The sequence below is a fragment of the Mustela erminea genome, chromosome 8, assembly GCF_009829155.1.
Source record: "Mustela erminea isolate mMusErm1 chromosome 8, mMusErm1.Pri, whole genome shotgun sequence".
NCBI lineage: Eukaryota > Metazoa > Chordata > Mammalia > Carnivora > Mustelidae > Mustela > Mustela erminea.
Window position 1 is genome coordinate 102,434,436 of NC_045621.1, and position 60,948 is coordinate 102,495,383.

General features: G+C 51.6%; 1 protein-coding gene across 3 annotated transcripts; it reads left to right on the top strand.

Moving 5' to 3' along the window:
- The first annotated feature begins 7,795 nt into the window (after nt 1–7,795).
- On the top strand, nt 7,796–56,266 carry STEAP3 (STEAP3 metalloreductase). 3 transcript variants are annotated; one of them, XM_032353855.1, is made up of 5 exons: nt 7,796–8,021; nt 36,755–37,254; nt 39,089–39,616; nt 45,996–46,160; nt 53,411–56,266. In XM_032353855.1, exons 1-5 carry the CDS (start codon nt 7,928–7,930, stop codon nt 53,690–53,692), a joined length of 1,569 nt encoding a protein of 522 aa, XP_032209746.1. In that variant the 5' UTR covers nt 7,796–7,927; the 3' UTR covers nt 53,693–56,266. The 3 variants fall into 3 exon arrangements, with proteins under 3 accessions (XP_032209746.1, XP_032209748.1, XP_032209747.1); XM_032353857.1 differs by lacking the exon at nt 7,796–8,021 and adding an exon at nt 12,524–12,818; XM_032353856.1 differs by lacking the exon at nt 7,796–8,021 and adding an exon at nt 18,637–19,038.
- Nucleotides 56,267–60,948: the final 4,682 nt, after the last annotated feature.

Here is a 60,948-nt window from a genome sequence, read left to right on the forward strand (position 1 = left end):
TGTTCTGTACACTGTGGCATCTCCAGCCTCTACCTGCTAGATGCTAGCTTCACCCTCCCTGTTATGACAACCAACATGTCTCCAGACATTGCCAAATATTCCCCGGTCCCGGGAGGGGAGCGGGGAGCAGCAATATTGACCCAAATGAGAAGCACTGGGTTAATCAGAGATGATTCAAGAAACACACCAGCTTGAGGGCTATTCACTAGGGAGAGTGGGTAAGCCTATGGACTCTGGAGTGCCTCGGTTTCTTCAACGGTAAAATGGGGGTGTTGGTAACGGACCTAGCTCATGGGTTGGGCAGAAGGCCCTGATGAGATCATTAATGGATGTCAGTGCACGTGATAGAGCCTGGTGCACGTCAGGGCCATGGAAGTGTGACCTCTCGTTATCTGTCTGTCAAGGAGAAAGAACCCTAAGGCAAAACAGGAGTAGGAGCTTCCTTTAAGGGGATCTTGGTTTCTCCTTACTGATTGCTCTGCCTAAAGAAAATATGTAGGAAAGAGCACCTGGGTGTCTCAGTCCGTTAGGCATCCAACTCTTGTTTTCAGCTCAGGTTGTGATCAGGATGTTTGGGTTGGCCCCACGTTGGACTCCACCCTCAGCAGGAAGTCTGCTTAGGATTCTCTCTCCTTTTCCCTCTTCCCCTCATGCTGTGTATGCACTCTCTCTCTCTCTCTCTCTCTCTCTCTCTCCCAAATAAATAAATGAATCTTCTTAAAAAAGAAAATATGTAGGCAGAGTTAGCAAACACGCAGCAAAGAACAATAGCAGGCTAGTCTGAGGGAGGCAGCAAGAGGCACATGGCCACTTCTGAAAGTCTGACTGGAGAGACGGCCACAAAGCCAGAGGGTAGGCCGCCTGAATGTTCTAGAACCAGATCTTCTTGGATGTTCAGGGGCTCATGTTTTCCTGGACAGTCCATACAGCAGTCTGCCCCCAGCTATCACTGGGGCTTATTCAGCTCAGTCTGTGTGTCCTTAGGCCCCTGGAATAAACACAGCTTTCTCTCTTTTCTGAGCCTCCAAAAAACATGCCCCTCAGAAGTAGTTACAAAGCAGGTGTCCCAGACAAGTATACTCACTGAGGTCTGGGAACACGGTGCATAACTGACATGTGGGCTGGAACAACTTCTAGCAGGATGTCCCACAGTGCAGTTTCTAGACAGATGCTCCTAGATTCCAAACCGCCCTCCCCCCACCCCCCACCGCCAGTTTCAGGGACCCTTTTCTTTCCAGGTCTTCCTCCTAGCCTGCCTAGAAGTCTGACTTCTCTCCCTTCCCTTCCAGGGTGCCTGAAATTCAAAATCCTTGGTATTTAAATGCAGGACAATTTATCTCCCATGAGTCTGGTCCCTCTGCCCCTGGGGGTGAGGTGAGCAATTAGGAGTTTGCCTTTTGTGGCCAGCTGGGTCCTTAAAGGCAGCATCCCAAAGGAGCAGATCTCCCTCTCCCTCTCTCTCTCTGTCTCTCAGAGAAGTTTTGCCTTCCTCCTAGTCTAGGTGGCTCAAATTATAGCCTGCTTTCAAAAATAATGTATTTCTTATCCTCATTAAAAAAAAAAAAAATCCTCATGTTCCAGCAGGAAAGAGATGGAACTTCTAAGTGAAGAGCTTTCAGAAGAGCAGGGCGAGCTGATCAGAGGCTCACGGCTTACGGGTGTTTAACTGTGGTTTCGGCATTGCTGCATCCTGAAGGCCTGCATGCTGTGTGTGCATGGCAAAAGAGGTTAGAGAAGGCCTGGCAAAAAGAAGGTGTCATGGACACCCAAAAAAGCACGTATCATGGAAACCTATCCGAGAAAGGAGCAGGTTTTATACCTGCAAAGCCTCCCGGAGTGCTCAGAGCAACAAGAGGAAGCCTCCCGCCCTCTCCTCTCCCACCACCCTCCTTCTCTGTCCTTCTCCTCCGCCCAGCTCCCGCGGCACTGCTGTGCCCCCCACTCGACCTCCAGTGCCTCAGCCTTCCATGGCTCTGCCTCGAAGAAGCAGGGTTTTATAGACCAGGAAGCCAAGTTTAAGTCGTAGCCGTCCCAGAATGCCCAAGCTGCAAAGGCCCGTGAACGTTTCCAGCTCTAACCTCAGTGCTTGGAGCAGGAAATGGGAGCAGGGAGATGGGGATGAAGAAGTCCAAGGCACACAGCCTGTTAGTGAAGCCGGGGTCCCTGCTTCCCTGGCAGAGTATCTCTCTGACCCCAGCCATGCCCTTGAGTACCTGCTTGAGAAGATGTGTGGCTGGGCCTGTCCTCCATCTGTTTCTCACTTACAGGGGCTCCAGTTTGTGGATCCTGAGAAACCACAAGCCACCAACATAGCTGCCACCCTGCTCTGGTGGCCTCACGTCCTGACCCCCCACCTGTGGCCGCCAGCCAGCATTAGCAAATTTCAGTGTATGGTGTTATTAGAGCAGTGGATCAACGAGCTTTTTCTTTAATGCAGTGGAATAGAATTAAATTTAAAATATCAGATATTATCCCATGTTGTAAAGGCAAGTCCTATCTCTGAACACTTTCATTTCAGTGATGGATCTATAATCTATACTTAAGTGGGTCTGTACTGGGTCAGGTTGTACAACCCTGTGAAAAAGCCGGGAAGCCATTGCCTTATACCCATGTGACAAATCAGCCACCCAATAAAAGCTTTCAAAAATGAATATTTGCCCACCGAAATAGACACCTTGAGCCAGGAAGAACTCCACACAAGTGACCTCCCCATAACGAGAAGGGGTAGAGGCCAGATTCCCACTCATGCTGCATAGAGCTTTGCCTGCCCTAGAGCACCATCCACCCCATGACTGGGTTCGATTCCCACCACTAGAGGATCAGTGATCTCAGCGGAGAAATGGGCAGATGGAGGACCTTCCCAGAAGACTGTCGATGACAAGGTCAGAGGCAATGAAAGTGGGAGAGCCCCATGCCAGTGAGTGAGGGTTCAAGGACAGCAGGATGGCCCCTGGGCCGGAAAACATGGCCACCAGTGGTGGACAGAAGGAACTTCAGGGTCTTCTGGGCCCTTGCCCAAGCATGCTCTCTTGCCCAGGCTCAAGTAGGAGCTCTGTGCAGGAGTGTTTAAGACCAGGCTTCTGCCCCAAGAAAACGCCTCTGAGGGCTGACCGGGAAATGTGGTCCTGCCTTAGGAGCATGTCCCATGGTGGGATGCCCTCAAGGAGAGAGGGCAGAGCCTTGGAGCTTGGTCAAAGGTGGGGACACTCAAAACGCCCTTCAGGGTCACAGCATCAAACACACTCAAGAAGGGAGGTGTGGGGCAAACTCCTTTGCCTTTTTCTTCTCTTCTTTTCCAAAAGGCCTTGCCTGCCTCCAGCCTACCCCTCAGGTCAACAGCTTGCACTTGAGCACCTGAGGAGATATTCTCTCCAAAGTACATTACCGAGGCCTATGGTTAATTTTTCAGGAGCTGCTTGCCTTGCTAATGGGTTGGGAAGCCAGCTGGGCCTCCACCCCTGCCTAAGTGCCCAGGCCTCCTCCACCCCCTGCCCTGCGTGGGCAGAAAGCCCGGTGCTGCCCTGCTGCCAGGCCCGCCACACCGCCACCAGCTCCTCTGTGTGCTTTGCCAAGAACTCGGGCCTCTGCCGTGGGCCTGGCATCGTATCTTACCCATAATTGTACCTGGTCCTTGCGTGATAAGCCCAGCGAAGCAAAAGTTGTGTCTTACTTCACCTGGAGAACCAGTCACATTCTGAAGTAAGTGCTGCTTGGAAAGACCTCCCAGGGCGCCAAGGCTGATGGGAAAAGGAAACTGGCCTTCTGGGCCTGGAGACTCTGCACCATCACCACAGCCATCAGGAGGCCGGACCCTGGCCAGCTCTGGCTCTTCCTTCTGTCACCACCAACAGTGGCCTCAATGGGTCTTCACCACACTGTGCCTCGCCAGGCCCCAGGCCAGAGAGCAGGCTGGAGTGTGTGAGTCTCCAAGCCCATTGGCCTGTGACACACACCCCACCCCAACCACCACCACCCCCCTTGCCAAAAAAAAGAAAGCACCCTGGGTTTTTAGGCTGAAATCATTATAGTCTAAGCTCCTACCACCATCCACCCAAAGTAGACCTGCCCAACCAGCACCACTGTTTTTTGTTGTTGTTGTTGTTGTCGTTTAGTGTTTCCCAGAAGACCGCCTGCAAGGGCTCCGGCGTCAGGCCCTTTCCCCAGCGTCTGGTCTTGCCTCCACATGGCCCATGACCACATGAGGTGGCCATGCTCCCACCTGTGTAGGCATGGCTCTTGCCCCAGAAACCACTGCTGCCTCCGCTTGACAGGGGACAGAATCCCCAGTGGCCCGCAGTGCAATCAGGCCCAGTGTATCCAGGCAAAATGTCCCACAAAGTTTGGCGGTCCCCCAAGTCCAGAGCTCCGGGCTCACACAACTGGCGGGCTGACCTTGTCACTCCAATCACCCTGCCTATACCAGTGTGACTCCCTGGAATGGAAGGGCAGGCCAGGGGGCAGGGGGAAGAGGTGCATCTCAATCAGCAGGAACTCTGAGCTTTCAGGCCTAGAGGGGACCTCCTTGCCCAATGCTGAGGCCCTCTCATTTTCCACCCTGGGGGAATGACTAGCTAATGGAATGGCCATTCTCTGCAGCCAAAAAGCCACCCAGGGTGCAGTCTGGCCTGGACCCTGGCTGACTCAAGAAAAGAGCAACAAGTACCCACCTTAAAGGCAGGCTTTCAGCCCTTCGTGAGAACCATTGCAGAAAACCTGCCAAGCACCAGGCGCTGGGTCCGCGGATGGAGGAGTGGCCTGGGGCTTACACATTAAGCAGGTCTAGGCCCCATTACTGCAGAGGTCTGGAGGCTCCATGCAGCCCCATGCCCACACAAACACACACACACAGGGGGGCACAGCACTGGAGCTGGCAGCTGTGGGGAAAGGGCGTGGAGTCAGCCTCGGGCAGCCTTGGGCCAAATTCTGTTTCTCCTACCACCAGCTGTGCATTCTCCAAACCTCCCTGTCCTTTCCTAAGGAATGAGGATATTGACCCAAACCAGACCATCCGGGCCTGGAATCTTCTCTCCCGTGTCCCCTCAGTACCCCCGGCGTCTTCTTGCACGGTGCAGCATAGACATGGGGGCAGGTGCCACCGATTCAGTCTCAGGTCTCCTGTCTAAGCCCTCTGAGAAGGGACTGTGTGGAGCAGAGGGGAAGTGGTGGGCCTCTCCCTGTGACATCCTCAGAGGCCTTAGGCAAAGTCAGAAATGACAGGGGCACCCCATCCCCCACCAGCTGCCATCCCAGGGCACCCAGCCTAAGGCTAGCTGCATTTGCATGTTGTTTGCATAAATTTGCATAAGCACTGTATACGTGTATCTTGTAGCCAATTAATTCATTCAGGCATTACTGCATTCCAGGAAAGGGCACCAGGAGAGATGCAGCCCTGTGGGCTTCAGTGTCAAAAGGGCACCCACAGCCCCTGCCCCATCCCACCCCCTTCCCAGCACAGAAAACATCTACCCTAGGCCTGCACCTCCCCTCTCCCAGCACCTGCTGACCCTGAACCCTGACTGCCTTGGCAACGAACATCAGAAATTAGTTTCCTGGGGAGACCAGATTCTTGACACCCCCGATCCTCCCCTACTCTTCAGAGGCCCTAATTTAACCAAAGGAGAATCCTAGCTGTGGAGGGGACTTTTGGGATTTCTACCCCATGGATGGTCAACCTGATCCTACCTATAGATAGATAAGAGGGCCCCTGCTCTAGATAAGGAAGGGGTGGGACACACACGCAGCCTTGACCTAGGTCCTCACCCCACAAAGGCATCTGCCAAGAACTCAGGCTCCTCTGGGCATTTGCAACCCACTGCATTTTACCTCTGGGGGAATGGAGGTCTGAGGAGGAGGAGGGTCTTGGCTAAGGTCATGGTGGCTGGAGCAAAACTGGAACCAGAATCCAGGGGAGCTGACATCCTCATACACCCAGCAAAAGTGGAGAGTATGCCCGGGAGGCTGTAGGCGTTACAGAACAGTTTCCAGAATCAGAGCAACCAGATGGGCCTGGAGCAGAAGTGGGGAGACAGGGGTCCCTCCCATCCTTCCTTCCACCCTGGAGGAATGAAGGTTTCTGGAACTTCAGGAAAGACTGTGACCCTGAATGTGAGAGTGGAGGGAAGACTGGGCCTTGCTGCCACCAAATCAGGCCCTCCACCCTCAGGCCAGCTGAAGGGACAGAGTGCACCCAGGGTCCTAGGACTCTCTTTCCACCCCATCTTCCACCCTGCTTTTAGATCAGGGCCAAGGTAGGACCTGCAGTCTGCAGTCCCACCCTTGGCCTAGGCCTAGGGGATTGACTGTGGCAGAGGACAAGGAGCCAAGGGAATCTAGGTGAGGGGAGATAGGACTTAACATGAGTACCCTCTGTACTTAGCTTACTGCTCCCGCTTCATCATCCCCACTTCACAGATACGTTGAGCTGGCAGCAGTGGGAGGCTCAGCAAGGGGAGATTTGATGGTGAGCTCCATGGCAGAGCATGGCCAAGTCTCCTGATTCCCAGACTAGGGTGTCACGGCACCCACCGACCTCTGGGGCGAGGGACGAAGGAGGGGTAGGCATTCATCACCTACTGGTTCCCTACCATGAGGTCAGAGGAGACAGGGTTCCCTGAGCACTTCTCAGAGGAGGAGAGGATCTAGATCAGAATGCAGGACAAGGAAGAAGACTTTTCCAAAAGGGAAGATGGGGCCTGCCAAGAAGTATATTTCTTATGGAACTGGGCTTTTCAGTGGCCTGTCTTCCTTTCCCTGAGCACACTTTTTTTTCCTCTCAGATTGGCCGGCAGCGTTTTAATGGACACCCACTAAGAGCCAGGCACTCATCTGGAAATTTCTCACTTCATTCTCACATCACCTGAGGCAGCATATTCTCTTGGATTACTGCTGAGGAGATCAAGGTTCTGTGGGGAGACCCCATCTGAACCCAGGTCAGTGTGTTTCTTTATCCTCCAGATGCCTCCAGAGACCAAGCCCGGCCCTCTCCTCAGCCCAGGAGACCCCGTGGCCGGCTCACTGTGGCTCCTGGCCTTTGGCATAGAACTGCGATCCCAGCAAACATTTGAAGGTGGCTCTGAGGATGATGACACACTTGTGTGCGTGTCAGTGAAACCGGCACTAGGCCAGAGAGAAGTAGGCTCTTGGCAGCCTTGCTGGCGTTCCACAGACCTGCTCCAGGCTCTGCAAACCTCAGGGGGACACAGCCCCGTGTAGCTGCCACCCCTGTGGAGGCTGGGGACAGCTGATGGAACCTCACTGAGGCAATGGCAGGCACCGTGAGGAGTGTTGGGGACAGAATCCCCTGCTGTGGCTCATGTCCCCTCTGTCACACCACATGGACTGCCCCTGTTCCGCTCCCAGCACCACGCTGGCCCCAGTCCTGGGCACTAATGGGAGTCACCAAAGGGGTGCTGGCCACTGCCCACAGGAGCCTTCCACCTAGCGAGGCAAAGGTAGTAGAAAGATCCAGGAGTTGGGCTGCTGTTATTTCCTCAGTGTATGAGGCCAAGCAGGTCCCCTCCCCCATCTAAAGAATGGAGCAGATCCCAGTCACCTGGCAGGAGCCAGTGAAGCTTATGGGGGGTGATTTAAACGTGGCCCAGCGCCGGCCCCAAGGTGGGACCTCAACCAATGCCCTTTGCCTTCCCTCACCTTTCCTGGAGAACCAAGACTCAGGAAACAGAAGGGAGCAGGTTGAAACACAGTGGGAGGGGAGGGGTGGGGAGGGCTTATCTCTGCCGCTAACCTCTAACTGCAGTGTGTTTGTAGATGAGCCTGAGGTCAGTGACCCCCCACCTCTGCCTTGCAGAGCTGTGACTCTCCCAGTCTGAGTCTGTGAGTCGCCTCCGCGGAGTCGGTCCTCCGCCTACCCCCTGCACCAAGTGAGCTGAGTGTGTTTCACCCGGCAGAAGGAGCAGCACGTGAAGAGATGGCGGACGAGGCCTCGGGGGCACTGGATTTCTCCACCCCAGGCTGTGGAGAGTCCCCTGGCATGAAGGACAGGACCTTGCACCCGCCATCAGGTGAGACAGACATGGGGATGGACCAAGCAGAAACGGGGGGGGTGGGGAGGCATGGTGTGAGCACCTTATCATGATTTCCCCCCTCCATGTGACCCCTGCCTGGTGGGATTTGCTTTCCTTGGTGATGCCTGGATACACAGAAGGGCACATCCTTCTCCCCAGCCCTCCGTCCCCTTCTCAAAATTAAAGCAGAGGACGTGCTGTGACCTTGCTCTTGCCGGGAAAGGGTGATGGCTGCCGAGGGGGAGAAAGGTCTAGCCATGGCAGCACCCAGGTGTTTCCTATTTAGTTTACTTACACAACTGACTTTTTCCAAAAGCAGCTGAAGATAGCTTATTGTAAACTTGACACCAAAAAAGTCACGGACTATGGGAGAATAAAGCAGAACTTAAGTATATTCAATGAGGATCCTACAGTCCATGACTGTGGGTCTGAATATCCTAGCCACCACAGTAAAACAAGAACTAAGATCAGTTATTGGAAAGGAGTAAGCGTATTCATCTAACATTTTTCTTCTTGAAGCTTTATATAATAGGCATTGAGTGTTGTGAAGGGCAGAATCATTTAATCCCTATTTACAAAAATTCAGAAGCAGATTAAGTCAGGCCGTTGGGCTCATAAGAACCCTGGGAAAACAAAGCGCAGTATTAAAGTGCCATCCGCCAAGGCGGAGTGTAGCCTGGACTAGGCTTCTGATCCTCAGCTTTGGCCCAGGAGTTCAAGGACTTGCTGCTTTCCTGGGCACCGTAGACCAGGGCGTTCTCAAACTTGAGGGTGCCCACAATCTCTGGCGGGTCTGGTTAAAATGCACATCTGATTCGGGATGTTGGGGGCAGGGCTGGGATTCTGTTAATTTTAAACCCTCTCTGAGGCCGTCACATGCACCACCTTTGGAGCAAGGGGCTAAAACCCAGATTTCTCCAGCTGTGTACCTTTTGCAAACTCCCCCAACTTAAAGGCGAAGTATGCTCCTATAGACCCACAAGGAGGACCCGCTTCTGGGCTCATTGAATGTTCCTTGGAGTTACTGGGGCAGCTTCCTACATTCTCATTGGCCACTGGTGGTCTGGTCACAAGCCAAGACACTTGACGTTACACAGCGAGTTAAGTGCCTACTATGTGCTAGTGAGCTCCCTTAGAAGAATGGTTGCTCCTACCTACCCCATCCCCCGCCCATTATTCACACTACCCCTTTAGCGCTTGCCTTTAGAATCTTCTCCATGCTCCTGTCCTGGCCACAGTTAAATCTCCTGGGGATACACAGATCACTACACTGAGCTCAGAGCTCTTTTCCTCTCGGGAGGGCTCACGTTTCAACAGAGGACTGAAGAAGGGCAGCCTTAGGCCAGAGCACTAAGCTCCGAGGTACTGCACTGGGGCTCCCAGGGCTCTGGAAGGCACCTTTACCATGCCATACAATATGGGTTCCAAATAAGGTGCCAAGTAGAGACCGTTTGTGAACTTCAATCCCAGGCCCCAAGCACACTTTGCCAGCTTGCCTCCCCATTCCGGGCCTCTTCTCACAGACCATTCTTACCATTGACTGCTGCTTCAGCTCTGGGTGGCTCCCACATGGTTTTACGTATTGGTCACCACTGTGGCAGAGAAATTCTTTCATTTGCCCAGATCACCATCAGGATCGAGCACCAGAATTGCAGCCTCGTTTCCTCCCTCACGAGAGAGGGAGCAGCAACCTGTGCCCAGAGGCTTGGAGCACCCTCTAGATCCAGGAGGGCCTGGCCCCCAGCCATCAGAGTACTGAGCACATGGCTTCTCGTGGCCATCTCTTCACAGTCAATTAGGGTGTTTATTTTGTGAAATGGATGTGCTCTGTCCTAGCCTATAAATTTTGGATCAATCTAAGAAGCTGAGAGGGCACAACGGTCTTCTCTCTGGCCCAAGAAGGCAGTGAGCCTCTAGATTCTCTTTCTGGATGCTCTTGTCTTCTGAGCCAGAGGGCAAGCCTCGTCTTCAGAGAAAAGGGCCATCTCAGGAGGCTGACACTAGGGGCTTCATGAAGAGAATACTGGGCAACTCTAGGCCCAGACATGCTTCTGTGCATGTACTGGACACTTTCTCTGTTCCAGTAACACGCTGGCTCTGGGGTAGTCAAGAACTGTGGGGGAAGTTTCCCAGAGATGCAGAGGGAGGTGAAGAAAGGTAAGAATGGGAGGTACATTCACTGAGCTATGTGCCAGGCACCACACTGGGCGCTGAGAATACAGACGTCAATGAGGCAGAGCTAGCTCCTTGCCCCAGGGAGCTCACATTTCTGTGGGAGCAGACAGTTAAGACAAAACAAACGGGAAAAGTATGTTTCACGGCATGTTAGAAGAGAAAGCTTTCAAAAAGCAGTAAAGAAATAGGACACTGTACCTGGATGGGGGATGGGGGAGGATGGGGCGGGTTTCATGGAGATGACGCTATTTCTGCAAGGACCTGAAGGAGGCCCTTCACACCTGAAGGGGTGCCACCGGGACAGCCAGGGGCTGGGCAGAGGTAACAGCAAGGGCTGTGGCCTGAGGACCCTGCCTGATCTGTTTGAGGGGAGGAGAGGAGGCCACCAGGAGAGGGTGGGGTGTGGGTGGAGCAGAGAAGTAACAGGAGCTGCCAAATGTCTGGAAAGAACGGCTCTGACTGCTCTGCCCTTGGCCTGATCAGACGCGAGGCTGGCACAGAGGAGGTGCTCAGACAGTGTCAACGCACTGTCCTCCCCCCTAGGTCAGGACAGAGCTCCTCTGCTTCCAAGAGCTTGGCCCTCAAAGGATTCAGGAAACATTTCCTGAGCCCACACCCACATCAGACCCCCTGACAGACAAGCTGCTCCCAATCCTGGTGGGGGATACAGACCCGCAAAGCACCAAGATCAATGGAGTAGGTGGTGTTCTCTCCACCTACACCTTGGCCTACAGCAGGGCGTTCACCAACCCCCCTCCCTGTCTCCCTCAGGCCCCCGGTGTTCTCTTGTAGAAGTTCATGTTCCCCTTCGGATGTTACTCCCTCTATATTCCTGTGTCAGGCCAGCCTTCGTCTCTCTCTCTCTCTCTCCAACTCATGGGAAGCCTCACGAAGAGGCCCACCAGGTTTCTTTGGAAGGATGCTGGATGGATCCAAGAGTCCTTCCAAGAAGGCTAGAACACCTCTGAGTGCCTCAGTCTCCTTGTGCTGCTCGCTAGCACTGCAGGAAGGATGCTCAGAGATTGCCATCAGCCAGAGATACTTAAAAAGCACCAGTGTGTGTATGGGGGGGGGGTGCAACAAAGGGGGTTAGGAACAGGCTCCTAAAGTTTACAACCCACTACGGCAGCAACCCACCATCCAAGGGCAGGGGTGAGACATTGGGCTCCCAGGCCCCCGTGCATGGGACATGGTGTGGTATGGCAGGGTTCCCTGAGTGGGGAGCTCCGAGAGGGTGTTGCCCTGGGGGCCGGATGGAGCAAAAGGAGGCAGGAGGGAATCTGGACCTTGCAGAGAGCTGTGGGCGGGAAGTATTCTAGGCGGGAGGTGAGCAAGCATAGGTATTCATGGGGGATCTCAGGAAGGGCAGAGGTGGGAGCAGCATTCCCCACACTGTGGGGGAAGGTCAGAACTCTGCCTCTTCGCCCTCTGTTAGGCTCTGTGGGGGTCCATTTGTAGGGCCCAGTCCCCAGAGTCTGGCCTCCAGACTCAGATAACCCTCCCTAGGGCTTATCTCTCCTGCCCTGCTGGGCTCCTGGGAATAATCTAAAGGTGCTGGTGGAATATGCCCCCCAGGCATTTTCTAGATGGAGTCCCAAGGGTCTGCCCCAGTCAGTCTCCCAGAAGATGAGGGACCTTAATGCCAACGGGACCCCACCTAACCAGAGCCCCTATCTCATCCCCTGTGAAGGGAAGGGAGTAAGTCAGCAGCGCCCAGCCTTGAGGTGAGGTTGGAGGTGAGAAAAGGCTTCAGGAGGGCGCACACACCTCTAGAAAGACACCCCAAACACCTGTGCTGTGCTGTGATGCCACCCACAGGGAGCAAGGGAGGGCAGCAGGCACTGTCTGGGTCACCTTTTTTCAGGGGCAGGGGAGTGTGGGGGGCCTAGGAGATCTAGACAGGAAAGCAAACCCTGTGGTCCCCAGCAGTTCCTCCTAAGCGCCCTCCACCAGGTCCCAGGTCTTGAAACCCCGGGGACAGTGGTCGAGGATTAAAGGCCTACCCCATGTATGGACAAGGTACGGAAAAGTGCCAGGACCACAGTGCCTTGGATGCTGCCTTATCGAGAAGGGGTCTCTATTGCCTGCTGCTTCTGTGGCGGAAAAGAAGGAAGCAGTTTCCAGTCTGACACCTCGGTCTCTTGCCATCTGTGCAAACCTGACCAACCAGTTACCCTCGATTATAAAATGGCAGTGGATTTGAGGTGTCCCCCAGATTAAGGAAGTCACCCTGGCCTCCACGCCCTCATTGTCCCGGATAAGTGGCAGCCCGGAGTCCTGCATACTTTAGCCCCTTCAGGGAGGAGGGGACGCAGATCAGGAAGTGGGCGGGCTGGCTCTGAACGTCGGGCCGGGGGCGGAAGGTCGGCGGTGGCCGCCGCAGCCTGGGCTGCAGGGCCAGACTGCGATGGGGGGCCCTGCAGCTCCCCGATTGCGGCCTTGGTGGACGTGGCCGAGGCGGATAAGCAGCGGCGGGCTGGCGGGCGGCCACCCACCCCGCCGCAGGTCCTTCCCCGCGGGCGGGCGGGGCGCGGAGAGAGGAGGAGCCTCGGGGCCGGGCCACCGCCTCCAACGCGGACCTTCAGCCGCCGCCGCGGCTCCGAGCGGCGGGCCGGACTGGTGAGTGACCCCCTCCGCCGTGTCGTAGCCAGGCTGTGGACTGTGCCCCGCCCGGGACCCTCGCCCAGGCGGCTCCCCGCTGCGCCCCACGCCACCGCCGCTCGGGGGGCCCCGGCGCCGCCACGCGTCTGCAGGCGACCGGGGCCGCGGGGACCGAGCCACCACGTGCGCTCGGCGGCTGAGAACCCGGATCCCCGGCCCCCCAACTTTGCCCGCCTGCCTTCCCCCGGGGGACGCCGGCAGCCTGCTCGGGGTCGGGAGGCAGGGCCAGGGGCGCTCCGCGGGGGGCGGGACTAGGGAGAGCAGGCGTCCGGACCGAGGCTGAAGCGTTGCGGTCCCGCCGAGGGCACGGGTCCCGGGTCCCCGAGGCTCCGGCCGACCAGTATCCGGGGAGGGCGGGGAGCGGGGGCGGGACCTTACTGTCAGGCCTCCCATCCGCTTCACAGCCCCAAGCAGAGCCGGCGACAAGGGCGGGGGCGCCCGACCTTGAACTGGAAGAGGCCAGGCTGACCATTGCCCGCTCTTGCCCGGCAAACTTAACCCTCCTGTCCATTTTCCCGAAATTTGGGGGCAAGGGTGTGGTTAGAACTTTTGGGCACTCTGGGTAGATAAAGGGGAAGGTACTGAGCTAATGTCGTTTTGGGGGCCGGAGGCCAAAACCCCGGAGAAAATGCGGGCAGGTTGTCCTGGAGCCCTGGCGGAGGGCACAGAAAGGCCTCGCAGGTGTCCAGGGAGGCTTCGGAAACAGGCTCCAGAAGCGGGGTTCTGGAAATAGCCCCAGGGAAGTATTTCTGTCCATCAGGGTGCAGTGATGATATAATTAATAGCAGACATTTAGTGTGCATTTATCTGTTCCAGACAGCTTGCTTTGCCCGCACTGTCCCAGTTAATCCTCAAGGCAGGAAGGCAACGCCATCATGTTGTTCCAGATGGGGAAACTGAGCCTCAGAGAGCATGGGTATTTGGCAAAAACACACAGGTAGCAAGTTGCCGAAATAGGGATTTGCACCTGGGTTTATCTGACTGGCGAGCCCAGGGCAGCCTGCTGGTGGGACAAACAGGACATGTTCTCAAAGGTGGCATTGCAGAGAAGGTGGTGCTGGGGTCCAGGATAGCCACAAGCCCAAACGGTCTCACGTGGATGTGTCCCTTCAGTCACCTGCATGATTTGTTAAAAACACAGATGCCTAGATCCTCCCCACGTCTGACTGTATCTGAGTCTGCATGAAACCCCCTGCACCCAGCCAGGAGCACCTGGAGGACTGTCTTCCTCAGGGGAGCCTGTCGCTCTCCCTCCTGGCCTACGGAGACTTGCGGGGAGGGGTGATGGGAGTGCAGCTTGGAGCAGGTGTTTGATCATCAACTGATGGATAAATGACCTTAGTGGAGCAGGGAGCATCCCTGGGGTACAGAAGGGAAGGAGACCTTGAAAGATGGGCCAGTTGGCCTCAGCCAGGCAACCTAGGAGGATGGCCTGGAGTCAGTATGGGGTGACGCTGGCCTCTAAGTCTGCAGGAAGCTCAGTCCAGGCCACCTGTTTCCTAGAGGGTTGGACCGGCAGTCCCAAGCCTGCTGTCTTCCCTAGGATCTGTGGGCGCTCTAGGACAAACAGGTGAAATGTCCTCCCATTCATGTTTCCTCTCCTTGCCCTGTGGCCCTTCCCTCCTTGCACTTATCAGAGTACTGGGCAGGGCTCCAAAATAGTTAAAAAGTGAGAGTTAATGACTATAGTGCAAAGCCGCACACCTGAACCGAGGAACTGGCAGACCGTAGCTGAGAGCCTCTGGCTTCGCAGTCCCATGGAACAAGTCGGAACCCCAGCTCTTTCCCATGTGACTTTGACTAAGACCTCACAACTCCCTGCATTCCCTCCATCTGTAAAACCTTGCTAAGGACGCTGAGCCTGATACATCTGTAAGACAGTGACGATAATGTCTGCCTGGGGGATTAGCTATGTCAAGTGCTGAGTTTTAGGAGTGCAATAAATTAAATATCAGAGCCCACCCTCTTCCCCCAGGGATTTGAGCGTTTATCAGCTGGGGACCTTCTAGGCTCAATGCTCTTCTATTCCCAGCCCCCTCAGTTCCCTAGAGAAGGTGGTTAAGGCCCGGAGAGTGGCTGCTCCTTTGTTGCAAAGCTGGCCATGGGCCCATGCCTCAAGGCTCCCTGCTTGTCCTGGCCAGAGTCTTCCAGACTGGGAGAAAAGTCTGTGCTCCTGCTTCATTCCCTGGCCAGTCAGCAAAAAGAACATCTCGGTGGCCAGGGTGATTTTCAGGCACACTGGGAAGGGCCAGGGAAGCAGTTGATACAGTGATGTCCAGGCTCCCTGGGGCTGGATCTCCCCCGCTTCCTGCCCTCCCCACCCGTGTAGTGGCCAAGACTAGCTTGGCGGGTCGGTCCCGGCTGCGTCAGATGGGCACTCCATGAAATTGCTTCCTAGCCCCTGGACCCAGATTGGGCCTCTTGCTTTAAAACAAAGAAGCTCGCCTTTTTAAACAGCTATTAAAACCTAAGGTCAAGCAGCCTCTTTTCATCCCTCCTGGGGGTTAGTGGGACGTGTGCCTCTTTTTCCCACTCATATTCTATCTTTGCCAGCGCAGCCCCAATCCAGGAGGCTGTGGGGGTTACGGAACTTGGAGGTGGGAGAGAAGAGGTGGGGAAGGGCCACTCCAGGTGGTTTTTAAACATTCAGCTACAGAATTCTCGCTTCCTCCTGCTGCCCTCTGCAGCTGGGCCCACCAGCCATCCAGGCTCCCCAGACGCCTGCACATCCACCTTCACGTCCTTGGCATGCCACGGGCACGCCTTGGATCACACCTGAAATGACAGTCATCATGCCTGAACACTCAGTACCCCACCTGCCAGGCCCTGGGCGGAGCGCATTATAACTGTGAGCTCATTTGAACCTTCAGCTCTCTTGGGAATTGGGTAATATTTTTCTCCTTACGGTATAAACTTCCCGAGGAAACACTAGGCTTCCGTCCGTTCTTCCCCGCAAACTTCAGGCTCCTAACCACTACCTATACATGCTTGTCCAAATTCTGCCTCATTTATTCATCCAAGAAACATTTCCCAGAATCAACTGGGTGCCAGGTACTTGAGAGGGAATCGGCTAGGGGTGAGCGGGCTGCCGGGCAGGATCGGGGACTGCTCAGTCGCAGTATCACAAAGGCCCTCATGGTCACTTCATCCCAGGGCAGAAGGCTTCCCTCCCCCTCACACGTGGAACACGGTCACTGGACAGTTAGTTGCACAGCTGTTCCTGATCAGCCTGTCCTCCTCAGTCACCTGGCAGATCATGGGACCGGTGGGCGCCAACTGTCCTGCGATCAGGCAGTAACTACTTCCACCTTTCTCTCCCGCTTCCTGGGAGCCAGATGGGATGTAAGCAGTCATGTTCTTAAGCCTTCCAGAGCTATCCCATTAGATTAAACTGTAGAAGGTAGAGCCCCGAGATGTAGAAACTCAATCACAGGGAAATATAAAGGCATTTGGGGACTGGGGAATGGGGCGGTCTCCGTTCTGGGTGGGGAGTGGGGGGAACAGCAGGTCTCCCAAAGCCGGGGTGTGGGGGGGTCTCTGCTGGATGAGCCTTGACTGCCACGTGTGTTTGTGGTATGACCATCAGGGTGTCCAGAGGGTGGGCTCGGGACGTCCCAGCATGCCTGGCAGTCGGGGCGAGGGTCTCTCTGAAGGTCAGTCATTCCGGGCTCATAGTGGAAGGATGTTGGCTGTGACATGGGCCCTCTGGGTGAAGTCTGTGCCAAGACAGGGTGACATGCGGCATCACTTAGGGTGGCCTTTTGGAATGGGAGGGGCCCGTGCTGGGTCAGGGTTGGGGAGCCAGTCACCACTGTCCGATGAATCAGCCCCGACCAGAGGTGGGACTAGGGCTCTGGTGGTTGGTCCATGCAGATGGCTTCCGGCTGGCCAGAAGTACCGGAACTGGAACGGAAGGAAAAGAGCCTGTGCTGGGCAGGGCAGCCAAGGATTGTGCTGGGGTTGGGGACTTCTATCCAGGAAAGCTCTGCCCTCCGGGTGTTCCTGGACTGGAGAGCTGACAGTGACCTGTTGTGTGCTGCCTGTTGGGCCTGTCTGTCCTCCTGTAAACTTCGCTCCAGTTCTTCAGTGTTCTGATCTGCCAGGGCTGCGTGTGGCAGAGGTAGAGCGGGGACTCAGGGCACAGCTGCTGGCTCACTGACAGCCCCAGGACATGGGCGAATCAAAGCCAGCCTGGACCTCTCAGAACCATGGGCATGTCCCTGTCCACTCACACTTGGAGCATTTGCTTTCACAAGAAATGGTGAGGTCCTGGGATGCCTGGGTGGCTCAGTCAGTTAAGTGCCTGCCTCAGGCTCAGGTCATGATCCCAGAGTCCTGGGATTGAGCCCCGCATCAGGTTACTTACTTAGTGGGGAACCTGCTTCTCCCTCTCCCTCGGCTTGCAGCTCCCCCTGCTTGTGCTTGCTCTCTCTCTCTGATAAATGAATAAATAAAATCTTGAAAGGGAAGGAGGAAGGAAGGAAGGATGGATGGATGGATGAGGTCCTGACAGTACAGCTTCTCCAAGGGGATGGGAGACCACCCAAAAGTTTGAGGAGACAAGAGAACGCAGAGCTCACCCCAGCTACTGAATCGGGGGTGCTGGGGCTGCCCCAAACCTGCAGCTTAAGAAACCCCCTGGACCCCACAGGCACCTATGCACTTCCAGTGAGCAGAATACCATGAGCAGGGGTGGGGATACCTAGGGGTACAGGGCACCAGGTCCCTGCCCTTGGGGAGCCTACAGTCTCACTGGGAAGCTGAGTGACCATCCAGAGTATCAGCAGGCAGCAGAGGGAGATTCTGGGGTAGCAGTCAGTGAGTGGCCCACAGCAAAGCACAGGAAAGGTGTAAACCAAAATGTGGTTTGGGGGGCTTTCACGTTCACTGTTTAACTGAATGATCAGAACAGAGAGAGAAAGGCATCTGGGCAAGGTAACACTGCAATCTGTGTGCCCTGATTTATGCGGGACACAGGGGATTCAAGAATACCCCTGCCTATGGGAGGTCTCTCTCTGGCCAAAGAGACAGGACACAGACACAGCAGTTAGACGACTGTGCAGCCCCTGTTCTGCCACTTGTAATAACAGAGTGACCTGCCCAGAGCCGGGTGGTATATGTATTCTGGTTCTCAAAATGAGCAGGGTTACTCAAAACCTCCATTTTCCAAGATCACCAGTTTTCAAACAAGTAGAAAGCTGTAGAATATACTTGTCCTAAGTCTGGACATGGTATAATTAACTTTGATGATTAAAAAAAGACTCCAAACCTCTGCCTGCCCTCTGGTCTGCCAGCGTGGCCTCTGGGGTCGCCAGAAAAGCCATCATCAGGAGGCAGGCTCACGCCCATCCTGGCTTCACCCTTGTGGCAGCACGGTCTTCTGTCTGTGGGCCCTTCTGTCTGTCCTTCTCCCCACTGTGGGCACTGACTAGCAAGGACGACCATGGAGGCTTTGTCGGCACAGAAACTCTGAGAAAATGATCACGAAGCCAATGCCAGCCACGGTGATTGCGATAAATTACCCCCACGGCAATTGACAAATTGCTGCTTTCTGCAGCCATTATGTTTGGCTTTGTAACCCGAAGAGTAAAGGCACCTCCCTCCCTCCCTCTCTCTCTCACACAGATACACGGACGCACAGAAACACACACACACACACACACACACACACACACACACGGGAAGTAAGCACACCTCTCTCTCTCTCTCACACACACACACACACACACACACACACACACACACGGGGAGGCAGCCTCCACCTGGCCTAGATGGGGCATCCTGGGTTTTGCTGGCTGTCCTGCCTCAGTTCCTGTGGCCAAGACACTGGAGTCTGAGCCACTCATTATCCCCAGTGAGGTTTCCTCCCCAAACAGGAAGTATCAACCAGAAGGCTCTCTTGCTGTGCACTCGGTAACCGGGCATCAGTCACTGCTCCCAGTCCAGGAGCCGGTCCCCGTGGCCAGGAGCTGGAGTGTAAGCTGAGGAGGGCAGTAGCCCAGCGGGTCCCTTGCCTCGGAGGGTCAGCTTGAGCCCTGACTTCAAAGACAGAGTCAGGCTGCCCATACATCAGAGGGAGCCCTAAGCAAGAGGCAGAGGCCTGGATCACAGCGGGGTTGCCGGGGGACTCAGGCTTCAGACGCTGGCGTTGGCCACATGTCACAGCAGCCTGCTGTCGGTAAGTCTGGGCAGGGCACGGGTCCACCGTGGCATGGGATGGCATGTGGGCCTCTCCCCGCTGACGCCGCCAACCCCTGGCCTGCTTCCTTGTGCCTCAGCGTCTCAGGGAGTCGGAAGAATTAGGGCTTCGCGGCCTCGGTGCAGGCACCCCTGATTGGGAACTGGCCGCAAAGAGCGCAGCGTCATGGAGTTCTTGCCAAAGTAAAGCGGGAAATATGATCATCCATACATGAAGTCGGGAACCTTCTTGCAGAGTAAAGGGTTTGAGGATTTATCACACATGGTGCCTTTGGCTAGTAAAAGCGATGGCTTTGTGGGTTCTGGTGTATTAAAAAAAAAAATAAAAAAGATGTTTACAGTGCAGGTCTGTGAAAGGCTGGCCCATTGGGAACCATAAATTTTACTTACTGGTAACCATTTCTGGGTTGGTTTAGCACAGACCTGCTGCTGTAAGTAATCGAACCGGATTTTTCTAGAATGATTAAGAAATCTAGATGTTTGTAAAGAGCCCTATAAATTATTCATTCATGTCTATTTTGCAAAGCATTGTGGTGATAGACCTCTCTTTTTTTGTCACACTAAACTCGCTGGTATGTGTACTTGTGTGTGGATCGGGGTGTGTGTGTGTGTGTGTGTGTGTGTGTGTGTGTTTGCGTGTGTGCCCGAGCTTTTTCTGTTCTCTTTTGTAGGAGTTGTCAGCCTTTCTTTTAGAAATAATAATGATTTTTTTATGATGTCTAAATAATGATTCCAGGCAGTATTACAAGAAATATAACAGTAAAATGTTTGTAAGAGTCCATCAGAAAGGAAAAATGGCCACAGAGAACATAGAAATGGACCAATTAAGATGTGTGTGGCTGTAATCCAGCTTTTAAACCCTGATTTGAGACTGGCATCCTTTATCCTGTCCCCCCACCCCCCGACCCTCAGGTCAGCCCCGAAGGATCGATCGGAGGATGGGGTGCCTGGAGTCAGGTGGAGCCTTGCTCTTGCCTCCTGAACCCGCAGCTGGAGAGAGGGAGGGCCTGGGACCTGAGCTGCTGTGGTTTAGAAGCTAGGATAGAGGGCGGCCCCGGGTTTGCAGAAATAGCTGAGAATGAGAGGCTGGAAAGTCTGAGTTTGGGCAGCTCAGCAGGGCAGAGGAAAGCCACGAGGAAGGGAGCAGACCACCCCAGAGCCCCATGTGACCAAGTGACCAGCTATTAGTCATTCCCGCAGCAATGAGCTGCCTGGCCTCACTACCTTAGAGGCAGCCTGAGTCCTGAAACTGGCTGGGACTAGGGCTGGAGCCAACTCTGGGACCTTACGGAAGTCCTAACTGGACCTCAGTTTTCTCATCTGTAAAATGGAAGTAACGATAGCCTTCCATAGGCCACACCCCGAGAGTGCAAGTGCAGGGTCAGATCTCCACGGTGTGAGTCTGGCCACATCTCCCCATGACTGCTGTTCCATGATTGCAGGTGTGCTACGTGTCAAGCCCAGGCTAGATGCGGGGATGGGACAGCCCAGCACGGACCTTACTGCCCCGGGGAGGCCCAGAATTTCTACACGATATGGCTTTAAGGGCTGTCACATGGAGGGAAGGGGGAACTAGGGGACTTCCCTTAAGCTACTTCTCTTTGCATAGTAAGTAGCCTACTTTTTACTTGGATTGTTTATTTCAGATTCATACGACAGGAAAGGTCTTACAGAAACTGTTATTCTTTTTACCTGCATGGGAAATGTGAATTATTTCTCTCAAAGGGAATTAGTTTTAATGTCAGCATTAGCACCTGGGTGTGGGGTGATGGACACTGGGGTGGGGGGATCCAGGACCTCACCACCATCTACCCCTTGGACCTCTAAGGGAAAGTACCCACCATTGTATGCTGGTCCCATCTTGGTACCGCTGCCGAGTCAAGAGAACTGGGGTGGGGGGGGGGTTCATTCTGTCTCGAACAAGAGGTACCGTGAGGGCTTCATGGAAAAGGTAGCCTTTCTGCTGGACCTTGAATTTTGTCATTTGGAGGGAAGGGGACTTCCAGGCAAAAAGATTACATCTGTGTCCAGAAAAAAGCATGCGGTGTGAGTGGGGAGGCCACAATGGGGCCTTGTCAGCCCCTGGACACCCCTGCTTCATGGAGACTGGGCAGACCATCTCGAATGGTTATTCCCCCCACCTAACCCCCTCCACGCTCAAAAGCCCACAGGCCCTGGAGCCATTGACCCAGCATTCCTGAAACCCTCTTCCGTGGGAACCCACATACTAGGCTGTACCCTGATAGGGCTCATAGCTGCTGTTTGATTTTCTTCTTTGGCCAGAGCTGCATGAGGCTCTTCGTGTTTTTCTGTTTATTTTCAATGTTTAAACTCATCTGTACATAAGTCTTCTGTGTGATTAAGTGTATCGAATAGCGAAATGCCTGACCAAGTCTAAAAACAGGATCGGGGCCGTGGTAAGGGTTAGAAAGTAGTGATATTTAATCACCACTGAGTATAAGCGGGCCCATTAGGTTCCGAGGAGAACAACCAATGACTTCTGAATATGCTTTGCCCCTATGCTCTGAATATCCTTCTGCCCCAGAAACTAGAGGTTGAGTCATTTGAGCCACAAAAATTAATTGAGCACCTAGTTGGTGCCAGGTCCCAGGCTAGGTGCTAGGGACATAGAAATGAGTATGAAGTGGCCCATATTGATGGAAAAGCAAACCAGCATGTGCCGTCAATGGTCCCATGCCAATGCAAAGTAAGCCCAGAGTGTGAGATCCCCTCCATTTTAAGGGTCTGGGACGAAGTCAGGAGGTCTCCCAAGGCTGCCTGGACCAGCCTTTTGAGCCCTCAGGGATTCTTGCAAAGTTAGAGGTCTGCACAGAGCCAGCCCATTGTGGGTGGGTGGGAAGTCAGTGCAGGACCTTACCCATATTTGGAGACTGGAGGCTGACTTCAGTGTCCCTTGGAGCCCAGAGGAAGATGCTGCAGAAGGACTGGGAGGGCCTCTTCGAGGCTTCTTTGAAAAAGTGTCCCATTGGCTGGACAAAGCAGGAGAAGCATGCATCTATCCCTAACCAGGCCAGTGAGGCAGGCTGAGTTCCTTGGCCAAAGCCCCTGGAGCTGCCTTGGTTTGTCTTAGCTGCTTATGCCCCTTTCCCTGCCTCCACACCTCCTTCTGCCCAGGAACAGAGGGCTCTAATCTCTGATTCTGCACACCTACACCATGGCAAGGGGAGAGGGGTCTGGGGCTGCCAGAGCCCATGAGACCCATCTGGCCCCGGGCTCTGTGGCTCCAGGTATCCCTAGAAAGCAAGAAGGCACCTAAGCCCAGACGCTGAGACTGCAGATTCAGCTGCTGCCGCCTGATAGCCTCCAGCCTGGCTGGATAAACCAGCCCGTAGGGAGCTGGCTGCCCCCACGTGCCAGCGCCCTGACCTCACTGGGTAGAGATAAGCCACTCCCTGGCTCCCACAGCGCCTGGGCATGCCCTCGTGTGAGCACTCTTCTCCTCACCACAGGCTGTAGCTGGCCTTTCCTTAAAGAGCCCCAAGAGGATAGACTGTTTTCTGGCTCCCTGCCAGAATACCTACTGGGGACATAGTAGGTTTTCAGGGAATATCAAATGAGGACATTTTTCAGGATTGGTAGGACCAACTATTGTGTAAAACTGCACAGGTTGTGCACTGCAAAATTCCAGAAGGTACTATGCACGTGGATTACAGTGTGGATGGGGGCCCCTGAGGTTGGGCAGCATGAGGACCCTAAGGGCTTGAGTGTCTTCTCTGCATTAAGCCGCTAGCCTTGGTGCTGACCATGGGGACGTCCCCCTTCCACTCCTTCTAACCAGCACGGACCACCATCCTTTCTGTGTGAGGGCCGTGAGTGGTAATGAACTGGTCCACTGAACACTTCTTCCCAGCTTCGCTGTCAAACTGAGGTAGCGGAAAAGCCCCGGATGCTGAATCAGGCCATCTGAATTTTTGGCCAGCCAGGTAACTGGAAGATGTCCCCAGTCAAGGTGTTGGGGGCTCCTGGGTCCCCAGAATCTGTATGGGGACAGCCCAGTGCTGCCCCCTCTTTACCCTCCGGCTGCAGTGGGTCTGGTGACCCATGTCGGGGTGGGGGAGGGGCCATGGGAGCACTTCGTGGAGAGTTTGCCTCATGGGCTCAGGGAGTAATGTTTCCATGGCCCTGACCCTCTTCTCCCCAGAAGGACCTAGCTCTGGGCGGCCAAGGGGGCTGCAGGGGTGAGGCATGGGCACCTAACCCTCAGGGCTGGGAGGAGCACAGGGAGAGAGCACTGGTACGAGGGGTCCCAGGGGGGCAGGGAGGACTTACGGAGGAGACAGGTGAAGAGCTGGGCCTGACTATAAAAACCCAGGAAAAAAATCGAACCTGGAGTGGTTCACCATTCACACAGCACCTTTTGCAAAGGTATCCTGCAGTCATTTTCAAAGTGTGGTCCTGGAGCAGCAGCGTCAGAAATTCTGAGGATGGAGCCCAACAATGAGTTTAGCAAGCCCTCCAGATGACCCCGGTGAGGCTCAGGTTTGACCCGATAGGGGTTGGGTGCTGGGCTAACAAAAGTGAGTTTGATTTAGTTCCCACGCGTGAGGAGCTTAGAGTCCGGGGAGAGGGCAGACGGGAGAGAAAGCAATGCGGTCAGTGGGAAGGGGGCTGCTCTCAGGGCTGTGGAAACAGAGAAGCAGCTGGTGCAGGTTTGATCCAGGAGCTGGTGGTCCTGATGAGGAAGGGGGTCTGGGGACACTGGTGGCATGACGACTGTCCCTTGGGGGGAGCCGGTTGTTGGGACTAGCCATCCTTGGAGAGCTCAGGAAGCCCACAGCCTGGTCCCAGACCACTCTGGTGCCCCACCTCTGACCCCAGCCTCTCCCTCCTGTCCTCCCCATCCCTGTTCTGCCACCCCCTTTTCTCCCCACTCCCTGAACCCCAAAGAGCCACAGATCCCTCCCTACAATTGCCTTTGTGGGAAATGTGTGCATAGCTCCAGGCCATTATCTCAGAGCACATTTTTAGAAAATTTCAGAGTAAATTTTTCCATTCAACAGAGAACGCCATGTATTGATTTGTGCATGTCTATTCCTGCTTTACACAGACAGAAGGTTTTCAAAAATCCTGGACAGGAAGGAACAAAATGAAAAGGGAGTGAATTGAACAGGTTCGGATCGCGCACTTTGCTGATGCGTATAATCCTCAGAAGTCTCCTTTAAGTAGGTAATGCTATTCTGCAGTACAGATAAGGAAACCGAAGCTCGGAGAGGTAAAGGGATTTGCTGAGGCCACCCCGCAAGTAAGTGGTAGGGTTGCAATCTGACCCCAGCTCTCTCTGAGCCTGTGTTCTTGCTGGCCTGCCTTGCAGTTTATCAAGGCCACTGAACCTGCATAAGTCGGAAACATCGAGCTGTTTCCTCAGCCCCTATTCTGATGGATGTGCTCAGGGGAGCCAGCCTAGCCCACCCAGACAGGCTCCCAGTGACCCTGGTGGCACCCTGGGGATGCTCCTCTCCCTCGTTAAGGAGGGGATGCATTTGGTGGGGGAACAAGGAACGGATCCAACCTAGTGCTGGCAGATTTGTGGCTAGGTGCTAGTTTCCAGCTGTGTGTCCTTATAAAAACCCTCTGCCATTGGCGAGAATAGCAGAGGATGCTTCCATACCCCCTCTCATTGGCATGCATTGGCCTTGTTCATGGATGCATCCCGGGAGCTGAAAGGGCGGGCCTCAGACCTCGGCACCTTCCTCGTGTGCCGTGCACCATGGCCCTCGGTGGCTTGTCTGCTTGCATGGGTTAGAGCTCAGAGCGGGAGCTGTATGAGCAAAACCTGCAGGTTCCACCCAGAAGCGAGAGGACCAGCCTGTGGCACTGCTCCCCTACAACAGTTATTAATAATGTTGACTACACACTTACTTTTCTAGAGGACACAGGGCTGAGAAACTCAGATATATGGGATACAACCAGGGAATAACTTAGAACCACCAGCACTGATGTCACGGGATCCATGCTCTAAGCTCATGAGGAGGCCTTGGATTCCCATGCAAAGCAAGTTCACTGTTTGTTCACACACATCAGGCTGTACTATCTCAATTTCCTTTTTTTTTTTTTTTTTTTTTTTTTTTAGGCTTTATTTATTTGTTAGGGAGAGAGAGAGAGCACAAGGAGGAGGAAGCAGCAGGGAGAGGGAGAAGCAGGCTCCCCACTGAGCAAGGAGCCTGATGCAGGACTTGATCTCAGGACCCCAGGATCATGACCCAAACCCAAGGCAGACACTTAACCAACTGAGCCACCCAGGCATCCTTCAGTTTCTTCTTTTTTTAAATAGCAACTTCACTGACCTGTAATTCACCTACCATACAACTCCCCCATTTCAAGTATATAACCCCGTGGTTTTTAGTATATTCATGGAGTTGGGCAGCCATCACCACAGTCCATTTTAGAATCCTGTCATCACCTCTGAGAAGAAACCCTGTACCGTGAGCACTTTCCGTACCCCCACAACAGCCCCCTTTCAAGGCAACCACTAATCTACTTCTGTCTTTGTAGACTTGCCTCTTGTAGGCATTTCATGTAAATGGAGTCATACGGCGTGTGGCCTTTGTGACTGGCTTCTTTCTTTTAGCCTCGTGGCTCCAAGACTCAGGGTTCCCTAGCCCCATAGTTGTGCCATCTTGCTGTTTGTTGCTGAATGATACTCTGTTGTGATGTGATGGATGAAGCCATCCAAGGGGGTATGAAGTGGCCTGTCATGCTTTAATTCGTTGTCCCTGGGGGCTCACGAGGCTGAGCATCTTCGCCTGTTCCTCATGACAATTTGTGTATCTTCGTGGGAGAAACGTGGATCCAAGTCCTTTGCGCATGGTCATACAGGTTATTTGTCTTTTAGGGACCGAGTTGTAAGAGTTCTTTATATATTTGGGAGCAAGCCCCGTTATCATATCAATGATTTGCAATTTTTTTCTCCCATTCTGTGGGCTGTCTTTGTTCTTTCTCAGCAGTGTGTGGCCTGTACTTTGTCCACAGCAGGACCTGGGAGGGCTTTAAGAGCAAGTGGGCAGAGAGCGAGCCGTGATCAATGTCCTGACAACCAGGGAGGATTTAAACCTGTAAACTTATGAAAGGGTTTTACAAAAACGAGGACAAAACCCAAGGACATTCCATCCTTGCAGTTTGGGGTGATGCCAGGGTGCTCAGTGAGGATCTGACTGCTTCTCTTGAAATACGCACTGCATTTTGGAAGAATTTTTGGTCCCCAAGGATAAGCAGAGTAAGTTTTGAAGCTGTGAGATCCAGGATGTTTGCCTTTCTTCAGAAATATACACGAAACCTCCATGATGCCCCCAGCACAGGGCTGGATTGCAGAGTTAACAGCCGTGCAACCGAACGTGGCAGTCTTTCCCTTGCCAAAGCTGACAGGAGGGTAGAGCAGCTCACATGAGCCTAGGAGCCACCAGGCGAGGACTTGCAAGTCCCCAGCTGCTGAGCAAGGCCCCAGGTACATGCAGCCCCCAGCTGTCCCAGGAGGGAACCTGGGCAGTTATTGGTGCCTTTGGGCTCAGGTCTCCAGGATGGATATGGGGCTCCCCTGGATTGTAAAGGATCATTCCCTGGGGCCAGCAAGAATACTTAGAGTTTCTTTAATGTTTAGCCTTATCCTTTCACATGTATCTACATTGACATTTATGTTAACATAGGATTTATTCTGTGCATAACATTATACAGCACAAATTACATTTTCAACATATTTATCTTACAAGTAAACATAGCAGTAATAGGAGGAATGTGTCTTCCCCCAACCCTCAAATTTAATTTTACTGACTAGATAAAACCTAAACAAAGTTAGAAGAGAACGGTGGGCCTGTTGAGATTAAGAGCTGTACCCTAGTTCTTTCTGGGTCTCCAGGGACGGCTAGGGCCGGAGGTGTTGGCTTAAGTCAGCCTCTGCGTGGGAGAGGGTGGAAGGCACCCTAGCCCACCCACAAACCACCTCTCCTCCATCCAGCCGCAAGATGCCACAGCCAGCCATCCCACCCCCCCACCCCCATGTGACCCCTCCCTGACCCCTTCATGGACAGGGACTGCACTGGCCACGTGAGCCTAAGGGTTGGCCCTCGCAGAAGAGGCTGTCAGGCTGTCCGTGGCGTGACTGGCCACCATTAGTGGCCTGCCTGAGAGTAAGCAGGAGTGGGTGGGAGTGGGCAGGAGCAGGCAGGCAGGCCAGTGGACCCCCATGACTCCCAGCCACAAACACAGCCCGTGCCATGACCTTGCCGGGAAGTGGGAGGGAACAGGCAAGCCTGGGCAAACACCCAGAGGGGATGAGGACCTGTGGTCTGGGCCAGTTTCTGCACAACGGAGCCTCAGTGCAGGTTTTGTCCGCTGCTGGTGGGGAGCGGTGGGGGTGGGGCACGCAGGCAGGTGGACGGTCTGTGCACAGGACGCAGCAGGCCCCAGCCTGCCATCCCCACTCCAGCTGTAATTTGATCCCCTCCCCCCTCCCTCCCCCAGTTCCGTAAATAGAACCACCAGGGAGCCAGGGCCCAGCCAGAATCAGTCACTCACCTTAGGGCCGGGAGGATAGGACAGGCGACAGGGCTCTGCTGGCCCCACGCCACCCCCCATCCTGGGCCTCTGGGACTTGGACCACTTGCTCTCCCTTCTCTGGCCTTCATGCCGACAGCAGACCCTGTGCTGGGCACCGGGAAGGCAGAATTTTGGGAGGTTGCCTGTGAAGCCCCTTAGAGCACAATACATGCACATGCACATACACACCAGCACACGCGTCAGAAAACCCGGCTCTGACCTCTTGCCCATTAATTCAGTTCATCCTCAGAACAACCTTGGAGGAAGTACAAGTAGTGCCCCATTTGAAGGAGGGGACTGAGGCACAAAGGGTTCTCCCCAGTAAGTGACCCCAGTGCCCCGACCCGGGTAGCTCTGTCCCCTGCATAGGAACTTGTAGTGGGCGGAGCTGCCCCTGGGGTGGGAGGCCTCCCAAGACAGCATTACAGCCGGGCACTTTCCAGTGCCAAGGACCCAGTCTTGGTGGCAAGAAGCACTTAGGGATGCTTTGTGTTTGGTTTCCATGCGGTCTATGACTGAAGGCAGGCCCCTAAGTGTGGGACCATTAATACCCTGGGAGGGAACTGCAGGTGATTTGGCGCAGCCGCTCAGTTAGAGAAGCTGCCCAGAGAGGCTCAGCAACACTCCGCTATCCCACCACCAGGTCCTCGCACAGCCAGGACCAGTCCCAGATCCACCCCCGCAACCCCAGCCCCTGCCCACGGCTTCCCTATGCTGCATCTGCCTTCACCCCAGCCCCCAGAAGGGAAGCAATACCGAGTCAGGTTCTGAGCACAGAGCTTCAGGAACCAGCCCCACATAAGTCCTCCCCACCTCCACCTTGGGGTGCTCAGTCTGGGGTTCAGCACAGACGAGATTCAAAGTCTGGCTGTCACCGACTTCCTCCTTTCGGTCTAGTTTGCCATGAGGCTGTAAACCACGAGGGTTTCTTCCCTAGCCCACTGATGCTGCAAATGCCAGGAAGCCCTCCCTGGTTTCCCCCTGGGATGCGGTGTCTATTCCTGGGCTTCGTCCTCTGGCACTCTGTGTCCAGTTGTGGATGGATGCGTCTTACGGAATGTGTCCCACACCACACACGTGCGTGCACAGTTGTAAACCATCCAAGAGTGGGAGCCATGTCTTTCTCATCTTTATTCTCTATCTCTCTTTTTTAGATTATTTATTTATTTGACAGAGATCACAAGTAGGCAGAGAGGTACACAGAGAGAGAGGAGGAGGAAGCAGGCTCCCTGCAGAGCAGAGAGCCTGATGCAGGGCTCGATCCAGAGCCCTGGGATCACGACCCAAGCTGAAATTGGAGGCTTTAAAACACTGAGCCACCCAGGCATCCCTCACATCTTTATGTTCAGCACATGTGTTGGGAAGAGAGAGCAAAGGAGACCCTTCTGGCCCAGAGGGACTTCCGTGGGACCCTCTGAATTGCTAGCAGACATGGAGAAGTTAGTCTGGGGGCTTCAGGGTGGTTTTGCCCCCCCCACCCATAAAGGCAAGCCTCGCCCCAGGGCAGGTGTCTTCAGGTGGCCGATGCAGGGACGGGGGAAGGCCCATGTGGATCTGTCCAAGCCCTGACTGACCGTGGGAAATGCTGGGGTCCCCATGAGGGGTTTACATTCAGCTTAGCCAAATCCCCCATGCAGGCCTGGGAGCTCGAGGCTACCGGCAGAGTCTCTGTCATGACACTCCCCACTTTCCCAGGGCTGAAGAGGGGCTAGCAGGGCTTCTGCATCTTTCCTTTGCCTTGTCCCTGCTATGGGTACAGTGCTGGCACCAGCATCTGCTTACTCTTACTGAGCCACACCCGCTGAGTCCTGTGCTGTTTTAAGTGCTTTACGTATATTGACTTATTTATTCCCACAACCTCCCATTAAGGAAGGTGCTGTGATTGTCTCCTTCTATTGCTGGGGAGATGGAGGAGGCACTGGCAGGCCCACAGCCACAGTTAGAGGTTGGCCGAGTCAGAAGTAGAACCCAGGCAGAGTTGGGTGCCGAGGGTGGCCTTCCACGGACACGCGACTCCAGGTCTGCACTCGAGGGATTGTCGGGAGCCCTACTGGCATCTGCAAAGGCTAGCTCATCACCGTTTGGAAAAATATCCTTGTCCCCAGAACCAGGCGGAAAATGCTCTCCCATGTTGCAGGGAGGTACTATGTCCATGAGGGCGTCGAGTTGAGTCCCATGTGAGCAGGTTGGGGGTCCTGGCTGCAAAGCATGTCCTCTGACTCTTGGAATGGACAGTCAGTGCATCCCCGTCTACTGTGATCCCCTCTACTCAGCCACAGGGGCCCAGCTCTACCACCCACGAGGGATCTCTGGACAGCTCCTCTGTCTGGACAATAGGACTCTTGGTGAAGCTCACTGCAAAGGCTGGCAGACCTGCGTCCTGTTCTCCTTTCCCCATTACCCTCTGTGCTCCCTGGAGCAAGTTCTTCAAGCTCTCTGAGCTCAGCTTCCTCCCCCTTTAAGTTGGAGGAGAATCATAGCACCTATTTCGTGGGGTCCTATGAGGCCTCGACAACCATCACTCGTGGAAAAGGTCTTAGAGAAATGTCCAGCATATGATAGGCATGCGTGGTGTTGCCTTGTCAGATGTCCAGGTCAGTTTTCCAAAACCTTTCAAGATTGCATTCTCTGTCATCTTGGAGCTGAGATCACGATCTGCATTTGCAGGGGTGGAAGCTGGGGCCCAGAAAGGCACAGGGGCTTGTCTAAGGACACACAGCTGGTCCGTGACAGAGCTGGAGCACAGCCTCCTGGTCCTCCTGCTCCCCCTTGCATTAGACCCTAAACCCACCATACACATATACAGCCCTCACCCAAGAGACTGCTGTGGAAAGTGGGAAGAGGGGGTTAAGCCATCCCTGCTGCTCCATTGGTAGCAGTGATCTTACCCCTTCTTTGCCGAGGGTTCCCATGGACCCATAGGCTGGTGAGACCCCTGGACTTCTACTCAGAATAATAATGTTCTTACAGAAAGGGGCAACGCTCTTACCCTGTTGGAATGCAGACTGGTACAGCCACTCAGGAAAACAGAAAGTTGAAAATAGAACTACCCTAGGACCCAGCAATTGCCCTACGAGGTATTTACCAAAAGGATATAAACATAGTGATTCAAAGGGGCACCTGCACCCCAGTGTTTATAGCAGCGATGTCCACAACAGCCGAAATACGGGAAGAGCCCAAATGTCCATTGGCAGATGAATGGGTAAAGATGTGGCGCGTGCATGCGCATGTGTATATGTGGTGGAATACTATGCAGCCGTCAAAAGGAATGCCATCTTACCATTTGCAATGATGCCGGTGCAACTAGGGGGTGTTACATTAAGTAAAATTAGAGAAAGACAAATACCATATAATTTCACTCATATGTAGAATTGAAGAAACAATAGATGAACATAGCAGAAGGGAAGGACAAATAAGATGAAAACAGGCAAAGCATAAGAGACTTTTAACACTAGCAAACAAGCTGAGGGTTGCTGGGGGGATGGGGTGACTGGGTGACAGGCATTAAGGAGGGCACGTGATGTAATGAGTTCTGGCTGTTGTATGCAACTGATGAATCACTAAATTCTACCCCTGAAACTAACAATGATAATGATAATAATAATAAACACTTCCAATATCAAGCAAGAAGATGTTAGTTGAAAAAAAAAATAATGCTCCTACATGCACAGAATAACATAGGGTTACAAAGGAGACCGGTTACAGTGAAACGTAGTTCCCAAATGTTTCTAAATGTTTCATAGTAATAGACATGCTTCTTTATGAATACATTAAATAACAATATCTAACGGCTGGTGTGATATTTACTGTCATTTTATTTATTTTTATTTTCCCCCACCCTTACTGAAGTTTGATTGACAAAACTATATATTTAAGGTGTACAGTGTGACATACACAAGTGAGATCATGTAGTATTTGTTGTTCTGTGTTGGCTTATTTCACATAATGTTCTCCAGGTTCATCCATGTTAACACAAATGTCAGGATTTCCTTCTTTTTTGAGGTTGAATAATATTCCTTTGTGTATATATACCACATTTCCTTTGTCCATTCATCACCTGTGGACACTTCCCATTATTCCCATATCTTGTCTACTGTGACTGATAATGCCATGAACATGGGGTGCAGATATATCTCTTTGAGAAAGTGATTCTTTCTCTTTTTTTTAAAGATTTTATTTGTTTATTTATCAGAGAAAGAAAGAGCACAAGCAGGGAGAGCAGCAGGCAGAGGGAGAAGCAGGTTCCCCATAGAGCAAGGAGCCCATTGTGGGACTCCATCCCAGGACCCTAGGATCTTAACCTGAGCCAAAGGCAGACGCCTGACCAACTGAGCCATCCAGGTGATTCTAAGGAAATAGTGACTCTAATTCCTTTGAATATATACTTAGAAGATGGATTGCTGGATCCTATGGCATTTCTATTTCTAATATTTTGAGGAACCTTCATGCTGTTTTCTGTAATAGCTGCTAGAATTTATATTCCCACCAAGAGTGTGCAGTGGTTCTCTTGTTTCCACATTCTCTCCAACACTTAACTATCTTTTGACTTTTTTATCCTTCTGATAATAGTCATCCTAACAGGTTTGAGAAGAGACATCAATGTGGCTTAGATTTGCATTTCCCTGATGACTAGTGATGTTGAGCATCTTTTCATATACTTGTTGGCCATTTGTATGTTGTCTTTGGAAAAATGTCTATTCAGGTCCTTTGCCCATTTTTAAACAGAATTATTTGTTTGGGGAGGGGTTGTCTTGTTTTCTTTCTTTTACTTTTTTTTTTTTTTTTTGGTGGGGTCTTTAGGGTTTTCTATATGTAAGATCACGTCAGTTGCAAACAGAAACAAATTTTACTTCTTTCCAATTTGGATGCCTTTTCTTTCTTTTTTCTTGGCTCAGAGCTGTGGCTAAGACTTCTTATGCTATGTTGAATAGAGGTGGCAAGAGGGGCATCCTTGTCTTTTTCCTGATCTTAGAGGCAAAGCTTTCAGCTTCTTAACCAATGGGTATGATACTAGGTGTGGGCTTGTCATATATGACCTTTATTATGTGGAGGAGTACTCCTTCACTATGAATGGAGTTTTCATCACCAAAGGATGTTAATTTTGCCAAATGATTTTTTTTTCATGTGTTGGTAGGTTCACATGATTTTTATTTCTGTGGATGCATTTCACATTTATTTACTGGTTTGTATATGTTGAACCATCTTTGCATCCCAGGGATGAATCCCACTTGATAGTGGTATAGGATCCTCTTAATGTGCTATTGAATTTAGTTTGCTAGTAATTTGTCAAAGATTTTTTTCATCTGTGCTTATCAGGGATATTGGCCTATAATTTTCTTCTCTTGTAGTGTCCTTACCTGGCTTTGGTATCAGGGTGACTCTAATTTCATAAAGTGAGCCTGAAAGTGATCCCTCCTCTTTGACTTTTTTGGAACAGTTGGAGAAGGGCTAACATTAAAAATCATCTTGAAATACTTGGTGGAAGATTTCTTACTACTGATTCAGTCACCTTACTCATTATTGGCTTGTTTAGCTTTTCTATTTCCTCATGATTCTGTCTTGGTAGATGGTAGGGTAGGTTTTTAGGAATTTATCCATATCGTCTAGGTTGTCCAGTTTTTTGCCATAAAATTGTTTGATAATTGTAGTGGTCTCTTATGATCTTTGGTATTTCTGCGGTATCAGTTGTAATATACCTTTCATTTTTTATTTGGAATCTATTTTTTCTTAGTCTAGCTAAAGTTTTATCACTTTGGTTTATCTTTTTAAAAAACCAGATCTTAGTTTCATTCATCTTTTCTATTGTTTTTCTAGCCTCTATTTCATTTATTTCTACTCTGATCTTTGTTTTTTCTTTCCTTCTGCTAGAACTTCAGAATTGTTCTCTTTCTAGCTCCTTGAAGCGTAAAGGTAGATTGTGTGAGATCTTTCCTCTTTTGTAAGATACACATTAAGCTACAAACATCCCTCTGAGAGCCACTTTTGCTCCATCCGCAAGTTTTGGTATGCTGAGTTTGCATTTTCATTTGTTTCAAGATTTTTGAATTTCCCTTTTGATTTCTTCTTTGGTTCATTGGTTGTCCAAGAGTTTATTAGGGGTTTTTTTGGGTATTGAGTTGGATACATTTTTTTTTATAGATTTTGGATACTACCAACCCTTTATCAGATAGGTCATTTGCAAATATCTTCACCCATTCTTCAGGTTGCCCATTAGTTTTCTAGTTGTTTCCTTTGCTGTACAGAAGCTTTTTTCTTGATGAAGTCCCAGTAGTTCATTTTTGCCCTTGTTTCCCTTTGGCTCTGGTGACATTTCTAGTAAGTTGCTCTAGCTGCGATTAGAGAGGTTGCTACCTGTGTTCTCCTCTAGGATTTTTTTAAAGAATTTATTTACTTGTTTGACAGAGACACAGAGAGAGAGGGAACAGAAGCTGGGGGAGTGGGAAAGGTAGAAGCAGGCTTCCCACCGAGCAGAGAGCCTGATGTGGGGCTCGATTCCAGGACCCTCGGATCATGACCTGAGTTGAAGGCAGACGCTTAATGACTGAGCCACCCAGGCCCCCCATCCTCTAGGATTTTTGATGGATTCCGGTCTCACATTTAGGTCTGTCATCCATGTTGAACTAATTTTTGTGTGTGGTGTAAGAAAGTGGTCCAGTTTCATTCTTCTGCATGTTGTTGGCCAGTTATCCCGGTGTCATTTATTGAAGACACCCATCTTTTTTTCACTGGATATTTTTTCTGGCTTTGTTGAAGATTAGTTGACCATATAGTTGTAGGTCCATTTCCAGACTTTCTGTTCTTTTTTTTTTTTTTAAGATTTTATTTATTATTTGAGAGAACATGAGATGGGGGAAGGTCAGAGGGAGAAGCAGACTCCCCATGGAGCTGGGAGCCCAGTGTGTGACTCGAACCTGGGACTCCGGGATCATGACCTGAGCCAAAGTCAGTTGCTTAACCACTTGAGCCACCAAGGCCCTCTGGACTTTCTGTTCTGTTCCATTGATCTAGGTGTCTGTTTTAGGAGCCAGAGTGTAGTATGTCAGGCAAAATTAAGTCTGTCAGAGAAAGACACATACCGTGTGATTTCACCCATATGTGGAATTTAAGAAATAAAACAGATGCACACAAGGAGAGGGGCAGAATTGGAGAGAGGGAAACAAACGGTAAGAGACAAAGATGGAAAACAAACTGAGGGGTTGGGGAGGGAGCTGGGTGGGGGATGGGCTAGATGGGTGCTGGGCATTAAGGAAGTGACTTGTTATGTTGAGCACTGGGTGTTGTATGTTAGTGATGAATCACTGAATTCTACTTCTGACACCAGAATTACACTGTATGATGACTCATTAGAATTTAAATAAAAAATTGAGAAGAAAAAGTGTATGCCTTAATTTCCACATATTTGTGAGTTTGCCCTTTTTCTAGTTATAGACCATTGTGATCAGAAAAGATACTTCCTATGATTTCAATCCTTACAAATTTGTAGGACTCATTTTATGAGTTAATTTGTGATGTGTCCTGGACAGTGTTCTGTGGATGGATGAGAATGTGCATCCTGCTGCTGTTGGATGGCATGTTCTGTGTATGTGTTAGGTTCGTTTGGTCTCAACGGTAGTCCAAGTCCAGCATTTCTGTGCTGATTTTCTGGATGATCTATAATTGTTGGGGGGGTAGTGAAGTCGCCTATCATTATTGTGCTGCCATCTATTTCTTCACATCTGTTAATATTTGATTTATAAATGTATGTCTACCATAATTTTAAGTGAGTGACAAGTTTAAATAGTATTTGAAGAACTCTTAAATAGTATTTGAAGAACTTGGGATATGGTCAGCACTGACTGCCAGCACTGTTGGGGTCTGCTGCTCGAAGGAAATGGCAAATTTCAGTTTGAAGCTGGTGGCAAGGTCAGCAGAATTTTTCTTGCCCAAGTTCACTGTGAGCTCCTGGGTCAAGCCCAGGTTTTCCACCATGGCCACTCATGTGTCCAGCTCAGTAAAGGAGATCCCAGGGCACCCACGCAATCTCAGGGTCTCGCTCACTGTCATGTCCCACTGCAGCCCCCCTCTGAGAGAGCAGAAGTCAGTGTTCATTCGTTCACTCAGCTGACATTGAACTCCAACTCCAGGCCCTAGGACAAAAATGGTGAGACCCAAAGTCAAATAATAAGAGGTTCCTGCCTTCAAGCTGCTCGTCATCTACTCAAGGAAGAGCACAGAGGTGCCTTCCCGAAGTGCAAAATGTGAACAAGCACAGGGACATGTCACCCTTCCTATTAATCAGAAAATACCCAGTGGCGGTGAGGTGGGGGTCACTCCTGGACAGTGACACTGTCCATCCATCTCTCACATACTCCTCTGAAAAGAAGTATGGCACTGCATAGCATTCATCATGGAAGTTGGTGGGGTTTTTTTAAGCATTCTTTTTAAATTTTTTTATCTTTTTAAGGATTTTTTTTCTTTATTTGACAGAGAGAGACACAGCAAGAGAGGGAACTCAAGCAGGGGATGTGGGAGAGGGAGAATCAGGCTTCCCGCTGAGCAGGGAGCCCGATACAGGGCTGGATCCCAGGACCCGGGGATCACAACCTGAGCCAAAGGCAGACACTTAACTGAATGAGCCACCCAGGCGCCCCAAGCATTACTTAAAAAAAAAAAAAAAAAAAATTATTTATTTATTTATTTATTTATTTATGTATTTATTGAGCGAGAGATCATGAGTGGGAGCAGGGAATAGAGGGAGAAGCAGACTCCTGCTGAGCAGGGAGGTCGCCACAGACACGATCCCAGGACCTTGGGATCATGACCCAAGGCAAAGGCAGATGCTTTACGGACTGAGCCCCCCCAGACACCCTCGTCATGGAAGTTCTATATACTTCTTTCTCAGCACTACGCAAATTTGCATGTTTGTCCCAAGGAAATAATTCAGGACAGTGGGAAGAGGGTGGAAGGCAGAGGTCCTTCTTACTCTTCTGAGTTTGTGCCCTCCTGGGGAAGGCCTTGCTCAGCCAGTACCAGCACCTGTTAACACCCGTGGAGGTCTGTTGGGTGAATGTTTGACCACCATGTGGTTACAGTGGACAAGTAAGAGGAAGGTGGTATGAAGGACAGCCTGGGAGCTCTCCCCTGATCAAGTCCTGCTTTCTTTCCAGCCACCCAAGTGTCAGGAGAGATGGATAAGCCACTGATCAGCCGCCGCCTGGTGGACAGCGATGGGAGCCTTGCCGAGACCCCCAGTGAGGCCCCCAAAGTGGGCATCCTGGGCAGCGGGGACTTCGCCCGCTCCCTGGTCACACGCCTGGTGGGCTCTGGCTTTAGCGTGGTGGTGGGGAGCCGCAACCCCAAACGCACGGCCGGGCTGTTCCCCTCAGCGGCACAAGTGACTTTCCAGGCAGAGGCAGTGGACTCCCCTGACGTCATCTTCGTGGCCATGTTCCGGGAGCACTACTCCTCGCTGTGTGGCCTCAGTGACCAGCTGGCTGGCAAGATCCTCGTGGACGTGAGCAACCCCACAGAGCAGGAGCACCTCCGGCACCGCGAATCCAATGCAGAGTACCTGGCTTCCCTCTTCCCTACGTGCACAGTGGTCAAGGCCTTCAATGTTATCTCTGCCTGGACCCTGCAGTCTGGCCCAAGGGATGGGAACAGACAGGTAGGTTCTGGTGGGGAATACCAGCCATCAAAACAATAAATATAAATGGTTAATTTTTGTTGAGGCCCCTTAGTACACCAGGCTTATCTCACATCACTATAGAGTTCCAATTTACACAATGGGAAACTGTGGCTCAGAAAATGTTAATGAACTTATGCATACCAGGTCTTATGGCTGGAGAGCTGGGATGTGAACCCAGTTCATACAAATCTGAAACCTATGTCCTTTCTTCCATGGTAACTCGATTTCCAGGGGGGGCAAGGTGGAAGATGCTTTCTTTTTACTATCTGGAGTCAAGAGAGACTCTGCTATGAGAATGGACTTAGAAAGAGGAAAGTAACACATTTATGTGCCAAGTCCCGAGGAAGCAGGCAGGTCCCAAACTTGAGCACTCGAATTCCAAGGGCTTCCAAAAACTGAGTCAGTTTTCCAGAACAATCAATAGCGGATTTTTCTTTTTTTTCCTGGAGGTTGGAAAATGGCTCCAGGAAATGGCCAGAGCTGCATACAGTTGTTGGCAGGAGGGGTTCCTGTGAAGACAGGGTGGTTTTTATTTATTTATTTTTAAAGATTTTATTTATTTATTTGACACAGAGAGAGACAGCGAGAGAGGAAACACAGGGGGAGTCGGAGAGGGAGAAGCAGGCTTCCTGCTGAGCAGGGAGCCCAATGTAGGGCTCGATCCCAGAACCCTGGGATCACAACCTGAGCCAAAGGCAGATGCTTAATGACTGAGCCACTCAGGTGCCCAGACCATGTGGTTTTTAATGCCGAAAGGATGTCAGGCTCTACATGTGTGAGAACTTCCACCAATTCGTCCAGCCCAGATGCCTCCTGTGCCCAACTCTGTGCCACTCTGTGGGAGAGCGCTCAAGGGTGTCACTGCCCCTGACTGGAGGGCCTTGCATGTAGCCTGCACTGTAGGACTCCTGTGTGTGGACAGGCAAGGAACAGTGTGTAAGGACTGGGTGGCAGGGCCTAGAAGGAAACAGAGCAGCTGGCTAGGGAAGACTTTGAGATCAGCTTTGGCCTGGTCCTACTTCCTGGTGTCAGGTACAGGGAGTGGGGAGGATATCCCCGGCTGTGGGGACCACCTGCAAAGGTACAGAGGTGAGTAATGAAGCTTCTGGACCTCAGTTTCCTCACCTGCAAAATGGGGCCGTACCGACCTGCAGGCTTTTGGTAAGGCGGCAGGACTACGTGTGTAAAGCTTAGCGCATAGAAGGTGCTGAGTCCATTCCGTGGACCAGATGGACCATAGCCATGTGAGCAAGGCCACAGTGTTCAGAGATCCAAGGACACCACCTGGAGCTCACAGTGGGAAGCCATGGGCTATGAGTCTGGGACTGGCTTGTGTGTTGGCTGAGGGCCATGGGGGCCGAGGTACACCATCAAAGGGGACACTCATGGACTGAAGGACAGAGCTGCATCCACGGCTGCACGTTCTGGGCCATATTCAAAGCCCATTTACTGAGTGAGCCCCAGAGCAGGCCACCGTTCTCCAAGTACCTACTTCAGGGGCTCCTGGGGGTCCTCAGGTGCCATGTTGCTTGTGGTTGCCGATAGCCATGAACTGGACAAAAACGCTCATTGTTGGGTAAGCCCTGGGTCCTCTCTTTGCATCGTGGTCATGCTGGACCAGGGGCCAGGAGGCTGCGGGGGGCAGGGGGAAGAGCCTGGGCTGGGAATCAGAGCCACCTTCTGTGCTGTGGCTCATGGCCTCAGCTTCCTCTGCTGCTCAGTGAGGAGTTGGGTGGAGACACTGCCACCCAGTCCCTGCTCACCCCTGTGGCCTGTGACCCCCTCTGATTCTCCCCTTACCTCCCCCCCCCAGGTGCCCATCTGCAGTGACCACCCGGAAGCCAAGCGGGCGGTCTCGGAGATGGTGCAGGCCATGGGCTTCATGCCTGTGGACATGGGGTCCCTGGTCTCCGCCCGGGAGGTAGAAGCCATGCCCCTGCGCCTTCTCCCAGGATGGAAGGTGCCTGCCCTCCTGGCCCTAGGGCTCTTCATCTTCTTCTACGTCTACAACTTTGTCCGGGACGTCCTGCAGCCCTATGTGCGGGATGGCAAGAGCAAGTTCTACAAGCTGCCCGTGTCCGTGGTCAACACGACGCTGCCATGCGTGGCCTATGTGCTGCTGTCCCTGGTGTACCTGCCCGGCGTGCTGGCAGCTGCCCTGCAGCTGCGCCGTGGCACCAAGTACCGCCGCTTCCCGGACTGGCTGGACCACTGGCTGCAGCACCGCAAGCAGATAGGCCTGCTGAGTTTCTTCTGCGCTGCGCTGCACGCGCTCTACAGCTTCTGCCTGCCCCTGGGCCGCGTCAACCGCTACGAGGTGGTCAACCTCGCCATCAAACAGGTACGGCTTGCGTGTGCAGCCACCACCCCACCCCCAGCCCGCGGGGTCCTGCCAGGGCGGCTGAACGAGATGCCGAGGACTGGTGAGCCAGGCGGGGTGGTGTTGACGCTGGGGGACGCAGCCCAAGGCTGGGAGCAGTTGGGGGGATGGGCACAGGACAGTTTCAGAGGTTCCACAGAAGGACCTGGGTGCTAAGGAGAAAAGCCAAGCAGGGGAGAGTGGTGGAACTGTCTTAAAGCAGGTTAGAGGGGAGGCCTTGCTGAGGTGGTGACAGGTGAGCAGAGGCGGAAGGAGGTTGAGAGCGGCCAGCTGGCCCAGGGAGCAACCAAAGCAGAGGCTCTCTGGTGGGAGCATCCAAGAGACCAGCGAGGGGTGGTGGGCCAGGCCTGAGTAGTTGAAGCCAGACTGGGGAGGCCCTGAAGGCAGAGGAAGGGCTTTGGCCTTGGGCTCTGAGTGAAACAGGGAGCTGGGGAAGGGTTTTGAGGAGGGGAGATGCTCTGCCTAATGTTTTAGCTGGCTTATTCTGGTTGCTGTGGGGAGAACAGGCAGCAGGGGGCAAAGGCACATGCCAGGAGACCCGCTGGGGGCCCGCACAGGAGCCCAGATGAGAAGTCACAGGGGCCTGGAGTAAGGTAGGAGCAGCAGAGGGCAAGAAAGTATTGAAGGCAAATTTTGAAGCCAGAGTGCACAGCATTTTGAAATAGAAGGTATGTGGGATGGTCAAGGATGACTCTGGGTTTTTGGCCTGAGCACCTGGATGGAGGCAGTTGCCATCAGGTGAGGTGGGGAAGGCCACAGAAGCAAGCTGGGGAGTGAGGGGCCTGGGGAGAGGTATTAATGATTCATTCATTTAGGAAACCCTATGGTGCTCTTTGCCAGCAGGATTCCTGGGGAATGGAGGGCCTTCAGGCCAAGCCAGGTAGCAACACAGGCAGCACCAGTGGGCACCTGTACCCACAGAAAAGGGTCCCCTGATGATCCCCCCAGTTTACAAAGCTTACAGGGCCTGATTCTGAGTCCCAGGCTCCAGTCTATAAGCAGCATTGCCTTTCTTTCCCCTACCATGTGCTAATGCTACCTCCAGTCCCTGGCCAGGCACATGGGTCCTTCCCACTACAGGACACTAGTTACCCACTATAGTTTGGCCTAGTTGCCAGTGAGACCCTCATTCCAGCCCAGGCGGCCTCTGCAGTTCCTGTTCTCGTGTGGGAGACAGAGATCTCCTCAGGTAGACCCACCATGTAGCCATCCCCTCAGAAGCCCAGCAACCTCCCAGAACGGGACCTGGAGGCAAGTCTGGGCTGCTTCCAGAGAACCATGGACCTCAGCCCTCCATTCACTCTTGGGGCTCCCCTGCTGGTAGTTTCTCAAGTGCCCCATCCTTCCCTACCCACAGACACCTGGCATCATTGCATCTGTGGGCTGAGGCTTTCCCAAGAGAAAGGAAGAACCCCAGACTTCAGGCGGAGAAGCAAGACGCCCACTGTAAATGAGAAGAAGGGAAAAATAACAGGGCACAAACCTTGAAAAAGAATATGCTGTATTCCAGGCACCATCCTAAGTGCTTCATGGACTCCCCAGGAATTCATTTAACCCTCATTCCTCTAATGCACGTGCTAGGCTACCCTTATTTTATAGGTAAGCAAATGGAGGCACAGAGAGGTTAAGTCACTTGACCAAAGTCATACAGCCTGTAAGTGGCTAAGCTGGGATTCAGATCCAGCCGTTTGACTTCAGATCCTTGCTTAGATCCTTACTGGTTTATTTGGGGAAACTAAGTCCAAATGAACAGTTGAGTAAATGATCCCAGAACTCAGGTCATTCACTCATTCATTCCCTGAGTACCAACTCTGCCAGGGCCTGGGGCTGCAGAATGGCATAAGACCCGGCTTGTCTCTTACTGTCCTGATTCTGCGGTGGGAGTGGGGATGGTGAAAACACCTGAAGGCCAGAGCCCTAAACTCTTGCTCTCCAACATCACTAATTAGAACAGAGACCTTGACCTTCAGCAGGACACAGCCCCCGGTTTGTCCTGAAGGCCCTAATGCAGAGTGAGGCCTCTCCCACTGCTTCTGTTTGTGATGCTCTTTGATGATATTTTCTTCTAAAATGAGCCAGTCCGCTCAACAGGAGGCTCTGCGGGGCTTCTCAGGGATTGGCACAATGTCTGCTGCCCAGGAGGTGGCAGATCTGGGTGGCAGGTGTTTCAGGTAGTGGGTGGAGAAGAAGGTAGTTCCTCCTCCCCCCTAGAGCACAAGACAGACCCTTGCGCCCCCCCTTCTCCCATCCGCCCTCTGATTGCCATTCTCTCAATTTTCTCCCCTGCCAAGGCTCTACGTGATGTTGTATTAACATCGTTTGCAAATAACCAGAGCGCAGAGGGCCGAGCCCTGTAGGGCTGCAGGCACACCTCCCCACCATGGAGGTTGCCAGGCAACCGTCACTCCCACAGGACAGCATCACTTGGAGACTGTGAAGCCCTGTCATGCACCGGGCTTTCACTTGTCCTGCAGAGTTCTGGAAGGTAGAGCTGGGGCTGAACCCAGGGCAGATGTGAGAGTGTCGGGGAGGAGGAGGGTTTAGAGGGAAGGAGTGGGGAGGAGGCCAACACTGGGCAGGGCATCCCAGCAGCTGGAACCTGGAGGTGTTGGGGGAGAGGCTGGGTAGTTTGTGGCCTCAGGCCCTGAGTCTGGGCAACTGAAGCTGCTGTGCATTCAGCCCCTGACTTCAGGCTCCTGCCTGCCCCCAGGCCATCCTCAACAGGGCCTCCAGGGAAGCCAACACTCCCCACCCTGGCAGGGAAAGGGGCCACCGTTAGCCTGGGCACAGGAAACTCTCCACAGTTCCCTTCAATCCCCTGAGTCTGCAGATTTGGAAACAGAGTGTTATCCTAGCCACAGTCCCTGAGACTGTGTTCATCGACAGTAGACCACCTTACAATACCTAATATTTGTACAGGGCTTTCTGATTTGCTTGTGTGGCTCCCTAGAAATGCTTTTCAAGATCAAAATCAAAGATCAAAAACAAAAAATCAAAGAAAACGATTAACCCACATACTGTTTTCTCCGACCGCTTACTACCACCCTCCTCTAGGCGGTTGGAGAATCTAAAATTTGCATCTTACCTTGTCCCTGATGAGAAGCAGCTCAGTGATCCCCCACCATCCTCAGGGTAATGAGAAACCCTTCACAGTGCAGTGGCGTTCTCCCTCTGCCCCCGCCGCTGGTCCTGTTGACACTCCGGTCCCATGTTGCCCACTGAGTGGCCACAGCTCATTCCTCCTGCCCCGGACCCCCCACCCTGGGACACCTTGTCTGACAAACTTGTATTTCTCTTTATTAAAGATTTTTATTTATTGATTTGAGAGAGACAGCACAAATTGGGGAGAGAAAGAAGCTGTCTCCCTGCTGAGCAGGGAGCCCGATGTGGGGCTCGATTCCAGGACCCCGGGATTCCGGGATCATGAGCTGAGCTGAAGGCAGATGCTTTACGACTGAGCCATCCAGGGGCCCCCTGTATTTCCCTTGTCAACCCTGCTTCTGTTAAGCTCCTCCTGCCTGTCTCGCCCACTCCCCATACCCACCTCTCTATGATATGCTGTATTTTGTCCACACCTCCATGATGTTTATTACGTACCTCTTCATAATCCCTCATTGATAGGTCTGTCTTCTACCCCCATTCCGTTCCGTGACTGCGCCTTCCACCCCTAAAGTCCATGGCTCCTAAGAGATTCCCAGTGGACGTTCATGGAGCAGCTATTAAATTAGCCACCGTGAACCCAATATCCGGTATGAGCTTAGGGCAAGAACTAGTCTAACTTCCTAGCTGCTGTTAAAAACAACGGCACTGGGCGCCTGGGTGGCTCAGCCAGTTAAGCGTCTGCCTTCGGCTCAGGTCATGATGCCAGGGTCCTGGGATCGAGCCCCACATCGAGTTCCCTGCTCGGTGGGAAGCCTGCTTTCCGTCTCCCACTTCCCCTGCTTATGTTCCTGCTGTCTGTCTCTCTCTCTTTCTGTCAAACAAATAAAATCTTAAAAAAAAAAAAAAAGCACCAGCCATTTATTGTGCTAATCACCTACTGTGTGCCAGTCATATGGGACTCACTGCACAAATATTGTCCTTTCTTCCTCTGTGATAACAGCCAGAAGAGGCCGTGGTGCAATTAGCCAGGGAAGGGACTGCCCAGGGTCTCGTGACTGCCCCCTCGTGGCAGCGTTGGCATGGCACCCAGTCTTGGGACTTAAGGCGTTCATTGTTCATTACCAAAGGCCACCCTTTACACATCCTGTGTCCACTTTCTCTGGGCTAGCCTGGGGGTCAGCGCCACGCTCTCACCACCTTTGGGACAAGGAGAGGGGCTCATGCCACTGACCAGCTCAAGCTGGGCCTCCTGCTCCTGGGTTCTTCAGGCCAGAGCCCACAACCCACAGGGAAAGGAAATCCTATATGTGAACAGAGCTATTCCGTCTCCTATTGGCAACCACTATCCTTGTCATTCTCAAGGTGGCCAGCTGGACTAGCTGTGAACACGGGAGAATTACCAGGGGAATGTAGAGCTGCTGAATAGACATTCCAGGTAGCCGTGGGTGACCCTGGACACCAGAGAGCCCTGAGCCCAGCACAGTGGTCCGGCCAGGTGGCAAGAACCCCACAAGCTGTTGAAGGCAGCCAGGGTGCAGATCCTCACACAGGTCCCTTGCCACCCATTGCTCGCCTGCCCACCTCACCCCACTGCTTCCCGGAGGCATTGCAGAGTGGAAATTATTAGAGGAATAAAAGAAACCCAAGACATTTTGCAAGCGAGTGTGGTATGTGAGTGTAATCATCCAGACTCTGACTTGTGACATTAACTGCCTGATCTTACCGAAACGCAGAGAGGAATGACTAATGAAGTCTATCGGAAGAACAAACAATTTGCAGTGAGATGACTTACTTAGTGGCAGTTGTCAACACCATGAAGGGGTGAGTAAGACTTGGAGTTGCGTTACGTAGGAGACCTCTCTGCCCAGTGCAGGGCAGTGTCGGTCACAGCCCTCCCACGAATGCCAAGGCGTGCTTGGTGCACAAGCCCATTTACGGGATCGGGACCGTGGATATCACCTCTTCCAGGCGAGGGTTGCCCACAGTCACATACGACTTGCGGTCAGGATGAGAACCTGAGTCCCCAGACTCCTTGGTCCTTTTGTGGCTTACGGACACCGACACGAGCCAGCCTCCCCCAAAACAGAACTGAAGACATCGTGTTTCTCAATTGCAGGAAAAGTACCCAGTGGCTGGCATTTTTTCAGTTTCTTTAAGCTTTGTGTCATCAGCTTTTCAACAATTTCGCTCAGCCCACTGGACTCATTTTTAATATTATATCTGGTAACTGGGCCTGGCTTATTTTTTTTTCCCCTGCTGAAAGAGTTTCTCACAAACTTGTATGAGTCATTCTGTTTTGCACAGCAGAGACCTGCCTGCTAAGGCAGAGTCACATTTCCGAATAGAAAATACTGTTCCTTGATCTGCTGCTAGAGTGAAAGTACCAGCATTTCATGGGGTTTCTCAGAGAACACCTTGATTTCCAGGAACTCTGCTACCTGGTCTAGTTGACAAATGACGGTTCCAATGAAAAGACCTTAATAAAAGCTTCCTTCAGTGTGTGTGCCGTATGAGGAAGTGCCGGCTGGGCTGGGAGTGGGGAGGTGGGCAGTAGAAACCTCTGGGCCCGCAGGGGCTCCCTGATTTGTGTCTACCCCTAGCTCAGTGGGGACTCCTAGCACTCTGGGAGGCCAGGCATCCTGGCTCCCTGCAGCCCAGGGCTCAGCACACAGCAGGTGCCCCGTAAGTACTCACGACTTGGTGATGGTGATAGATGTCACTCTCTGTTGCCTGGCAATGGTTGAGCCAAAGCTCTGTTCCTCAGCGGAAATGGGGAACTGAGTGGGAAGTCGGGAGCTGGTGGCTTTGAGTCAGGAAACGCGGAGGGGTTTAGTGTCTGTGTGTGTCTTTGTGTGCCCTGAGTGGAAGCCGGTGGTCTGCATGGCTGATTGTACTGGGTGACTGACCCCAGGAAGATTTCAGAAAGCCAAGACCTGGACTGCCTGGGTCCCCACCCCGGCTCTGCCATCTAGAGTGTCACCTTCGGAAAATTACTTGATCCTCGTGCTTCGTTTCCCTCATCTGTAAAGTGGGGATAACAGCGCCCCCGACCTCATGGGGTTGAGGATTAGGTGAGCTGATGCCTGAAAAGCACTTAGAGCAGGACCAGGCCCATGTGGGATGTGGTGAGAATGTTAGTCATTCCGGTGTTTCCCTAGCCCTACAATACCCTCTGGCCCTCACCCCAGGGCACGAACCTCTGCTGCTGTGCTCATGGTATTTCCTCCACCCACCTCAGGTCTTGGCCAACAAGAGTCATCTGTGGATTGAGGAAGAGGTCTGGCGGATGGAGATCTACCTATCCCTGGGAGTGCTGGCCCTTGGTACACTGTCCCTGCTGGCTGTCACGTCACTGCCCTCTATTGCAAACTCGCTCAACTGGAGGGAGTTCAGCTTCGTTCAGGTAAAGCAGTTCTGCCTGTGCTGGTGAGCGTCAGCCCATTTGGCCTTGGCCTTGGCCCTGACCCTCCGTGAACCCTCTTGGCTTTCATGTTCTGTGTGACAGGACTGCTCCGTCAGACACGGGGACCTTCCCAAGCCTTGAGGGCTCCCCCACGTCTCCTGATACAGGGGCTACAGGACAAGCTCATCCTCGGGACATCTGAGGAAGCCAGATGTAGACATGCGAAAGAATTAGACAACAGAACAGTGAACCCTGAACTAAAACATTCTCCGTTCTTACAGTTCTCGATCTTTCCAAACAGAATTCCATGATGCACCGTCATTGTGTATCTCACTGGTCTAGCCTAGGAGTCAGTGAGCCAGTGAGTGAGCTCGCTGACCGCTCAGCAGCCTCCTTTCAGCCAGCTCTGTTGTCCTCTTTAGGCCCCAGAGGAGGTGAGCATTAAGATCACCCATTTACAGGGGATAAAACTGCAGGTCCCAAAGGACACCATTCCTGTGACACACCCAGAGAAAAGGAGACCTGTAGTCTAATACACTTGAGAAAAGATTTGCTTCCCTAAGAGATTCACAGTGTGCTTTTGGGACATCAAAGATTCTAGTAACGTCTACAACAAACCGACCTTGTTAACCAGACTTCTTTGACCATGAACACTCTCCTTCCCCCCACTTTTGCAGGTTTGGCTTTCTGCTTTGTTTCTGGTTTTCAGACAACAGCAACTGCATTCCACCAGACACGGTTTAGGAAATGCTGCTAAAGGGTTTGGGGCCTTTCTGCAGGTGTTCTTTTGGGTAGTGTTTATTGGGTGGTGACTGCATGCCAGGCCCCGTGGTAGGCCTCCAGTGTGATAGGGAACAAGACAGGCACAGCCACGTTTCAGTTACAAGGATGACTGGGACAGGGACCATTTTCATATTGCTTTGGCATTCCCCCACTGTTCTCTATACGGAGTACTCGGTCAGCCCCCCAAATGTTGGTGGATTAACTCATCCCTCTGTGGAGGGGTGCTGACTAATGCTACATTCTGTCATTGATACTGGATTGGGGCAGAGAACAGCACTCATATCCACCCCCAGTATCAACACAAATCTGTCACGTCTCTTCTCTGTATGTTGAGGACACAGTACAGGATTCACAGAGGGACACTGACCGTGCAGTGCTCTTATGCAATCCAAATGAATTGTTCCCGATGGGTGACGCTTACATTCCCTAGAACAAAACACAGTTGTGGTTGTTTGGGCTTTTTTTTGGGTTTTGGGGGTTTTTTTTTGAAGTATGTCTGTTTCTTGAACGTCACTGGCTTTGCTCATCTCCGAAGGTCTCTGGAGGAATGCTCCAGGCTGACACATGCCAGCAGCAACAGGGGAAAAACAGAATTTTATTTATCTACCGTTAATCCCCTTGGGTCGCACACCCAAATCTCGGATTTTCCTGTTCCTGCTTGGAGTATCCTGGAGTGCATGGTTTATCCGCAATTAAAACAGACTGTAGGTCGCTCCCCTCACGGAAAAGTTGCTCCACTAAGCAGCCGTAGATTACAAGCCAGGCTCTGGCTGCCGGAGAAAGCCCAAGGATTTGATTTTGTTAGCAAAAGCGGGCTGGAACCTCTCGGGCCGGGCTCAACTTTACATATTGAAGAGCTGAAACGTAAATATGTTAGTCCCTCGGCCACTGCAAGGGGAGGCAGGTTGCAAGGCCGGGAGATGGGTAGAGAGGCAGGGTTTTACTTGGGAAAGTCAGACGCCCACATTCTGTCCATGAAAACAAATGCTCTGTCTCCCGAGGGCGCTAATATGGGGAGGAGGAACTGTCAGCACCCAGGGCCTGGAGCCAGCTCTGCCTCCCCCTGTCCCAGCTCTGGAATCATGGGCAGGTGACAAACGCTCCCTGAACCTCACCTCACCTGTAAGGTAGAGTTCATGCCTGCAGAGCTGTGGTGAGAGACGACATGTGGAAGAAAGTAGAAAGCATCTTGCTATCATTCTTAGGGTATGTGGCCACCTTTCCATTATCCCTGACTAAGCTACCAGTGTCTGAGTTCACAATAGGCCAAGAGACTCCCGCCCTGAGCATCAGAATGGTCCAGGGCCAGGTTTGCAAACTGTGGTCGATACTCACTGGGGGGTTGTGAAATGAATTCAGTGGGTCACAGCCAGCTTTTTAAAAAATGAAATACGACAGAATGTTACAAAAATGTCAGCGGGCTTTGCATGTCCTAAGGAGAGATTTCTTTTTTTTCAATTATTGATTTAGTAGTTATATTTACATAATGTGGTATACCTGGTTGTGTCTGGGACAGTAATGAAAAATGTGATTCTTTTTTTTTTTTTCTTTTTCTTTTTAGGATTTTATTTATTTATTTGACAGAGATCACAAGTAGACAGAGAGGCAGGGAGAGAGAGCGGGGGAAGCAGGCTCCCCACTGAGCAGAGAGCCCGATGCGGGGCTCGATCCCAGGACTCCAGGATCATGACCTAAGCCAAAGGCAGAGGCTTTAACCCACTGAGCCACCCAGGCGCCCCCGAAAAATGTGATTCTTAACTACAAGCCACCATCTCCACGTCTGAAGTCACAAGGCTCTTTTGGAGAATTACAGTTACCCAGACCCACCCCTGACTTAAGGACTCAGATGCTTGAGAAGTCTGTTGTTGTGAGCTCCTTGGGTGACAGGTGTATGTGTGTGCTAACCGCTGGGGTGGCAAGCCGAGGTTGCGGAGCCACTGGATTCTGGGTTTCAGTCCCAAGCCGGCTTCCTGGACCCTGTCACCTCCCGCTGCCGCACCCGACCACCTCGGGTCACCAAGGTTGAGCCGCTGGCCATGGAGATCCATGCTTCTCGATGCACTTGGCCTGACTCCTGAGTCTCTGATGATTTAGGGAGCTGAAAGCCACCAAAACAGCGTGTTGACGCTGTGGTGGTGACTTGTGCTTCTGTTCATCCTTTTGTTCCTGAGGCTATTTCCCCAGGTATAAATTTGGGAGTTTGTGGTTATGGCTGTATGGCTTTGGTTTGGTCTCGGCTGTGCTGACTGCTCGAAGTAAGCCAGTTAAGCCTTGTCAGGTTGCCGAATTGCCAGGTCGGGGCAGCTCAGAGACATCAGGGTTCTGCTCTAACAACTCAGTTCTGCCCCAGAGTGAGAGGGACTTCCCGTGACCTTGCCCATGCCAGCCACCTGCCTAAAATAATGACAGAGACCATCTCTGACCCCAGCTTCATGAATGACTGTCCGCAGCCCCTCTGCACCTCCGTAATTGACCAGGAGCAAGAGACACTGGCAACTTGGCTGTTTCTTATTTGCTAACAAGATTATATACAATGTAAATGACCTCAGCTTGGTGAGTGCAGGGGTTGTCGAGGTTGGGGGCAGGGCAGTGTGGGATTTTCATATTGTTTCCAAGGAATGCGTTTTAGGAAAATGAACTCACTGAACCATCCAGGCGTCCCACTGGGATTGCAAAGTCCAAGGGCCCTTTGTTACTGTCTGATCTTTGGCTTTAGCCCTCTCTGTAGACCGTTAGCCCGAGGCTGGGGCTTCCTGCTGTCTGTCACCGTGGAATTTGGGATGGCAAAAGGATGGCGATGTGGGAATGGGAGCCGCTGTCTCGGTGCCCAGAGCACATCCACATTGTCTGGCACAATCCATCCCTCCAAATCAGGGGTTAGGGACGGTGGCCCACGTGGGTCAAACCCTGGAGCTCAGGGCATGTCACTAAGGGAAATATGGAGGCCTCCCCGGGGGCCACCAGGGCTCGCTCCCTCGGCCTGGGTGGGTTCTTGTTGCTTCAGCATCTGGAGAAGCCCCAAGTGCAGAGTGTGGCCCATCAAGGGCTCAGTGGATCTTTGTGGAATGATATATAGGATCAGGTCCATCAGGTCCATCATAATCTGTAGCCTGGGCAGGGGGTGCACACACATGGGCTTCTCATCCCTGACGCTGGAAAGGCTCCTGTGAGGAGAGTCTCTTAATCAGTTGTTCTTAGTCCTTACTGCGTGAGCATTGTCGCTGAATTCCTAAAAGCTAATGATGCGGGAGCCCCACCCCAAGACAATCTCAAGTGCATTTGCCGGCCAGGCTTGGGCATTCCTGCTTTTCCCAGGCTCCCCGTGATTTTACCGTGAAGCCAGATTTGAAAACCAAAGTCTCAGACTCAGGAGTAAAAGGCTTCCCAGTCATCCGATTAAAGCCCAGTAAATCCATGTGAGTAAGGGGAGCAAGGGTTTGGGGCCGGGCAGCTGGGCGGGCAGCTAGTTGAGCATCAGGGTGGTTGTCCAGCTTGTTCAAGTTTTATTCCTGACAGTCAGGGCTGGGGACCTTTCCTCCCCTCTCAGTTTCTTTTCATTACAGTAAAATAACATAACACAGAATATACTCTCTTAACCATGAAGTGTACATAGTTCAGCAATACTAAGTCCGTCCCCACCATCCATCTCCAGAGCTCGTCTCATCCTGCAACACTGATGCTCTGTCCCCATGAATCACTAACCCCCACGGTCCGCTCCCCCAGCCCTGGGCGACAACCATTCCACTTCGTCTCTCTGAGTTCACCAGCTCACATAAGTGCAATCCTACAATATTTGTCTTTTTCGTGCCCGGCTGATTTCGCATAGCATCAGGTTCTCAAGTTCGTTCATGTCCCACCAGGTGTCAGAACTGCCTTCCTCTTCGTATTCCACTGTTTAGAAATAGCCCCTTTCCCTTGTCCATTCTTCTGCTGGTGGGCACTGGGGCTGCCTCCGTGTTTTGGCTACTGGGAATATGGGGTGTCCACATGTCTTTCCAGGATGCTGCTTCCCATTCCTTGGGGGTACATGAGAAGTCAGAGTGTCAAAGTGAGTGGTAATTGTATTTTCAATTTATTGAGGAGCCCGTCTTCCCCTGCCCCCGCCTTGCACAGCAGCCGCACCCATCCACAGTGCGTGAGGCTTCTAATTTCTCCACATCCTCTCAGCACGTGTTTTCTGGGTTTTTTGACCATAGCCATCCTCACGGGTGTGAGGCAACATCTCACTGAGGGTTGGACCTGCATTACCCTGAGGATGAGTGATGTTGAGCGTCTCTCTGTGTGCTTCTTAGCCATCCATAGGACTTCCCTTGGAGAAATTTCTATTCAAGTACTTAACCTGTTTTCGAGCTGGGGTGTTTGGTTTTCTGTTGTTGAGTTTGGGAGTTCTCTACATAGTCTGCATATTAATTCCAAATCTTTCCTCAGTGTTGGAGACCTTCTTAACCCCAGTCTTCAATATCGATAGATCAGAACTTAGACAAAGTTGGTGTGGGTCAGAAGTTGAGAGGAGATTTGGAATTCCTTTTAGAGTCCTCTAGAAGTAACAAGGGTCTGGTTGTGACTCCCACTCAGGGAGCCTTTGTTCTGGGGGCTGACCATTTTCATATGACCTGACTGGGTAGTAGCACAGAGCCAACTATGGCTCTTCCCAACAGGAAATTGTTAAAGACGGGATAAAAACATCTTTGAAGTTATTAAAAGCCAAGAAAGAAAACACAGAGATGACTAGGAAGGCCAGAAACTGGGGATCTCTTGGCACCTAGTATTTTTTAGTGCTGTACTTGGGAACCTGTCTATGAATGTAGAGTGTAGAGCCATTAGAAAATGTTTGTTTTTTCATAAAAGTATTGCAGGTACTTCTTCCAAAGAGTGTTCTTCCACGGACCAAGGTTGACCATCCTGGTGTTTGTACTGGAGTGGGGATAAGCCAGGCATTCTCCATGCAAGGGAGGAGTGAAAGTGAGGCCAGGTAGCCAAATCAGACCCACTTAGAACCGTGCCTGGCGGGGAGCGCAAGTAAGACCATGTCTCTCAGCCGAGCCCTGGATCGGTGCTGACAAGCGGGGCTGGAAGGAATTCCAGGAGGCCCAGTTGTAGCTTCCCTGTGGAAGGCTGCAAGCCAGCCTATGAAGAGTACCCCGAGTACTGTCATACTGCCACATTTCAGTTGAACCCTTCTGGCGTCTCCTTGGAGAAAATGCATACGTGTTCATGGTTTGATGAGTCACTGCTATTTTCATTCCTTATGTAATAAACATAGGGCTCTCCTGCCTCAGATCTCTCCATGGTTCCTCAGTGCGCCCAAGTGCCTCTCCTCTGTGCCTCTGTGCCCTGCCTCTTGGGTGCCCCATGCTCTCCATCATCCCTGGCCCATCTGTACAGCACTTCCCCCACATCTCCAGCTTTAGCTCTGGGGACCACTGACTTGTCACTGAGGCTCAGTTAGTGTCTTGTCCAGGGATCACAGTGTCATTGGAGTAGACTCTGGAATGCCTCGCTTGTGGTCCATCAGAAACTGCTAGAGATTCCCAGGCTAGAGCTACAGATCAGGAATTCCCAGCTCCCATGGGAATTCAGGACTGTGTAGCCCTCGTGGCGATGAAGAGAGGCCTTGGCTGGAGTGGGTGGGTACACAGAAGCCCGCCTGAGGCTCAAGGGCTGGCACGCTCTCCTTCCCAGCAAGATGGCGTAAACCGCTTCCATTTGGGTTTGCGATGGTCTCGGTCTCCACACAGTATTCACTCCATTCCAGGCAAGAGAGGAACCTGGTGGGGTTTCCATCTGAGGTGTTGTGGGTGGGTGGGAGGCCAGCCTCCACCAAGAGCATTTACGTGATGCTCTAAAGCCAGGCTTCCCAGATGGTGTCAGGTCGCCCGGCCCGCAGACTTCAAGCCGCCCTCACTCGTAGTGCCAAATCCACACACGGAGTATGCTTGTTACTTTCTGTTCATGTTTCAGTCAACTTGAAACCAATCCACTATTTTATCTGGCTTCATCTTAGGCCAAATATGATTGGTGAAATTCTGGCTTTGGTCTGTTGGCAGACACCTGTAACTCTAGTGTACATGAAACTATACACAAAACTTGTAAAAAAAATTTTTAAACGTCGTTGAACTTCATTCCATCTCAAGTCTTCCCCTGGCAGCCACCAGAGGTACAAATAACACAGTTTGGGGAAAAGCAGCATCACTTTTATCAGATCCTCATGATTCCCTTGATCCTCACACACCTGCAGGATAGAGACATTATTTTCATTTTTCTGCTGGGGAAACTTCGGCTCTCAGAGTTTAGGTAGTGCTAAGGTCCTGCACAGAGGGAGTGAGGGGCTGGGATCTGAACCCACAGTCTCAACTACCGAAGCAGCCCTCCTTCCTCTCCCTTGGCCAGGCAGGTAGGCAAGCGCTTGGAGGAATCACCGCGTGTCACCAGCCTGTCCCTAACCCCAGCTTTCCTTTCTCCCGCAGTCCACTCTGGGCTTTGTGGCCCTGGTGCTGAGCACCTTGCACACACTCACCTATGGCTGGACCCGCGCCTTCGAAGACAGCCATTACAAGTTCTACCTGCCTCCCACGTTCACACTCACGCTGCTGGTGCCCTGCGTCGTGATCCTGGCCAAAGGCCTCTTCCTGCTCCCCTGCTTCCGCCGCAAGCTCTCCAGAATCCGGAGGGGCTGGGAGAAGGATGGTGGCGTCAAGTTTGCTCTGCCAGTGGACCACACCTTGGCCCAGAAGACGAGCCACGTGTGAGGTGCCTGCCTCCGGCCCCAGAAACCAGACGCGGGCCAGACAGTACCCCTGGGCCTGTCGGGGCTGCTTTTCTGGATCGTGCGGTATGGTGAAATTGGGCGCAGAGCGGTGGTTGGAGGTCTGAATTCCTGGGACCCTGATGTACGCGGTGTAATATTCAGAAGGGCACACACGCGGGTGTGACATAGGTGTTCGTATAGATTTCATATATATAACGGGATTTGCATTTATACTCACTTAGTTAAAAAGTTGAGTCTCTGGAGATTTCAACTTGTAGATTTAAAAAGCCAGTGCCAGATGTTAGAACAGCCACTCACCCTGTTGGGATCTCTGCAGAGATGGACGCACCCTCTTTGCAGTGAAAAAGGGCAGTGAGAGGCTTGTACCTTGGTGGATTCGATCCGTTTGTGTCCCCACTCCCTTTTTGCTGCTTTCCCCGAGGCTTTTGCAGAGCTGGGGCTCTAAGGGGGCAGATAAGAGCTCAACCTGGAGTTGGATTCTGTGCACAGGGCTAAAGAGTCAAGACCCAGCAGGCAGAGCAGGGGCTGGCCACCTCCCTCATTCACCTTGGGCAGCAGCTGGAGGTCAGACGGGAGCCAGGGCCCCTGGGGGGGGGTGAGCCTGCTGTCTGGACCCTGGAGCCAACGTGTCGAGGGCTCCTTTGCCAGGTAGGAGGGGGCGGGGGACGGGGCCCAAGCTGACCTCCCTTGTCCTTCCCAAGCTGGGGAGAGTTTTTTCCTCTGGAAGTCCTAAGTCCCCAGCAGTGGCAGCACATTGCTCTCTTGTGGGAGTGTGAAGTCACCTCCGTTTGGGAGCCACTAATGAACCATCTTGAGAACAAGTGTAATTTCTTTCCCTCCTTTAAGTTGCTGATGACCGTTCCTTAAACCACTGTGCCTTCTCACCTTTCAGATCATTAGTTTGGATATCTCTTAGGAAGGCTCAGAGCAGGCCCTCTGGAAGTCAGCTGGAGGGGGAGGGGAAAACAAGGCAGACAGCACTGGGCATCCCAGCTAAGGCTTTCCTGGGGCCCACCCAGGGCATGAAGGACTGATGACTGATTGTCTCCACTGGATTGGGCCTGTGGAAAAAACACTGGGGACCTCGTCAGATGTCTTCCACTGGCAGGAAAAGAAACTGCCAGAAGACCAGACTGGCTCCAAGCTCACCACTGCTCCAGGGAAACAGGGAGAATGTGGGCGACGGGACCCCCCCTACCCCCCCATCGAAGAATCACCAACCCCAGGTGGGTCAAAATCATCGGGAGGGTCTTTTCTACCAAAGCTACAGACTTGAAGTGCTTCTGCCCCAAAGCACAAGAGGCTGCACCACAGACAGGGTCATGGGACACGTGGCCTCAAATCCCATGTCATCTCTTGCTTGTTCCTACCGAAACCGCTTTTATGTCCCCTGTGGCGAAACAGCTGTTCTTGGCCAAGCCCTCCTGCCCCCACCCCCACCCCCGCCTCTAGAACCAGGATGATCTTGTCACCTCCACACAAAAAGCAGCTTGGAACATAGAGGGGATGAAGTCCCAATGGAAGATACAAGTGAGGCAAATGCTGAATTCTGCTCTGAATGGGGAGTGTTGGTCATGCTCATGTCTCAGGTCTTCTAGGCCAAAGGGGATCTCAGGAACAGAGAGTCGAGCCAGCAAAGGCTGCCAAGACCATGCTGCAAGAAGAGGAGGCCCCTGCCCCCCCAGGGAGGCTTCATTAGCTCTTCATGTCTGTAGAGCACGTAAGCGTCCTTTAGTGAAAAGGGGGGCGGGGCAGTGCAAGGATATCTCATTAGGCCAGTGACTGTTGGAGGGAAGGCAGTGCAGGCAAAGCTGTCTGCTTCCTGCAGATGTTTTCCATCTGCAGGAAGGCTGAGTGGCAGAAGCTTGTCTTCCAAATAGGCCCTGATCCTCGGAGAGGCTCGCTGAAAAGGAGGCGGGCGAAGCACAGGTTCCAACATTTGCTTCACAAAGTGAGGGCCCATCCATTTCCCGCTGGTGGGAAGCAGGGAGAACAGGGGCACCAGGGATCCACCAGGGATCTCAACCCCAGTCTGTACTGGCTGCCTGCCTTCTCTAACCCTCCCTGGGCCCCAGGGAATTTCCTTATACCAAAGATGCTGACCTTCAGCAAAATCCAGTAGGCTTCCTCCTCTTCCCCCTGCCCACCTTCTGCCGCAGGTGCTCCCAGGGGAAGGAACTGGTTCCAAGATGGGTGGCAGGAGGGAACAGGTGTAGTAGAGGACCTGGCCACCCACCAGCTGGACAGTCAACTCATGAAAGGCAGGGTGCGCTATGCACTTGGGCTTGACCTGTTGTCTGCTGCTCTTCCTTACCTCACCAGGCAGCTGGCAACAGCATCCCCCTGAGAGCGAGTCACTCCCTTTCACCCTGGTAAACTCTATGTGCCTCTGGGTACAAAAGTGCCTGAACCAATGTGCTCTGGAAATCCTAAATGCCGTGGTCTGAGGTGGACGTTTAAAATCAATGTCATTGAAACAGTCTGTGTATTTTGTGTTGACCTTGTAGAGCTTGTCTAAGCAGCAGCAAAAAATAAACACCTAACCTTCTGTGAATTTCAGGCTTTTATTTCTGTCTTCCTCATCACTTGCTCACTCATTCATTCACTGGCTCCATGAGCCTTCCGATTGGTCCTTATTCTGAGTCAGGCAATAGGCAAGGCGAGGCCAGAATGATTTGGGCTAGAGCTCACCTCTGGGGAAGGACAGGTATGCATACCTACAGCAACAGGCAAGGAAGGCCAGATGAGATCCAGGTGACAATGTGGCGAGGGTGGGGGGGCATCCACTGTGTGTATGAAAGAACACTCAAGCCAAAGCTGGGGGAGTCTGGGGAAGGCTTCCTGGAGGAAGCAGCGTCCACGCTGCGGTCTGTTGGAAGGCTGCGGCTTTGAATGTAGGTTAGCGCAATGGTGTTTTTCAACTAGAATGTGCACCAGGAGTCTCAGTAAGGACCATGTTCAAACACAGGTCTGAGTCACTGATCTGGAGTGAGGCTAAGCCTATGCATTTCTAATAAACTCCCAGGTGACATGGATGGTGTTGATCCTCTGACACTCTTAAGTAACAAGGGCTTATATGGCTTCCTTTGTCCCTGCTGGGCTGCATGGCTGCCCTGTTAACCCTCCCCAGGATGTCAGCTCCCTAGAAAGACAGGCCTGTACACACTGCTGATGTGGTCACAGCCCCCCATCTCTGAAAGGCAGGACGCCGACCTATCAGGTAGCCAAGCTTTTCCACTAAAGCAGAGCTGTCTTACTGGATAGGGGTGAAAGGGAAAAAGAAACCCATATGCCCAAAGCAGTCTAGTAGCTAAAATCCGTTTCTTGGGAACAATAACCAAAAGACGGCCTTGAGCCCATGAAAAGAGCCTCCCAAAGAAAAAAACCATGGTCAGAAAACAACTTCACTACAAATCATTTTCAACAGCAAAAAGCATCTCACCCTTGAAGTTTTGTTTTTCAACTCCGTGTCCTCCCACACATGATCCTGAGAGAGTTAAGCTTCAAAAGAAGTGATGAGGGGCGCCTGGGTGGTTCAGTCCTTGAGTATCTGCCTTTAGCTGAGGTCATGATCCCAGGGTCCTGGGATCAAGCCCCGCATCAGGCTGCCTGCTCAGCGGGGAGCCTGCTTCGCCCTCTCCCACTCCCCTGCTTGTGTTCCCTCTCTTTCTGTGTCTTTCTCAGAGAAATAAAATCTTAAGGAAAAAAAAAAAGTGATGAAAGAATGTCCATTATGTCCATTATTAAGGTGGTTCACACCAGAACTAAATAAGGAACAACCAAAATAACTCATAAAAGTTTCAGAGAAGATTCGTCACGCAGCTATCTGACAAGCTGCATCTTTTTCAAAAGCAATGACATGGGCCCTTGGAAGTGCAGACGCTAACTTCTGGGTCACTGCCCTGCTTTCTTTATAAAGAGGAAAGTAGTGCAGAAACTCTCAATCCCACCAGGCCAGCACCAACTTTTGCTAATAGATCATTTGAAAACCTTTTTTACTCACCTAAAGTGAAATTTAGAAATGGAACCCCCCTATGCATATACTTTCTTAATCAAGAAGGTCTTAATTGCAATATAAAGAAGAAATAATTTACACTAACATATACAATACTAATAATGAATAGTGATTAGTTTTATTATTGTTTTCTGAAAATTTTATTTATTTGACAGAGGGAGACACAGCAAGAGAGGGAACACAAGCAGGGGGAGCAGGAGAGGGAGAAGTAGGCTGCCCGCTGAGTAGGAAGCCTGATGGGCTTCAATGATCATGACCTGAACTGAAGGCAGACGCTTAACAACTGAGCCACCCAGGTACCCCCAGTAATTGGTTTTAAGAGAAATACAATGATACTCAACATTATCAGTCTTCTTTATAACTGACATTAAATAAGATCTAAAGAAGTGTATGAGTGTGTGTGCATGTACAAGTGTGCCCTGAATGTCTGAAGTGTTCAGTGCTGTGGAGCAGTAAAGTAGCAGTAGGTGAAGACCAACAGATGTCCACTGGATTTGGAAATATGGGAACTTTACAGTAAGAATGTCAGTGGAGTACTGGAGGACTCCAGTACGGAACTCCAGTACGGAAATGGAGAGCAGTGGACAGCTCATCTGAGATCTGGCTATGAAGTGGGAGAAAGAGAGGATTGGTAACTGGGGAGAAATAGGGGGGTAGAAGAAGGAGAGCTGGTTGCTTTTTGGGGTTTTTTCCCCATTGTTTTAACCTGAACATGTTATAGGTGTTCCTGGAAAAGAACAAGATGAACAGGAGTAGTTGAAGATGAGAGAAAGAGAGTGGGGATCAAAGTCCCAGAGGATGTGTAAAGAGATGCCGGCTTCGGTGAGGAGTAGAGGAGCGGCTTGTCTTTTAATATTAGGAGAAAGGCACCTGGGGGGGCTCAGTCAGTTGAGTGTCTGACTCTTGATTTTGGTGAGGTCGTGAGCTCAGGGTTGTGAGATGGAGCCCCACATTGGGCTCTGTGCTGGGCATGGAGCCTGCTTGGGATTCTCTCTCTGCCCCTCCTTTTGCCCCCCCCCCAATTAATTAATTACATTAAATTAGGAGAAGAGGATAGGTGCCACTGGGTGGAGGATTTACTTTGGTGATGCAAGGTGTAGAAGTTCTCTTCTGATGATGTCTGTATCCTTTGTAAAAAAAAGTCAGAGGCATCTGCTAAGTGTAACCATGAGGGAAGACTTGACTCTGACAGCTGAAGAGGGAGGAAAAGGTTGCAAATAATCATTGGAGAAAGTCCAAAAGGAGATGTCCAGGGAACCTTGATAGGATTAGCCAAAATGAAAAGAAACAACTTGTTTATAACATTCTTTTTGTCTAAGGTGAAACGTACTAATTTTGTTTGGGGAGCAAAGTGGAGTTTTTGCTTAGGTAAATTCTATTTTCCCCCACCAATTTCTGTAATGATTCCAGGTACTTTATCTTACTCAGTTTGACCTCTTATAGTTACTCAAAATGCTTTAGATTCATTTTTGTTTTCTCTGTTGAGAAATGGACAGTCACAAATGGAAGTTGTTTTGTTTTGTTTTGTTTTTTAAGATTTTATTTATTTGACAGAGAGAGAGAGATCACAAGTAGGGACAGAGGCAGGCAGGGGGAAGCAGTCTCCCTGCCGAGGAGAGGGCCCAATGTGGGGCTTGATCCCAGGGCCCTGAGATCATGACCTGAGCTGAAGGCAGAGGCTTAGCCCACTGAGCCATCCAGGTGCCCCCACAAATGGAACTTTTGATGCACTTACCAACCAAAAGCCTCTATGCCAATTCTCCCATCAAGTGAATAATCAACCCCTTGTTTACTGAGTGTTGATTTCATTTACCAGACCAGAAACCTAGCTTATTTCTATAATTTCTATCATATGCAGAGCCTACTCATAAAAATCTAATTTATCCAACAGTTAAAACTGTTCCCTAACTAGAGAATTCATTTAAGTCTTTCACTTCCTGAGGAGTCTTCATGCTACAAAGCAACTAGTTCCTGGACGAAAGATATACTTTTTAATGTACTGCTAAGCTTTCAGGAGGTAAGAGAAACACTAGGGCAGAAAATAAATGGGGACGTGCATGCAAATACGAATAAACCAGACAATGCTGTCCCTGGCTCCTGGCAGAAGCAAATTTAAGTCCTTTCTGCCTCAATTCAGACCAACCAAGTGGGAGCTAAGTATCTAAGATCAACAAGCCACAGGTGAGAGTCAACAGAAACACAATGCCCAAAGACTTCAAAGAACAGAATTATCAAATAGAAAATGATGATATATTAAATGATTAAAAAATAGAGTCACAAAAATAAGTAAGAAATAAGGCACAATGAAAGGACCAGGTATGATGAAAAATAGAAAATTCAGAAATGAGAGATTGTTGGATACAAACATGGATTTAATAGCTGACTGGAGAAAATCAGTGAATTTTGAAATGGAGCTGAAGAAAATACCCAGGATGCAAAAAAAAAAAAAAAAAAGACAAATGGACAGAAAATATAAAAGAGAGGTTAAAGGGATAGAGGTTAAAATGAAAAAGTCTAACATACAAGTAAGTGGAACTCAAATGGTATGAAATACTAGACTCTGGAAAAGCAGAAAGTACAATGTATACCTCTGAGCAGGAAAGAAAATCTGAAAAATGAAACCACACCTAGACACACTAGGAAGCTCAAAATCATTTCACAGTTGTAACAAATTTAACAAATCAATGGAAATCAGTAAATAGTGATCTGACATCTTGAAAGTGCAGAGAGGAAATAATTCCCAACTTAGAATTTTAAATCTAGCAGAACTGATCTTTAAGAAAGAAGGCAAAATAAGAATATTTCAGATATGCGAAAATTGGAGAGTTTATCAATATTTCTTATCTAAAGAACTTCTTCTTTTTTTTTTTTAAAGACTTTATTTATTTGACAGACAGAGATCACAAGCAGGCAGAGAGGCAGGCAGAGAGAGAGGAGGAAGTAGGCTCCCTGCTGAGCAGAGAGCCCCATGCGGGGCTCTATCCCAGGACCCTGAGATCATGACCTGAGCCGAAGGCAGAGGCTCAACCCACTGAGCCACCCAGGCGCCCCTCTGAAGAACTTCTTAAAAGTATACTTCAGATAGAAGGAAAGTGGTCCCAGGGGAAGCCAAAAAACAAGAAGGAATGGTAAACAAAGAAATAGTAACTGTGAAGATAAATGTAAACAAGCCATGTCTATCTAAAATAACAACAAGGTCTACTTATGTGATTTTTTTTTTC

Coding starts and splice junctions, on each gene's coding strand:
- STEAP3 (XM_032353855.1), top strand. CDS start 7,928: ATGGCGGACGAGGCCTCGGGGGCACTGGATTTCTCCACCCCAGGCTGT. Junction 8,022..36,754: donor GACCTTGCACCCGCCATCAG/GTGAGACAGACA, acceptor CTTTCTTTCCAG/CCACCCAAGTGTCAGGAGAG. Junction 37,255..39,088: donor CAAGGGATGGGAACAGACAG/GTAGGTTCTGGT, acceptor TCCCCCCCCCAG/GTGCCCATCTGCAGTGACCA.